This window comes from Cupressus sempervirens, chromosome 2, assembly GCF_028749045.1.
Source record: "Cupressus sempervirens isolate cs-2001-9-10 chromosome 2, ASM2874904v1, whole genome shotgun sequence".
Taxonomy (NCBI): Eukaryota; Viridiplantae; Streptophyta; class Pinopsida; order Cupressales; family Cupressaceae; genus Cupressus; species Cupressus sempervirens.
Window position 1 is genome coordinate 728,751,092 of NC_143119.1, and position 72,089 is coordinate 728,823,180.

Below are 72,089 nucleotides of genomic sequence, written 5' to 3' on the forward strand. Positions count from 1 at the left end.
TTCTTCCATGAATAGTAGTCTAGGGTTTTTTCTATACATTTTATGAATTCTTTGTGTCTCTTGTATAGCCCTTGTATATTTCTTTTTGGGTGTTGTTGCTCTCTTAGAGTTGTCAAAAAAAAATTTGGGTCAAGATTGTGGTCTACTTCTCCCAGGGATTATGAGCCCTTGTATGAACTTTACATATTCACCATCCCCAAATAGAGCCACTAATGGTCATGTCTTTACCTTGTGTTTTCCTGATCATGTTTTGCTAAGAGTGTTCCTGATTTTATATGCAAATTAGGATTTATTTTTTCTAAATTGATTAACCCTGAGGAAAACCCTAATTAAACAAGTTTCATGCCCTAATCAATTCCTTTAGGTCATTTTTTTCCACTTTATAAATTGAGCAGGAAAATCATTTTTGAAAAATTATATCTTCAGGAACCTTTTAAAGAATTTTCATTATATGCTTCATAATCTCTTGAAATATCCCTTACTATCACATCTTTTTAAGATCCATGGTGGTCATGTTGTTGCTATAGAAATTTGGGTTCATTTTATAGCATGCAACATAGCAACCAAGTAAGTACTATGCCTCTTGGGCCTAGTTTAGTTTTGACAAGGTTTTAGTATGCTTTGCCTACACTGTCAAATCTCTTCATAATCTATGGTAGGCACCAAGTCACTATCAGAACTTGCATGGTCTTTACTACATGCAACATGGTGATCAAATGGGACCCAATTCATTCTTAAGCATGGTTTTGAAGGTAAATCACCCACATTGTTAGATCTTTCAAGGACCAATGATGATCACTATGTCATTACCAAAAGTTACAAGGTTTTTACCCTTCACGACATGGCAACCTCATGCAAAAGTGAAACATAGTAAGACCAAACCTAAAGATGGGTATCAAGATTTTGGTTTGTCATAAATGAGCTTTGCCAACATGATGGGACATCAGAAGTGTTAGATGCAATAAAGGAGGTATTGGGGAAAGAACGTGCTATTTTTCTTTTCATGATGCCAAATTTTTGCAAAGTCATAGTGGTCACATGTCACCACCATAAACTATGAGAACTTCACCAGTTATGACATAGCAACCTCCAATGAAAGGAAAAACATGGTGGGACCTATTTTCAAAAAATAGCACTAAAAGGGTTAACTATTATAAATGACCATACCAACATGTCAAGTTAGTCTGATGTCACATGCCACTAGGATTCACACTTAGAAGAGGATTCATGTTGATTAATGTTGTTAGATCTCTCCTAGACCAATTATGGGCACCATGTCAATATAGGAACTTGCTCAACCTTTAGTGCACATGACATGGTGACCAAAGGAAAAATAGAAGGACCTGCCACAATTGTAATAAAATAGTTGTAAAATGTACATTGTCAGATCAAAGATGCATCAACAATGGTCCTTGTGTTGCATATAGAAGTTTCCTAACAATTATGCATAGTGACATAGTGAGAGTGTGACATGTATCCATGAGTGCCAGTAAGTCCAGAATAAGTTGCCACTAGTGGATGGAAAAGCTTATATGGAGAAACTTAATTGGGTTGACTGCCAACCTAGCAAATTAAAAATGAGTTATTCATGATTTTATTCCTAGATTGTCAGACTTTTTAGAATTGATGGTGTGTTTTCAAAATTAGAAGGTGATGCCACCTTGTTTCTCCTTATAATTCATTTATGAAAGTTGAAAGCTCCTTGTGCGAACTAGAACCAAAGATATATTGCAAGATTTTTCCATTTTTTCTCTATGCAATGAATTTCAAAATTTCAAAGAGCTAAGAGCCATTAAAGAATTGTTCCTTGTGTGATTGAAGTGTGAAAGAATTTCCAATATCCACTGTGTTGTAGAATTCTAGTGAAAGAGTAACAAATAGCCAAGTAAGTATTTGAATCCATTAGATAATAAAGAATTTTGGTATTCTATGTCACTAGTAAATATGCCACCAAAGAAAGTTTTCTCAAAAAAGGTAGATTATGTGAGTAGAAATATACATAATGACTTTCTTGAACTATTGCTTAAGTCTATGAATGAGTTCACCCTAAAGAAAATATTAACTTTTGTGATCCCTAGGCTCAAGATTGTAGATGGCCTATATGATAGAGGGAATTGGATCAGGAATGCTACTACTACTAAAATAGGGCTCCATCTTTTTAAGAACTGGTTTTCAAAAAGAAAATTGTTTGTTCCCCATGGAAACATTTGGAATTTTGATTTGGAAAAATTAGTGGTCCCTAGTTTTTTTATGGATCCTAACCTACTCATGGCCATTGCCCAAAATTATGACCCAATAGCCAAGATAGTGAGAAGAATAGAAAGGGAATGCCTAGAAAGAATAAATGTTGAAGAAATTTGAGAAGTTTTTGGTTTAGAACCATTTTTAGATTATCATGTAACAATTGACCTACCAAGACTAGAGAAATAATATTGTTCTAAGAGGGATAAGATTAGGCAAGGTGCACTAAGGGTACACTTGGGTTCAATTGGAAAATTTTCATTGGTCACAACATCTACTAAAGAGCCCTTTAAAAACAAAAATTTCACTTCTAGGGCCATAGAAATATATATGACTCTATGTAGGCTTTTTTGTGAGGATGAGCAAAATTTTGTGCCAATAAAATTTATGTATATGTTGACTCAGATCTCTTCTTTTGGTGTTGATATTATTTTTAATTTTGCATGTTATATAACAGAAGAGATCCACATAGGATTAGTTGGAATTTCCTAGAGCAGGGTGGAAAATACTTTTGGCCATTATTCACTATTAATGCACATGTTCCTATTTAAAGGGGTTACATATTTTGAAAAGGACATGTTCCTTAACTAAAAATATGAAGAAGAGGCTTTGTCAGTCTAGTTGTGGAGTCCAGACATAAATTGGGATGCAGAGGAGGCTAGTTTTGTTAGGTTTGATAGGTATTTTGCCTCTAGATTGAGAAGCCTCTTATTAAGGGAAAATCTTAGAGTCCCCAAGACACTGATGGATTTTATGAGACCTATGGATAACCCTTCTGATTTGAAAGTGTCCCACAATTGGGTAGATATCATACCATACTATATTTCAATATTTTTTAGGGCTTATGGTTTCCAAGAGACTCCCCATGTACTTCCCTACTAGGTGGCTTATAAGGTAGGGATAGCTGAGATGTTGTGGCAGATAGGGGGATTAGAGGAACCATAATTGGCTAGAACAAACCAAGGCTCAATTTTTCTCACTTGTATTGTGGCTCACCATTTCATAATCACAAAGGGTGGTTTGTTATTCTTGTATAAATTCCTAGACTAGTACAAGATGGCTTTGTCTCGTCCCCATTTTTGTGACACTGAGGGATTTTTGGATGTGTGTAGATGAAGGGCTAAAGTTGGTTCAAAAAATCATAAACCCTACTTTCCTAAAGATATAATAAGAAATGAATTCTCTTTGCAAGAGCAAAAGATCAAGAAAGAAAAATGGAGAGTTTATTCTAGAGTTTTGGAATTCATTCATTGTTTTCATAATAACTACAAGCCTCTAGCTATGCAAGAATAGAAGCAGATAGGTTAAATAAACTAATGATCACTTTTCATGAAATTATGGAGGTCATGAAATGAAAAGAAACCTGCTATTTTTTGGAATGATAGTTGCTTATAAGATTCAAATACTATCACTTAGTTTATTGATGAAGACGATTCAATCAACAAGATGTAACAAAAGTACCTAGGAGAAAGGTTGAGTTATGGTTTTGTAATGAAGTACAAGGATTAGTTCAAACATTGGTAAAATGATGTATTGATAATATACTTGAAGATATAGAGGTTGGTCACACTTAGAAACACTGGAAGAATAAGTTGTAACAAGGTTGTTTGTAAAGCTTAACTGAGTTCATTAGTGAGTGCCAAGCAAGCTAGTTCAAGCCAAGTAGATTTTCAGTTACTGCTAAGCAAATGCAAAATCTAGTGTGTGTCGAGTGATATAGAAGGTGCTAAGAAAACATCAAGTGTTGAGCATCAAAAAAACTTAGTGGATGTTGAGTGAATCCACAGTAGGTGTCAAGCATTAGTAAAACATAGTTGGTACCGAGTAACATAGTATATGCTAAGCACCAAAATTTTAATAGTGTTGAGTTGTTGCATTAAGTGAAAAATCAAAGATTTTCCAGATCTGAGCTAACAAGTTTGTTACCTTAAATTTTGTGAACCAATTGCAAGTTAAGGATGATGAGCTAGAGGCATAGAATTTTAAGTAAACCATTTTTGAATGAATTCAAGAGGATTCTTCATGATGTTTCTAAAAGAAACAACATATGGATTAGATTCATTGAATCCTACCTAATCCATTCAAACTAAAATTAAAGCAAGGAAGAATCGAGTGGGAAAAGTAGTTTCTAGACTTCTATTTAAGGAGTCACATGCCAAGAAGTGAGAGTATCTTGGGTGCCAAAATGTGAAGTTGCTAAAGGATATCAAGGAGAAGGTGAAGGAAGAATACAGCACAGAGACTTTGCTTTGATTAGTGGTCATAAATACGATTGCACTAGTACATCAAGCATGAAAAATCAAGGAGATGAAGCCCGTGTTAAGTTGTGATTTATATTAGATCAAAAGCCCATGTTGTTACTCTTTAACAATTGTGCAAGCTAAGGTAAAATCCTATGGACTTAGGTTGGTTTAACAACTATTTGTAAATCCTTTAATAGGGTGGCATTCCAAGTGAATGTTCTAAAGTCCTCTAACTAGGCCCACTTCTAATAGAGTGGTTAAATCCTTTAACCAGGTCACATTTAACAGTGTGTTATAACCTTTAATAGGGCAAGCCTTTAACAGGGCATCACTTCAAAAGAGTGAGAATTGAGTAGCATGTTACTAGTGGTTTTTTCCAAATTGGATTTCCACATAAATTACTATGTTATGTGTTGATATTTCATGTGTTTTGCTTGCATGTTGATTTATAATAACTTGCTAAGTAGGAAAATTTAATCTTGGATACATGAATAGTTTAATAGTCTCACTTTACTTGATGAAAATGTTTTAATTAGACATTTGGACCTTGAATAACTGATTCACTCCCCCCCTCTCAGTTATTATAAAAAAAATCTTTAAAATGGTAATTAGATCCATCTGCTGATTTAGTTTAAATGTACTAGAAGCAGGAAGATCAAGATGTCCAAGAGAGAAGTTCCCAAGCTTAACAGAGACAACTTCACTATATGGAAAAGGTTGATGAAGCTACACCTTGGATCAATAAGTAATCATGCACAAACCTCAATTGAAGTAGAATATGTTGATCCAGCTATACCTACTGTAGAACATATGAAGAAAAAGGAGCATAATCAAGCAATGCTGGAGATTGCCTTTGCCCTCAACTATGCTGAATTTGATGACATTAAGGGATGTGACTTTGCATTCAAGATGTGGAGAGCCTTGACTAATATCTATGGAGGAGATCAGAATGTTCAGAGAGAAAAAAGAGAAAGCCTCAGAGGAAAGTTTGATGACATGAAAATGGAGGAAGGTGAGAATGCTACTCAATATGCCTCCAGAATTAAAGAAGTGGTAAGTGTAATAAGAAGTTTGGGTGGTCATTTGGAAGATGATATTGTTAATAGAAAATACTTAAGGACCCTACTCTCCATTTTGCTATTAGATTTTCAGCCATTCAAGAGCTAAGGTGTGTCCCAGGAAATCAATTAACTTTTGAAGAAATAGTAGGGAGACTCACTGCATTTGAGATGTCCAATTTTGATAACTACAGACCTGAGAATCTTGAATATGCGTTCAAGGTCAAGCTATCATTGAAAGATACTAAGGAGGTGAAATAAAAGAAGAAGAAGAAAAAGAATGCATCCAGTGACAGAAGAACAGATGAAGAAGATGTGAAACAACTGGAAGCATTACTTCCTAGAAGATTCCATAGTGTCATGTCCCTTTTCATATAATTAAAAATAATAATTGTTTCTAAGGCAGGCAGGCCCAAGAAGGTGAAGTTTCAAAAAAAGGGGGCGTTAATCTTTGGAAACCATTGGACTAATAAATGAAAATTATTATTAAAATATGTTTTATTAACCCCTCTTGGACGTGAGTTAGGGTTATGCCCTCTTTTAAGGGTTTTGGAGGCATTTTGGGCTGATTCCATAACTTGATTTTTGTGCATTGCTTTGTTGTTCTTCAGAGGCTGCCAAACCTGTGAAGAAGGAGACTCAAGAACGGGAGTTTGTAGGTTTTAAATAAGGCTAAGGATGGGAGTTTGAAGCCATTCCATGTGCATGCTCATGCATAGTTTTCCTTTGTGCTGAACAGTGCAGATTTGTGAGTTTTCGGGTGTATTTTTTGTAAGAGTTTGGTGTTTCCGGTTGAGTATTTCATATCAGTTTGGGTTGCTGTTGTATATCAGACTTTTAAACCTTAAAATAGAGCTTAATATATTTATTTTTATATGATTATACTTTTGTGATAGATTATTAAGTTTTTGTGGTGATTCTGAGCTATTTTGTGCTATTTTTAGGAGCCTGATGAGCATTGTTTTTGTCCTTCGTTTGGGAGCTATTGTGTGCATGTTATACAGATCTAGAAATGTAATTTTATAGGCTATTATTCTGCTCAAATTTCTATAAAAATTTCCACTTTTAGATTTATTAATAATAGGTGAAGCTGTGAAGCTTTTGGCACTATTTCTGGCATACCCGATTTGGGGTTTATTGAGAAATTGGTGGATCTTTGAAATATTGGTTGTTTGATTTTAAAGATCTGATTTGAGGCTTGAAATATCATATAAAATTAGAGAAAGGGACATTTTAGTGGTATCATAGCTATGATCTTGCCAGCCTGAGGGTTTGTAGAAGTTTGCATGTCAGTTTTGACAACTACCCAAATCTTGCACATCATAATTTATGGTTGCATGTTGCTTCTAATCAACTGCATGTCAAAATTTATGGTTGCATGCTACTTCTAATCATTTTCATGTTAGTTCTTGGTGAATTTGGTGGTTTCATGTTGCTTCTAATCAGCTGCATGTCAAAATCTATGGTTGCATGCTACTTCTAATCATTTGCATGTTAGTTCTTGGTGTTTGAAGAAGTTATAACCTATTGAGGTTACACTCTACTTTATTCAAAATGGATAGGTATAGTACAGAGTCTCAGAGGACACGATCTTGGATAATTGATATCTAGAGTCAGAATAGTAGAAAGGATGGTTATTTAGACATTCGAGATAAACTTAGGAAAATAAGCCATGACTTGTCTGAACAGTTGGTTGAGCACCACCGTATGATGAATGACATGTTGTCTGACCCAGCTAAGGTGGATAAGTTGACTGGATTTCTATTTGGCAGATTTTCTCATAGGGAAGATGACACAATTACCAAAAACCTACATGAGGATTTTGAGAAACTAGCTTATAGCCAGGAAGAGGTCTCAGATTCTACTCTACCACAGGAGGTAGTGGGTTTAGATGATGATTATGAGGATGTTGTTGTGCATGATGGTGAGATACCTGGTAGAGATGAACAGACATTGAGCATTCATGACTTTGTTGAGAAAGAGTACCAGGCACAGTTAGATGCTTCATCACATGAGGTTGAGGTAGGTAATACTTCACATGATTTGTCCAGCCAGTTGAAGGTGAACAAAGATAGTATTGTGACTTCATTATCTCATCATGACAGGATGTGGGATATGATACAAGATCACATTCGAATTATTCAGTTACAGGGTAGACATAAGGGAGTTTAGGCAAAGTCTTCTTGTGTTGACTTACAAGTGATTAGGGAAGGAATGGTAATGATGAAGTTGAGTTATTTACATCTTCTATCAGATTGTGACCATCTTCTTAGCCTTGTTGGAGACTATTCAGATGACTTGAGGAGGAAGGAGGAGGAAGTTGACAGGCTTTCTCATGAGCTTGAGGACACTCGAGCTTCTTTGGCGAATACTCCATTGGCATTACAAGACTAGGAGAGACATGGGGAAAGGCATGGCATGGAATTGACTTTAGTTTCATCTTGTACTCCTGATACTCAGCTTTCTGCGAACGGTAGATCATATGTGGTCATTGATAATGTTGCGAGTTCATCTTGCATTCACATCCAAGATATAGGGACAATGTCAGACAGGTATGTGGAATTAGTTGGTATTGGTCATATTACTCAGGTGAGGAGTTTGCTTGAGTTACCAGCTGATTATAGTTTACGGATATGGACTTGAGATTGTTATATTGGCATTTGGGATTCAGTTGACTAGAAATTTTTAACACTTTTTGGCAGGAGTGATTGTTTGGGTGCTATCATGGATTTGATTAGCAGATTGCACAGTGTTGTCTTTTCTTGTGCCAGGAGCTTATCTGATGTTGGTATTAGTTTTTATACACTGGTGTTGGGCTTTTTTCATATATCCAGTCGACCATACTTGCTGGAATGTGTTGATGATCTTTCATATTTGGCAGTGTGTACAGATGAGTCCCAAGATCATATTGGCATTGATGACATCCAGGAGGATGCAGTGGGCAGTTTTGAAGACTTAGTTTCCTTTGGAGTTTCTTTTGGTCTAGAGGAGTTGGACAACAGTGCTATAATTTTTTATAGTCCATATGTTGATATGAGCTTTGGAGTTGATTCACAGGATATGGATGGTAATACTCTAGAGACTAGTAACTTTGAGGATACTCCTTTAGACAGTGCATCAAAGGAGGGTTGTAGGAGATAGTCTAGCCAGTGCCATCATGTGTCTAATTAGTTGAGAGTTAGTGAGTGAGACATTGCTATCGCTTGCCAACATTTTGATGTTGCTCGTCAATTGTTAGCAGTTTATGGATGGGGTTCTCCTACTAGTGATGACCAAGAAAGCAGTTATCTTTCCTTGACAGAGATCCACTCTTTATGGGAGGCTATTCTGGTTTTGAGATAGAATTATATGCAGTTGGTAGCTGACAAAGATTATCTTATGGAGTGGGGGAGTACAGCTGTGTCACAAGGTTCGCCGAATTTTTGGCTCCAGGTTTGAAATTCGACGAACCTAAAAAATACATGAAAAATTCGTAAAAATTCATCTCAAATTCGTGTGTGTAGACTATAACCATGAGTGCAGGTCATCGTGTATGTAGATTATAACCATGAGTGTAGGTCATGGGTTATAAGTCGTCCAACCTCTCTGCTTTCTCGTCTAGTTTGAAGGCATTAACTTCTCTGCTTCTCGTTTGCCTTCAGCGTCTCTTGAATGCCCTACAACGAACAGTATCTTAAACGAACTTGGCTTTCATTCCTCTCCATCCTCATTCCTCTCCGTCTGAAGGCATCTGAAGTAAACTTGTTCCTCTCCGTCGGCAGTTTGAGAATGATTATATTGTTTTTAACCTTTTAACAATGTTCAGAGATTATTTAATTTTAGGTTTTGGTTAATAGTTTTAAATTTTAATTATAGTATGTTTAATATTTTATTATTTTGAGATTATTTAATTTTAGATTTAGTTAATAGTTATAATTTTATATTATTGTATGTTTTGTTATTGTTATTAATTTTATATTATTTGTTAAATATTAAAATTTAAAACATGTTAATATTATTTTATATTATATAATCATAAGTAGCATATATTTATAATTAAACATGTAAATACTTATATTATTTTATCAATTATTAAAATATATAATAATAAAAATAGTAAATATTTTTTTTTTTAAATTACATTAAGGCGAATTTAATGTCGAATTTTTTTTGATATTTTTGACTTGTCAAACTTCATCCGAATTTCAAGGTCATCGAACTCGAACTTGAACTCGAACCTTGTGACTTAGGAGTACAGCATATGATGCATTATTAGCCAAGGAAGATGAGGTGAGTGAGCTTACTCAGCAACTCGAGGTGACTTCTGAGATTTTTGAGAGTACACAGTTGGCTTTCGAGGAGTCGTAGTTTCATTTGACTAAGGTGACCATGGAGTTGGAGCGACTATAATCTTTAACAGATTCTATACAGTCACAAGCTATGGTGTCTAGTGATTTGAGGATGTCCATGGTCAAGATTTTTAGAGACAGTGGAGATGGGGATGCATCCATCCTTGATACTAACATTGGCATATCGGGTTCGTTCCCACTAGAGTCAGGTTTAGTTGAATTGGGTGTTGCAGCAAATTGTGGTGGTATGCCTAACATGATGGTGGCCTCTAGTACTAATAGCACAGAGACTAGAGATGTTGTATCAAAGGTCATGTGTGATGTTGGTGAGCCAGTAGTTGGCATGGTTCCTGCTAGTAATATTTCTCCCTTGGCAATGTCTTCAAAGGTAGTAGTCAATTCCAACTTGGTTAGTGATCGATTGCAGTTAGTTTCATCTGGATTGCAGTCTAAGCCACCGACTGAGATTGGCACATTCTATCGGCACTACACTATGAGGTATGCTCATCAATTTACCTTTGATGACCATGTTGATGAGATGATGATATAGAGATGTACTTTGGTTCCTAGTGCTTGTCATCAGTTATGCGATGATTTGACACCTCGAGATGAGAGTTGTGATGGGCATGACATGGCGATAGGTTTTACAGTCAATAGCTTGATAATACATGAGTTAGATCAAGAGTTTGGGAGTGATGCTTCAGCAGTTGTTGTTATTGATTCTACTCCTTTGGCTATGACATCTCCTGGCTTAGCTGGTGGTCAGTCATAGTGGGTTGTATCACTTGTTCATGGCAAATTTGGTTTGGGTCCCATTTCTTTCTATTTATCTTGTAATGCCTTTTCACCATCAGCAGTGCATGGGAGTGATGGTTATGAGATAGTGGCCAATGATTTGCAGAGTTGCGTTGACTGAAGGAGTTCTACAGTGTGTGGATTCTCCATACTTGGTACAGTTTCATTCGGGAGCATTCACCATTGTTGCAGAGTTGGATTGTACATTCCGTATAGGCCAGTGGGATGCGTTGATGGTATTTACTATGTTGGTAGTTTGATTTCTCCACTTTATTTGGGTTCTAATGTTCTAAGAGTTTGTGTCTCATGGGTTTTTGACTATGGCAGTGGTGATTTTGGAGTTTGGTTGAGCTGTAATTGTCAGTTTGATTATGGATTCCTCTTGGTTATATTGCAAAGGATATTGCAAAAGCTTGTGTTAATTGACAGTAGTATAGTTCATGACTACATTTGGGATCCAGGTGGATTGATTGGTTTATTGTTCAGCCATTGCTTGAGGAAAAGCAATATTTGGGAGGGGAGGACTTGTCATGTCCCTTTTCAAATAATTAAAAATAATAATTTGTGCCAAGGCAAGCAGGCCCAAGAAGGTGAAGATTTGGAAAAAGGGGGGGTTAATCTTTGGAAATTGTTGGACTAATAAATGAAAATTATTATTAAAATATGTTTTATTAACCCCTCTTGGACATGAGTTAGGGTTATGCCCTCTTTTAAGGAGTTTGGAGGCATTTTGGGCTGATTCCAAAACTTGATTTTTGCACATTGCTTTGTTGTTCTTCAGAGGTTGCCAAACCTGTGAAGAAGGAGACCCAAGAATGGGAGTTTGCAGGTTTCTAGGAAGGCTAAGGATGGAAGTTTTAAGCCATTCCATGTGCATGCTCATGTAGAGTTTGCCTTTGTGCTGAATAGTGCAGATTTGTGAGTTTTCGGGTGTATTTTTTGTAAGAGTTTGGTGTTTTCGGTTGAGTATTTCATATCAGTTTGGGTTGCTGTTGTATATCAGATTTTTAAATGTTAAAATAGAGTTGAATATATGTATTTGGATATTATTATACTTCTGTGATAGATTATTAATTTTTTGTGGTGATTCCGAGCTATTTTGTGCTATTTTCGAGAGCCCGATGAGCATTGATTTTGTCCTCCATTTCGGAGCTATTGTGTGTATGTTATACAGATCTAGAAATGTAATTTTATAGGCTGTTATGCTACTCAAATTTCTATAAAAATTTCCACTTTCAGATTTATTAATAATAGGTGAAGCTGTGAAGCTTTTGGCACTATTTTTGACATATCCGATTTGGGGTTTATTGAGAAATTGGTGGATCTTTGAAATATTGGTTGTTTGATTTTAAAGATCTGATTTGAGGCTTGAAATATCATATAAAATAGAGAAAGGGACATTTCACATAGAGGCAAAGGTAAATTCAAAGGTAGGCTTCCTATAATTTGTTTTAATTGCAATGAAGTAGGACATACTGTAGCAAGATGCATACAAAAGAAGAACTATAGAGAAGGCAAAAAGAATAAGAATAGAAGAGAAGATGATAACAAAGATTACAAAGAGAAAGAAAAAAAGTGCTACATTTTTGAAGAAGAAGATTATAATGAAAATAATGATGAGGTAGTTTATGTAGCCATGAAAGAATAATTAGATGAAGATGAAACAACAACACTGGTAACCTATGTGAACAAGAATGACAAGTGGATCATAGACAGTGGATGCTCACATCACATGACAGGAGACAAAAGTAAGTTTATTACCTTTACCTAGTATGATGGAAATAATGTTAGATCTAGAAATGATGCTCCATGCCAAATCAAAGGAAAAGATTCTATTAAACTTATAGAAAAAAATTCATGTGATAATGCATACTATGTTGAAGGACTAAACTAGAATTTGCTAACTATATCACAGTTAGGTAATATAGGTTGCAAAGTAGAATTTAGAAATAAAACTACCAAATCTATGATACTAATGGAAATCTGATAGGAAAAGGTTTATAATCTAGGAGTAATCTCTTTTACCTAGATATGGAAGATGGAACTTATCTTATTGTAAAACTTGATGATGTGTGGCTAGGGCACAAAAAGGTATGTCATGTTAACTTTGATAATATGATTAGCATTAGCAAAATGAAGAAATTCAGAGGTTTTCCCAAGCTGAAGAAGCCTAGAAATACAATGTGAAAACAATGTCAACTAGAAAAGATGACCAAGTCAAGTTTCAAAAGCAAAGTCTACACTTCCAAAGAAGTATTAGAGTTAGTGCATATTGACTTATGTGGCCCAATAGAAGTACAAAGCTACCAAGGAGACAAAGAAATAATGCTATTTATAGATGACTATTCTAAGATGACAATTTCCATGTTCATAAAAGAAAAATTTGATGCATTTCAAATGTTTAAGTGGTATTTGGCCAGGGTTGAGAAGGAAATAGGAAAAAGTCTGAAGTGCTTGAGATCAGATAGAGGAAGTGAGTTTACATCAAAAGAATTTGAGATATTTTTCAATGATAAAGGAATCAAGGGACAAACATCAACACCAAGAACTCCCCCACAGAATGGGATTATAGAGAGAAGGAATAGATCAATGGTAGAATGAGCCAGAACATTAATGATGGAGAAAAAAATTTCTTTGAAGTACTAGAGAGAAGTTGTAAGTACTACTATTTACACCCTGAATCAAGTACAAGTCAAGAAAGGTACAAATGCAACACCTTTTAAATTATGGTATGGTCACTCACCTAATGTAAAAAATTTCAAAGTGTTTGGTTGTAAATGCTATATTGTTAAAGATACTAGAAATGACAAGTTTGATGCAAAGAGTGATGAAGACATATTCTTTGGATACTCTACTAGAAGAAAAGCATATAAGTGTTTGAATACTAACACTAAAAAGATTGTGGAGAGTAAAAATGTAAATTTTGATGAGCATGCAAAAGTCTAAGTTGATGAATCCAAGAAACTAGAAGATTATAGATCTTTTGTATACTTCTATGAAGGAATGCCTACTAAAGATGAAGTTGCCAATCAAGTTGGGAATCAATAACAAGTTTTAGTATCATCTGAGTCATAGAAAATGAATGTCAAGCTAAATTTAGAAGCCAAGTTGTAGAATGAAGAAAATTCACATTCTAATTCTTAGATCAGTACAAATGGAAGAGATGATGAAATACTAGATAGTGATGTACAAAGTGACTCTGAAGCTGAAGGACTAAATATGGAAAGGACAGAACCAAGACTATCCAAGTATGTGAAAAGATATCACCCTCTAGAACAAATCATTGGTGACAAGGAAGCTAGACCAATGACAAGGAATAGACTAAGGAATGAATCATGTCTGTTAAGCAAGATTGAACCCAAAATAGTGAGTGATGCACTACAAGATGATAATTGGCATAAAGCTATGGAAGAGGAGATAGATTAGATAGAGAAGAACAAAACCTAGATTGTAGTTCCTAGACTAGCTGATAAAAATGTAATTGGCACAAAATGGGTCTTTAGAAACAAACTTGATGAGAATGGTGAGATAAGAAGAAATAAGGCTAGAGTCTGCAAAGGTTATGCACAAGAAGGAGGACTAGATTATGGGGAAACATTTTCCCCTGTTACAAGAATGGAAGGAGTAAGAACACTACTTGCATATGCTACTTATAAAGATTTTAAAGTCTACCAAATGGATGTAAAGTCTACATTTCTAAATGGTATAATGGAAGAAGAAGTCTACATACAACAACCAGAGAGATTTGTTGATGACAACACATTTGCAAACTGCATAAAGCAATCAATAGTTTGAAGCAAGCATCTAGAGCATGGTATGAGAGACTACACAAATATCTTGTGAATATAGGATTTGAGAGAACAAATGACAACAACAACCTATATATCAAGGCAAAAAAAGGTAAAGACATTTTGATATCTGAAATCTTTGTTGATGATATAATATTTGGAGGAAAATATGTCCTATGCAAAGATTTTGCTGATCAAATGAAACATGAGTTTGAGATGTCAATGTTTGGAGAAATCAAATTCTTTGTTGGATTGTAAGTACATCAACTAAAGCATGGAATATTTGTGACCCAATCAAAATACATCAAGGAGATACTCAAGACATTTGAACTAGAAGATTTAAAACCAGTAAGTACACCAATGGTAATAGGGCATGAGTTATCCAAGAATGATGAGTTAGCTGAAGTAAATTAGATAATGTATAGATCAATGATTGGAAAGTTGCAGTATGTTGTGCATAGCAGACTAGACATTGCATTCGCTATTGGAATAGTGATGAGATTTTTTGCTAACCCAAGAAAAAATCATCTAATGACAGTAAAAAGAATATTGAGGTACTTAAAAGGAACAGATGACTTTGGCTTATACTATAAGAGGAGTGAAAAGTTTGAGTTGAAAGCCTACACTGATGTAGACTAGGGAGGTAATATTGATGACAAAAAGAGCACTAGTGGAGGAGAACTTTTCTTAGGAAAAAGATTAGTTACTTGGACCAACAAAAAGTAAAGTTGTACCTTATAGTCCATAGCAAAAGTTGAATATGTTGTTGTTGCTATCAACTACACTAATATTGTATGGATCAAACATCTGCTACAAGGTATGAAAGAAGAGGTAATTGAACCTATGATACTCTATTGTGATAACACAAGTGCCATCAACATATCAAAGAATCCTATGATGCACATGAAAAAAAAGCATATTACAATTAAGTATCATTATATAAGAGAAATGGTTGAAGACAAGCAAGGATGGAATATGTTAGCTCAAAGGAATAGATTGCTGATATTTTTACAAAAGCACTACCTAAAGATGCTTTTGAGTATCTTAGAGGTAAGTGAGGGGTGATACCCTTATCCAAGGTTGTTTGAGGTAAAAGCAAGACTACCTTGCATCAAATGAGTGGATTGTTGAAATATTACAAATTGATGTAGAGGATTTTCACTTTAGGGTCATGCCTGATGTAATCAAAGTGTTGAAGTTCCAAATAAGTCACAAGCAAGGTGATAGAGGGAGAAATTGGAGTACCTACAAAATGCTATACTTACATGTTAAGATGTTGAGATAATGTATCTTTGGCATTGTTATCAAAGAGGGAGAAATAGCAAAAACTAATCAATGCATATAGAGGAAGAAGTAGTAGATATAGTTGAAAATGATCAATGCATGCAAAGGGGAAAATAATGTAAGAGGGAGTCAAGAGTAGCAGAAAGAAAAAGAATGTTCAGATATGTAAAAGGAAATACCAGCTCAAAGGGAGAAAATAGCATAGGAAAAAATCAATCGAAGGAATAGCAGAACAAAGAAGGAGATGGCAGTTTATCAGCAACAGAATTAAGAGGGAGTCATAAGCTAGTTTATGATGCTGATAAAATGAATAGTTTTGAATAAAAAATTCTTTTTGGCATTTGATTTTCTATTTTAACTGAGTTAGCATTTGATAACTTGGTTGATTAGTTTGGTTTGCCATCAATGCCAAAGAGGGAGATTATTGGAAATTTGATTGAAAAGATCATTGTAAGAAGAAGATTGATTGCACAGAGGGAGATTGTTGATAAAGAATGTTTTTAATCATTGTTTTGTCACTAATGTCAAACCTGCTATTTGTTGGAATGATAGTTTCTTATAAGATTCAAGTACTATCACTTAGTTGATTGATGAAGATGATTTAATCAACAAGATGTAACAAAAGCACCTAAGGGAAAGGTTGAGTTATAGTTTTCTAATGAAATACAAGGATTAGTTAAGAAATTGGTAAACTGATGTATTGATAATATACTTGAAGATATAGAGGTTGGTCATAATTAGAAACACTAGAAGAATAAGTTATAACAAGGTCATCTGCAAAGCTTAACTAAGTTCATTAGTGAGTGTTGAGAAAGCTAGTTTGAGCCAAGCAAATTTTTAGTTAGTGCCAAGCAAGTACTAAATCTAGTGTGTGTTGAGTGATACAAAAGGTTTTAAGCCAACTTCAGGTGTCGAGCATTAGAAAAACTTAGTGGATGCTGAGTGAATCCATAGTGGGTGCCAAGCATCAGTAAAATGTAGTTGGTTCCAAGTAATACCGTATGTGTCAAGCACCAAAATTTCAATAGTGTCGAGCTACTACATTATGTGAAAAGTCAAAGATTCACCAAATCTAAGTTGACAAGTTTTTTTACCTTGAATTTTGTGAACCAGTTAAAGGATAAGGATGATGAGTTGGAGGCACAGAAGTTTAGATTTAAAAAATTTTGAGCAAATTCAAGAGGATTCTTCATGATGTTTCTAGAAGAAACAACATATGGGTTAGATTAATTGAATCCTACCTAATCCATTTGAACTGAAATTAAAGAAGGGAAGAATCGAGTGGGAAAATTATTTTCCAAACTTTTATTTAAGGAGTCATAGGCCAAGAAGTAAGAGTAGCCTAGGTACCAAAATGCAAAGTTTCTTAAGGATATCAAGGAGAAGGTGAAGGAAGAACAGAGCATAGAGACTCTAGTTCGATTAGTGGTCATAAAGAAGATTATACTGGTACATTAAGCATAAAGAATCAAGGAGATGAAGCTTGAAAGGAGAACAAGCTATTAGAGCTACAGAGACTGAAAGCCAGGCAAATTGTGAAGAGTTGAACTGTGATCTAAAATTTGTAAGTTAAGTTGTGAGTTGTATCAAGTCAAAAGCCCTTGTTGTTACTCTCTAACAATTGTGCAAGCTAGGGTAAAATCTTATGGACTTAGGTTGGTTTAATAGCCATTTGTAAATCTTTTAATAGGGTGGCACTCCAAGTGAATGTTCTAAAGTACTCTAACTAGGCCCACTTCTAATAGGGTGGTTAAATCCTTTAACCAAGTCACATTTAACAGTGTGTTGTAGCCTTTAATAGGGCATCACTTCAGAAGAGTGAGAATTGAGTAGAATGTTACTGGTGGTTTTTCCCAAATTGGGTTTCCACATAAATCACTATGTTATGTGTTGATCTTTCATGTGTTGTGCTTGCATGTTGATTTATAGTAACTTGCTAAGTAGGAAAATTTAAGCTTGGATGCATGAACAGTTTAATAGTCTCATTTTACTTAATGAAAAAGTTTTAATTGGAAATTTGGACCTTGAATAACTATCCCCCCCCCCCCCCCCCCCAAGTTATTCTAAAGCATTTCTAACACATGTCGAACCAATGATCACACACCCTAAGGGTGAACAACAATAGCAAGGCCCATCATGACATCCTTTTGGCAAAAGATGTAATAGAAAGTGGTCACACAAAAGAATATTATGATGTAAAAATTTTCTTGTTGCACAATTTTTTGTCTTTTATGACAGTAACATTGTAGGATTTTTTTTTTGTCTTAAAGACAACTATCATTTTCTGTATGCCTGAAGCTTGTTGCAACTCATACTATATAAGTGACATTCCAAGGCTAGAGAAAGGGGTCGATTCATTACATAATTTTATTTTTTACTAAGTGTTGTTCAATCCAATCTTGATGAAAACTTTGTGATGTATTTTCTCTATAAATATCTAAGAATACATTGATGTCATAAGATCTTGATGTCTTATGTTGAATCATTTTGAGTTCTATTATAGTTGTTATATAATTTTCAAAGGAAATTATATAAAGATGATTTGTTCCCATAGCTTTCTTCCTAAATCTTGTCTCCAATTTTATTACCTAGTTATCTTGAAATTGCACAAGGAAAGCTTGTTCAATTGAATGTAGTTATGTTAAGTTGTATATCATTTTTACTATTGCTTTTAATTTAATTAATTAGGTTAGGGTTTCCATGGTGGTAGTGAGGATATGTGTAAGAATGAGTTTTAGTGAGAATTGTTAATAATATTGATTGTACTACAGTCAATTAGGTCCATAAATTGAATAGACTCTAAATCCCAAAGGATGAGGCACTAATCAATTAGTTTATTCTTCATATGAAGAAGCCATGAATAAGCATGAAGCTTAAATTCAAAATCAATTTTACTTTAATTTTTGAAGAATATCAAAGATGGTCAACAGTTGTTTACACTTAACCTCTAAGTCTTAGTTAGCTGCTATTGCCCAGAATTTCTTATAAATCTAAGAAGAATTGTGACCAATTTGCTATAAGGGATGTGTGTTGTTATAAAATATCATGGAATGAGTGAAACATGTATGTAGTATCAGATTGAAAATCTTTTATCCCTCAGGTACACCCACCTTGGTTTTCAAGAGCCAAAAGAGTAGAAAATCTTGTATGATCTTGTTGAAGTTCGATCTAGATCTATAGATTAGGTAATTTTTTATGGGAAATAGATAATCCTTATATTATTGTGATCTTTATTATCTTGGTATTCAGTATTTTTTTCTTAATAGTGTAAAAACACCAACACAACCAAAACACTTATTTCCTTCAATTTCACTATCCTACTTCATCAAAAAATGATTAACTATGTTCTATATAGTCTGTACAAACTTTTGAGGTTATACACATCATCACCAACATGTATACTATCTACATCTAACTTCACTTGTCATAATTTGACATCTGCAACATGTTATAAATAAAATGATACACTATTGTAAACCAAATTCTATACTTAGACAATTTTCTAATAACCAAACATTAAGTATCTTCATTTCCAAGGTTTCCTATCAACTTGTAAATCATGTGTTGCCATTAATGATAAGAATTACATATCACTATTAGCCAATTATCGATAGTCTTTGTATAAATACTGTGCCTTTTCACAAATTTTTGTTGGGTTGACTAGGACCACAATATACTTTTCCAACTTAGAGTAAACATCTAGGATGTTGGCCCTAATTGGTCAAGTAATTATTTTGTAAACAAAATAATTCCTTTACCTTTAATTTTATTGTTCTGTACATCTTACAAAAATATTTTTTCCATACTATATGTACTGATGTCTAAGGTTATACACATCATCATCAACATGTATAATATCTCCATATAACCTCTCTCTCATAGATAACATCATATAAACAAGTTAACATCAAAATGTTACTCTATTGTAAACTATTTTCATACTTAGATGATTTTTTGAGTACCAAAAGCTAATTATCTATATTTCTAAGGTTTTCTACAACATGTACATCATGTCTTACTATTAATGACAAAAATTACATCACTACATATAGCCAATTGTCAACAAAATCAACACATAACCTTATGTCACCATTCTTCTTTCTAAAAAGGACTAAATTTGATACCCAAGAAGAATACCTAATTAGTTTGATGATTCCTACATCTCTCAACTTTAGCAGTTCTTCTTGCATCTTTGGTGACAAAGTTGGATTGATAGGCCTCTATTTCTATCTAAAAGGTTTAGTTCCTTCCTTTAATGGGAATTCATATTGAAAGAGATCCTTTCTATAGGCCTTTAAATCATCATAAGACCAAGAAAATACATGTCTATACTTTCTCAATAATTTAATCAAAGTCTTCCTGATTTTAGGAGATAATTTCTTCCCTATATACACCTTCTTAGGTGCTTTTTTGGTTCTAAGGTTTACCTCCTCTGAATCCTTTGCATCATCCTTTTTTTAATTTGTGTTATATCTATCATGATTATCAAAGATGGTTTCTAACACAACCATCCCTTTAGACATTTTATATATTTTCAACAAAACAATTTCTTCACCAAAAAATGGTATCCTTACCATCTATTGTTTCCACAAGTGTTGCACAGTCAATTTCTTGTCCCCAAAATTGGTCATCACAATTTATAAATATAATAATATCCTTGTCTTCTTCAAAGACTTGACAATTTTAGACATTATCAAGTACTGAGGGTATGGTTTGTATCTCCACTTTTGATAGGCAAGCAAAGGTTATATCATTAAGCTTTATAGTAATGTTAGCTAGCAATTCAACCATCTTTTTATTACTCCTATCCTTCCATGCTATCCTAAAAGCATCAAATACTTCTATCATATCCCAAACAACATTTCTATATTGCTTCAATCTTTTTTTCTTAGAAACATATACTCCTCTTGGTAAATAATTAATTTAGAATCACCAATGACATATAAGCACTTAATACCATGTTTGTAAGCTAGTCTCAATCCTAACAATAGATCCTCATACTCTACTATATTTTTTGTACATGGGAAATTTAGATTAAATGAGAACTTATAAGTGTAACCATTAGGAGAAATTGATATAATACTTTCTCCTGATCCTTCCTTGTAGCAAGCTCCATCAAAATACATTGTCCATAGATCTCCTTTTTTTGATTTTGACTCAACTTCCACTACAATGGGAAACTTAACCTTCACATTTTTCAATACTAAAACTTCAAATTTAAAGCATTAATATTAGTGTCTACAAAGCATTTCATATCATCCTTAATTTCTTTCTCTATCATATAGATTATCTTAGGCTCCCTATTTATCCAATTTGCCTCAATCTGAAAAGTTGCATATGACAAATCACATTGTAAACTTCCCCCCATTGTTGCACTCCATCTCCTAGATAATAACATACCATATTAGGGAGGGATATCTACAACTAGCGCACTCATTTTTTCCTCTTTATCAAGATAAGAAGACAATTTTTAAAGCATTGCATTTATTGAGCCTATAACAATAACTTCTCTTTTATCCATAACACAACATCTACCCTAAGGTGTATCAACTTTCAGTTCCAATTCTTTCATTATTTCAAAAGGCATTACTATATTTAATGCTCTAGAGTTAATCATAAAATTCTTCATTGTCTTCCCATTCACAATAATACTCAAGAAAAAAGGGTTCAACACTCCCTAGACATTGATTTACTAAATCATCTAAATATATGGGTGGAAATTTAGACACAAAAACCTCAACTTCTATTTCTTTCTCATGCTCATTAGGGATCTAATTTGAATTACATTCATGACTAACCTTATCACCTACATCCTTGACCCATGCTATGGATTTACTCTTATGTTTAGGGGTTCTTAACAATTCCAACAAAGGGACTTTCACTATAATTTGAGATAACAGTGACATCATATCAATTGGAGAAATAGTTTGGTTATATATAGACATACCTTTTACTTCTTTATGCTTGTCTGATGAACTTGCAATATTCTGAATCTTCTTCTTCTCATTCATATTAGTAACCACTAATGACTTCTCCTTTTCTTTCTTAATATCATTATTTTGAGCTTTAGGATCATTTGCAGCATCACCCTTTTTAGGCTCCTACTTTTTACTCATAATTTTAACCTTGAAATTAGACTTCCTTAGGCATATTTACCTCTACCTTTTTTATTCCTGAAACTATATTTCCTTTAGTGTTTTGTGACATACCATTATTTTGTTCTTGGGCCACCATATTTTTTGTGATTTCATCAATCTCTTCCTTAGTAGGAAATTTTAAAATCACCTTATCCTATGATATGACAACATTGCAATTTATGTCCTCCTCTTCATCTTCATCTACAAAGATTTGTCGGTGTACTGCATCATGGAACTATCTTCTTTCATGAATTTCATCATCACTATCACCATAATTAGAAACATCATCATAACATGACTCAAACATGTTTTGATAAGACAAATAGGTTTTGAAGGGAGCCTGAAACCCTTTACAAATCAAGAAATTTTCAACAAAGCCTAAACCACACAAAACATCAAACCTAAGGTGAAACAGGTCACCAAACAAGACAAAGTGACTAGGGTGGCATTACAGATAACACAATACTCTTTAGCCACACAAATAGGTTTTGAGTGAGCACTTGAAACCCCAAACAGGTTTTGAAGGGTACCTAAAACCCTATACAAAACAATCACTAAAGGTGAAACAAGTTACCAAACAAAAGGTGACCTATGTGGCAATAGAAATAAAATAGAACACTATAGCCACAAAATAGGTTTTGACTAGGATCCTAAAACCCCATGATGAGACACACTACAAAGAACTAAAGGCCAAAAGATAGTACAGAGACAACTAGCCAAAAGCTAGGTATTAAACTTTTCCTTTAGAACCCTTCTTATTAGACCGTAGTGCCATATCGAAAGTGGGATTGGATGGCTTGACCTTTTTTCACTTTACTATAGTACATCCATCCTCCACCAAACTAGCAACCATTGCCACTTAAAATTAGCTCCTTCACAGCTAGTTCCAAAAACCCCCAATGCTAGGGAGAAGGCCACAGAAGAGGAAGCGATAGCAAAAGCATCACCTAGAAATGGAACTGCCTTGAAAACACTAGAAACCAGAACAATAGAATTAGATAGACCAATAACCACCACAGCCAACTTTGGATCCACCAACAAGACAAGAGAGGATAGAAAAATAGAGGCACCAGCTAAGTCCATGCTAGAAACTGGGATAGAAAAATCCAAAGATAGACCAGCTGCCAACACTAAAGGAGCCAAAGGAAAGGATGGACTAAAAGAGATAGTAGTAGAATCCACACCAGAAGTTGGGATAGTAGAATCTAGAGATGGACCAGTTAACACCATAGAAGGGGCAAGAGGAGGATCCTTCCCTGGAGAAGACAGTTTATGAGAAACAATAGTAGAATCCACCACTAAAGTTTCTTGTAGAGAGTCACCATTCCTCATAGAAGGGACCTTTTGGAATGTGTAGTGGTCTTTCGAGATCCCCTTCCACAAAGAAGGGGAAATTTTTGGTATAGGTTTATTGGAAGAGTACCTAGCAGCTAGGTGACTAGTCAAGTGGCAATTCCTATAGCATAAGGAGATGCTCTCATAGTCAAGAAGAATATTCCAAGAACCAAGAGGAGAGTCCAATGAAATCATTTCTAGGAGTCCCTTAGAAATATTGATCTCAACCAGCACGTGAGCATACGTCATCCAAAACACTTTGGAAGCATCCCTATCAGACATCACAAAGTTTCTAAGGGTATTCCCCACCTCCCTTAGGACTCAAACATGTTACATCCTACATCTTCACTTATATTCTCATGAGTAGATTGTTCTTCACTTTCACCTTGTCTATTAGAATAAGATAATGCAATTGCACAATAATCATACACCATTGAGGGCTATCAACCATGTTGATAGATGCCTTTTGAAAAGGGTCAAGGGTAATCTTCATAGTAACATTCTTGATAGGAGGGACAAACAGTTTCCCATCTTTCCATTGAGTGGTATTAGGGAAAATTTTCATCCCATTTTTCTTACTGAAATTATTAAACTATGGTTTATCTCCAATATTTTCCTTGTGGGTATTTCCTATCTAAGCATTCATATTCTTTAGTATGGTTAACATCTAGTCCACCTTATCATCCTTAGGCTTCTTGCTTGCAGTAGGCTTGTCACCTTCTTTTTTCTTGCTATGAGGATTGAAAAGATTTGGGTCATGTCTTCTCCCAAGCTTGCCAGATGCTTTTTTATTATTATGTATATTGACAATCATCCTATAAGCATCCCTTAATGTTCTAAGACCTTTATCTCTTAGAGAATATGCTATATTGTTGTCAAAGTCATTGAAATAAGTTGTAAGGCACACATCTTTACAAAGTCTCTTTACCTTAAACAACTTATGCATCCCTTTCTAAAATCTCACATTGAAGTCAAAAGTGGATTCATTCAAATTCTTCTTAATGTTTTTGAACTCATTTAATGAAAAACTTTCATTTTTGTTATCACCGTATTACTCTTTGAAAAAATTCTCTAAGTCATCCCATGAGCTAATACTATCATTAGGTAGCCTCTTGAACTAATCTTTGGCATCTTCTATAATGGAATGTACAAATAATTTTATTACCACATCTTCATGCTCAACTTCATAATTATTCAACATGTCTTTGAACTTTCTAAGGTGTTCTTTATCATTGATAGCATTATTTACAGAAAACTTTGTAGCCTTATTCCTTAAATCATTTGAGATAGGATTTGGATAACTAGCGATACCTATGAAGGATATTTGTTTATACCTATCCATGTACATGGATCTTTTTGCAAATCCTACAGTACCAATAGAGCTCGATCCTATGGCTTGATTCTGAATATTTGTCTTTCCTAGTTAAGTACTAGCCTATTGGTTACTCTATTAGAAGAAGAAGATGGGCCAAGTTGGGAAGCAATGGTATTACTTATTATGAGCCAATAGGGTGTAGTAGAAGATATTCCTAATGACAGTTGACTATGGTTGTACTTAAACTAGATGTAGAAGTTAGGAACAAAATCTTGTTCCTTATTTCTATTGATTGGGCTTCATTTTCCACCTTCTCAAGCTCCTTAGCAAGACCCTCTTACTCCTTTCTAGACTTCTCCAATTCTATATATATTTTTTACATGGTAGGGACACTTTTTGGGTGTAGCTACTAGTTCATTTATTTTGACACCAATCACTTTCTATTTACCCTTATCAATGACCTTAGTGGTAAGATCAATCACTTTTTTTTCACTTTCCTTTCCAATAGGTTTATATGGTTGGACCTATGCAACTATTGGTTTCTCCTTTCCTTATAAAACTTTCTTATATTCATGAAATTTTGATCTGATCTCTCCAATATCCCCAAATAGATCTAGATGCAAGGAAACAAACTTATCTTCTAACTTTTTATTTTGTTTCTACAAGACAACCATTCTCCTAAGAAGGTTTTCTCTCTTAATGAGAGTATTCATGGTGATTTGTTCCTTCTCCAAATGTATGCTTTTGGTCTCTTCCTCAACAACTTTTTTTCTAAGAATCTCTACTTCAGTAAGAAAATCATTAGGATTTGTGGTTGTTTTTTTAATTCTATAGGGTCACTCCAATCAATGAAGTTTCTTTCAATGAAAGGAACATGGTGAGGGTGAGATCTACTTGATTGAATAATTTTAGGTCTGACATGCTGATTTACTCCACCTAAATCACTTGATCTAAAAGCAATATCCCCCATGGGTGACACCATTTTGTCATGGTAAAATTATCTTCATGAAAAAGGGTAGTGAAAAGATTACCCAAAAGTGTAGTATTCTTAGATTCAGAGCTATCGGAGAAGGCTTCTTTCTCAACTATAGAATGGTCTGAAGATTATCTCTAGATTTCCATGCATGATTGGTTTCTCCCTTCTTCTTAGGCCAATTCTTCTTACCACCGTTTGGTAATTATGTATGCAATGGAATATATGGGTTTTCCCTTACATATGCCCTCATATTTTTCCTCCTATCAACCATTCTATACTTTAATATGAGAATTAGTTAGCAAAACCTATGACCAAGTTGCCACCCACTAGGGTAAAAACTTTTTATAATGGCTAAAAGACAAGAAAGTTCATAGGAAAAGTATTTCTAAAAATAGATCTGACATGTGGACCCAACCCAGATGACTTTAATATTATATACTTTGGGAATGTAAACTCTATTTGCAAAATAAGGCAATATGCAAATACATCTTATATCACATAGCTCTAGTGGTATTGGAATTTTTTTAATTCTCAAGGTTTATTACTAATAATAAACCAACAACAACATAGGCATAAGAAAAGATGGACATATGACAACAGATGTATAGTTTTTTATTAGAGATCTAAGAAGTTCAAATAGGATTTCTTCTCACAACTCCCTAGTAGAGTCACCATTTTTTTGGAGTTTTAAAAAGTACAAGTTCCAACAACAAATACCAGAAGATAGAAGATCAATAAATGCTTAAGAATTAGCTAGTTCCCATATTCAACAAACATTTAATCCAAATATGGACCAACATAACAGAGCACAATAACTTTCAAAACTTTAGGCCCTGGAGGCCCAAGACAAGTGCACCTAGGGATTAATTGGCTTTTTCATTGATATTATTTCATAAAATTTATCCCTTATAGAAGAAAATGGTGAGCAATCTTCTTGAAATTGTAATTGACTCTTTGTCTTACAACAACCAACTATAGACTCCATGAGAGCTATTACAACAAGGGAATGACTAGCAATTTAGTTCTTTACTACAAAAATATACAATTGATTTTGATTTAAATGTGTAATGTGCAACCACATGACTATATCAATTTGTGTCACAAATTTATGACTAGTGCCTTATCCATTGGTATGTAGAGTCATACTAGTAAAATCTTCACCTATTTGATTGGCTTGCACTACAATTTGTCAATTGTTAACCCTAAACCACATTCTTATGATATATGTCCCATATACCAAGAAACCCTATCAATTCATAAAAGCATTTACTTAATTTCTTGAAATAAAAGAAAGAATGAAAATGATATACAACCTATCCTAGCTACATTAAATTAAAAGAACTTTATTCATTCAATGTCAAAATAAAAAGCATATGAAAGTAGAGACAAAATTTAGAGACATAGACATTTAGAAAGTAGATCCCCTTTTGTATTAATCCTTGAAAATGATATAATAGTGATATAAGACTCAAGATATAACTTAGAATATGAAAGAAATTATCATTCAATATTTATTTATTCTTATAATGTAAGTTTGAAACAACATACAATTGACACAAAAAATTTAAATCGAATGCAATAGCATAAACACTAAAAATTATATAGGACTCGGCCCCTCACTCCACATCTTGGAAATCCTTTTACAAGAAAGGATTACAACAAGATTCAGATGGGAGGACACATCTCAAAAATTTACTTGGAATAAAATACAAAGATATTTTTACATTGATACTTTACAAAACATTTTATGTATTTGATCAAAACTAGGGAAGCAGTTTCCAAATTAGCAGGTGGCACTTTCCTCAGGTGTCTTTAGCATAAAATTATTTGTACTTTAACAATCTATCCCTTGCCTTTCCTTTCCTTCACTTGTCTTTTCTACCTTTAACTATATCTTTAATTGCCTACTCACTATCCCTAGATGGTAGGGCCTTTATTGCTGCTATAACTTCCTCGATGGCTATATCAGTGTCCACATCTGTCCAGGTGGCATCTTTGATTCCATTTAGTTCATTGAGGCACTTGTTCCTGTAGCTTTTACTTCTACATTTATCTTATCCATCTCTAACTCTAGTTTATATAACATATCAATTAAATCATTTATCTTATCCATCTCTAACTCTAGTTTACATAACATATCAATTAAATCATAAACTACTAAAGTATCAACTTCACCATTGCAGTATGCCATAAACCTAGAGTGATGCAAAATGACATCAAAAGAGGATGACCATTCTAACAATTCCTTGACTCCTCCGTCATTATCCAAAATGTTGCATACAAACATTGGTGTTCCTATGGAAATTTTTTACATTTTATTTTGAATTAATATCAACTTACCCACAAGGAAACCATTTAAATCTTTTACCTTATGGATCAACTTTCTAACAAAAATAATTTTCCCTTTTGGTAATTCCTTCTTCTAGGTAAGCATAAGAACAAAGTTCTCAAAGAATTGGGAGTAGGGGCTACATGTGTTGAATAATGGAGATAACAAGACAACTACCTCAAAACATTTATATTCTACCCCTTGCAAAACAAGATAGTTTCTATGCACATTCTGAGAAACTAGTTTCAAGGAATTTACTCTGTGAATTAACAAGTTCTTGATGGTTTTGATCTCTATCTCCTTGATGGACTCCAACTCCTCTTTATCAATGGCTATGTCTTGGACCACCACATCTTCTATCTTAGGTGCACGACCCTATGTGTATATACCCTCATCTTTAATCTTAGTAGTGGATCTGGCAATGATCTTCAAGACTATGCTATCTCATTCTCTAACTTAAGATTTTTCTACTCCAACACATAAGTCTTCTTCATTTCCTCCTCATAGTGCCTCTTGGTTTTAATATACCTCTCATAGGATCCTTATAGCTTCTCCTCTAGCACATCTATCCTATTCTTGCCTAGTAGTGATGTTGTATTTAACCATTTGTAAATTTGATTGCTAGAAGTAGAATGCAAATTCCAAAATATCACATTCCCTAAGGGGATTCCTTGATCTCCATGAGGGTTGGCTTCTGGTGTTCTGGGGCTAAATTCCATATTTCTATAGTTTGGGCATCAATATTGTACCTAGACCCTCTTAACTACCCCATCTAATTCTCATCTTCAAATAAGAGAGTTTTTTCTTGCCTTCTCATTTGATCTAACAAGAATGAGGAACTAACGTCCCATCCTAGGAATACAATCATGCCACTCCTTGGTATTAGCTCTCTAGCCTTTTCTATTGTGAGGCTTTCACTAGTAGGTTCATACTCTTGTAGGTTTTAAACCATTTCAGCTACTACTTCATCTAATTCAACTGGCTTCATCTACAATGAAAACTCATTCTGCTTCAATTTGAACAAAAAAACTTTTAAATTCCTCTGCTTTGATGAAATTTTCATCATTCATGAATTCATTGGCCTCAATGATTCTGTCATCAAGAATTTGAGCTTTAAGCTCTAGCCTTTTGGACCTTTGTTCATCTTCAATGGCCTGAGAAATCAAGTAACTTCTTCTTGCAGTGTCAAAATATTGATTGTTCATCAGTAGAATTTGCAAGGCTTTCTCTTTGGCCTTTTGTAGAATTTCAACCATTTTTTTCTTCTTGCTCCTCTAATGAGCCTATTCTAAACTTTTTGCTTGGTCCTCATCATCACTAACCTCCATAACAATATCCTTCTCAAAAGACTCGAGGTCTACTCTCTTTCTGATCTCTTTTGCAACTTGAGATGAAATCTCATCAAAATTCTAAATGTATTTATCAAACCTATACAAATAGTCTATTTCAAGATAGAATCCCTTAAAAGATGGATCAACCTTTTTCATCTCTTATTCAAAGCTCATTACATCCTCAAATTTTATCATTCTTTCCCTCCATATATTCTCATCTAAAAAATCTATAATCACATCCTCCTTCCATAAACCCTTTGTTGGAGACAAATTATATCCCCTCATTTATTTCAAAGCACTCCTAACTACATTTCACAGGTCAGTAGAGCAATTGGAAATTTGTAATTCCTTAGGAAAGCATCAGTCTCCTCAATTGCATTTTTCCCTATATCAAAATCCCCAACTTTGGTACATCTATATAAGATTGTGCCCTTCTTGATAGTTCATCCTAAATATTCTCTATTTAGTTAAATTAACTGCTAAATGACCTCTACAAATCCTAGTCCCTCCAAAACATATTTTGGAAGAAGGTGGGGTGGCTGAGGGCATCCATAAACCCTAATGATAGTATAAACCTCAAAAAGAAAAATACTTCCCCAGTCATGTGCTATCTATTTTCCCTCAAAAAAACACAGGTTGGGCTTAACTACCTTTCTAACACTTCTAGGCATCCTTTCAATCACAACTCCTATCATATTTAGAATAGGGTCAAAAAAGTCATTATAAAAAGAAATAGCTTTAGAATATGAATCTTTTCCATACCCTTTTCCAATGTTGTACATACAATCTCTCTCCCCATTTCTCTATACTTTCAAAGAAACTTTGATCAAAGATTTGCACTTCTCTGAATAGAATCAGATGAATGATCAAGGAATAATGATGGAATTTAAAATTCTCTAGTCTTCCCTCTTGTGCAACAACAATCTCATCATGGATCTTGGTGATGATGTATGTAACAAAATTATTCCCAATATTTTTATGTGGGTCTTGAATATTCAATGCCATGATGAAATGTCCTGCAAGAGCATTCATGGTTCCATCTAAACCTATGACTTTGTTTAGACCAAAGACAATATTATGCATATATCTCTAACAAAATTCAAGAGGCATAAGGTCTTCTACCTCCTTCTTCTTTGGTATTTCCCCTTTCTCTTTCCTTGACATTGGGATATTTCTTGTCATAGCTCTAACCGTATAGAAGCTCTTCTAATTTTTGAAATTTTCATTTAATTTTTCCTTGTCAATTGGTAACAACATTATACCTCCCAAATAAAAATCTTCTATGGATGTCTCTTTGTCCAGTGCCACTAATATTCTTCTTTCTTTTCTATGGAAGGACTTGCTAACTAGATTGTATGTTCTTATTAGTCTCTTAACTAGGTCAACATCCACAAAGACCTCAAGCATGATTATTTTTGCCAAGTTTTTGGTCCAAGGGTTTGAAATTGGAACCTTCTCTATCCTATTCTTATAGAAAATCCAAAACAGTTCACTTCAATTCCTGTCAGGAACCTCTACATCTTGACAAAAATGTAGGGATCTTTAAATGCATGATCATTCATAGATTGAAGATTGGATGAACTTGGAAAAATTTGTAACCACCTCTCTATGAAAAGACTATGGTTTTTTTCTTTCAAATTAGATTCTTCAATTTGTGCTTGTGCAATCAACTCTCCTTCATTTTGTGCCATGATTCTAAAGTATCACAATATTCTAAATGTTATGTGCTGAAAATTTGTTATGCAACTCTGAAATCACTTCAAACTTTATGCAAGTGGTAATTAAAATTCTTGTTCTTCTTAGAATTTATTTGTTTCTATAAATGGGAGTGTGGCATTAATGTCATTAAAAATGGTATGCTTAAAAATTTTCAGTCCTTCAAAACTTGGCAATGTCTTCACTTTTTTATTGTTCATACTTCTAGCTCATATTTCTTTTTCTAGCTTAGAAATTGCCATTTTAAATTTGTTTTATGCTTTTAAAATTGAAGGTTGCAAAGCAGCAACCTCCTTCTATCTCTACTTTGCTGCAATTTTTTACCTTTCTTTATTTTTGGCTATGACTATGCGAAGATGGTTATCTTTACTATTTTGCAACTTCTTAACCTAAAAGTTTAGCTGTCATGTTAAGCTTGTGATGCTACCTTCAATCCATTCTCCACTTCATAACTCTATTTAATTATTGACCATGTGGACCCACAAAATAGAAAACTCTTTATTCAAGCCCTAATCACTTCATCAAAATTGTTTTCTTTCACATTTTATTGGTTGTAGTGAAGTAGCAATGACTGCATTGTTAATTATATTCGCATCTTCATACCATCAAAACAAACCATTTACAATCATCCTATAATGTCACAAAAAGAATTGTTTAAACTATTTTGCAACTTCTCAACACTTTAATGCATCACTTTGTTGGTGTTTTAAAACTACTAGGTTACCAAATGCCTAATACCAGGGTTCAAAAGACAAAAGCAAGCCTAAGGGTTAGCTACCTCCTATTTTAAGTAGGAAAATCTTTAGATTTGGACCAACTTGAATAGAATCTCAGGGATTCTATACTCATCAAGCTCTACAGGGCTTAGGTGGGTATACCTTAGGGATAAAAAGGCTTGATACTTGATATTTTCTTCACACTTCACTCATTCGCTGATATTCTTCCCTCATATTTATCCCTCATAGCAGATAGTGGTCATAATTCTTCTTAGTTTTATAGATAATTCTTGGTTACAATAGCTAACTTTAACACACAAAGATTAATTGCAAACAAGTGTTGACCAACAGCTAAATTCTTCATACAATAAATTAAAATTGATTTGAGTTTAAAATGGTGCTTCATGCAACTCCATTCTTTCTCCAATATTCAACTAAATAATTGATCATTTCCCTATCCATTGGCATTCAAAGTCTACCCAACAAATTTTGACCTAATTAATTGCCTTACAATCAATCATATCAGCAATTAACCCTAAACCCCATTCTTATGAATATCCTTTCTATATGACTAGAAATCCTACCAATTTAATGAAGCATTTACTTAATTCCTTGAATTAAAAGAAACAAAAAATTGATATACAACCTATCCTAATTGCATAAATCTTGCTCATACAATTTCAACATAACCAGCACATAACAATGGAGACACAATTTAGAGAAAACGATATGGAAGAATACTCTTTTTGCATTAATTCTTCTTGAAAAGCATACAATACTAATGTAAACTTAGAAATACTTCAAAACATGACAACTTATCATTCCATGTTCACTTGTATTCTAAAATATGTAGATGAATACATCACAAAATTGACACAAAGACTCACTAGACCGAATGCGACAATATCATAATACTAAAAATTACATGAATTTCAAACCCCAACTCCACATCTTGGAAATCCTTTTATAGAAAGGATTGCAACAAGTTTCAGATGGGAGGACACTTGTCAAAAAACTATTCAAAAATATGAAATACAAAGATATTTCTATTCTATTACTATACAAAAAATTCTTTCTATGTGGATCAAAACTTTGGATGTAGTTGCAAAAACTAGCATGTGGCATTTGTCAATAGACATCTCTTTAAAAAATTTGGTTTATCTTTAGCTCTTGTCATCATCTGTGCCTTCTCTTTTTCCTTTATGCATTTAACTACATCCTAACTACACCCTTTTGCTACACTAGTCACTATCACCAGATGGTAGGGCTTTGATGTCTGCAATAAGTTCACAGATAGTAATATCTGTATCCACGTCTGACCAAGTGGTATCTCTAATTGCTTCCAATTCATCTATGCATTTGGTTCACTTGACATTTGTTATTTTTTTTACTTCAGCAGTTACTTTAGACATATTTGTTTCTATCTTGCAAAGCATATCGATCATACCGTATATGGTTGTACCACTTGCCTCATTATTGCAATAAGACAAAAACATGGGATGATCAAGAATTCCATCAAGACAAGATGACCACTCTACCTAATCTTTCATTTTTCCCTACTATCCAAAATTGTGGGTACAAAATCAGGTGTACCTACAACAATTGACTTCATCTTATTTTAGATCAGTTGCATCTTGCCATCAAAGAAACCATTTAAATATTTTATTTTATGGATCATCTTCCTATTGTTCATGATGGTTACTTTTGGCAAGTCTTTCTTCTTAGGTAGCAAAGGGACTAAACTATCAAAAAAAAAAATTGTAAGGGCCCCATGTACTAAAAAGTGGAGATAACAGGGCAATAGCCTTTGAACACCTATATTTTTCTCCCTCTAATGCAAGGTAAGTGCTATGCACATTTTGAGAGACTTCCTTTAGTTCATTTATCTTATGAATCAACAAGTTTTTCACTGTTCTGATTTATGTATCCTTGCTTGTTTCTAATTCTCTTTCATCAACTTCCATTGCATGGCCTAATGTCTCCCCTATTTTAGGTGCTTGGCCATTTGTCTGCACACTTTTGTAATGGAGTTTTGTAGTAGTCCTAACAGTTTTCTTCAATGATGCCACTTCCATTTCTACCTTAATAGTTTTTTGCTCCAAGACAAATGTTTTCTTCATTTCTTCTTCATAACTTCTTCTTTTCTTGAAAAATCTTTCATATGTTCCTTCTAGCTAGGCCTGAAGAGTATCCATCTTATTTTTGCCCATTAATGCTACTAAAATATGCATCCCATATATTTGATCACTAGAAGTAGAGTTTGCATGCCAAAAAATGGCATTCCTCCTAGGGGATTCTTTGATCTCCATGAGGGTAGGCTTATCATGCTTTGGAGCTAAACTCTATATTGTCATTGTTTGAGCATCTATGTTATATCCTGACCCTCTTAGCTCTCCATACTAATTTTCATATTCAAATGAAATTGATATCTCATATCTTCTCATTTGATCTAATAGAAAAGATGAGCTAATATCCCATCTTGGGAATACAATCATAGTGACCCTTATCACTAAATCTCTTGCCCCTTCAATAGTGAGGTTTTCACTAGCAGGATCATATCCTACAATTTATGCACTAACCCATCAACTACTTCATCAGAATCTCTATGATTCATTTGTAGAGCTAGTTCATTTTACTTTATTTTAAACAAGAAATTTTTTAATTCATTAGATTTGATGAAATTATCATCACTCATAAACTCACGAGCTTCAATAATCCTATCATCAACCATTTGAGCCTCTAGCTATAGTTTCTTCATTCTCTGATCATCTTTTAATTCTTGAGAGATCAAGAACCTCCTTTTAATGTCATCAAAGTATTTATTGCCCCTTTGAAAAATGTGGAGGGCCTTTTGCTGAGCCTTTTCTAGAAATTCTACCATCTTTTGCATTTTGTTTCTTTGTTCTACCCACTTAAAACTCTCAAGGATATCCTCTTCAAGGTGATCTTCTTTAGGTTGGTCTTCATCATAAGAAACCTCAACCATAATCTCATCATCAAAATACTCAAGGTCAATCTTTTTCCTTATTGCTTCAAGGACTTGAGATACTAACTCATTAAAATTTTCCACACACTTATCCAATTTGGACTAGTACTCTTCATCAGGATAAAAACCTTTGAATGATGGATTTTCCTTTTCCATTTCATATTGAAAATTGACAATGTCCCTATATTTCACCATCCTTTCCTTGTAGATTATCAACAATAACATCTTTTTCCCATGTAGGTTTTGTAGGTGGAAAATTGTACCCTCTCATGTTCTTAAGGGCATGTTCGATTACATTGAATGGATCATAGCTGGACTAGTTGGCAGCTTAAAATTTCTCAAAAATGCATTAGTTTCCATAATGACATTTTTACCTATTTCAATATCTCCCACCTTAATGCATCTACACAAAAAGGTTTCTTTCTTGACACCTTTGCCCAAGTATTCTCTATTCAAAGAAATTAGTTGCCAAAATATTTCCACAAGCCCTAACCTCTTAGGGACATACTTGGTAAGGATAAGGGGTGGCCAAGGGCATCCAATCATTCTTATAACAATATACTCTTAAAACAATAAAACACTTCCACAATAATGTGTTAATTGTTTTCCAACATCAAAACACATTTTAGGTTTAACAACCTTTCTGGCACTCCTAGGGATTCTTTCAATTAACAACTCTATTTTTTTTTAAATGGATGAAAAAATCATTATAAAAAGAAATGACATTAGAATATGGGTAGAATGTTTGCCATACCCTTGTCTATCTTTTTACTAGTAGCCTTTCTCCCCATTCTTGTGTAGACTCGAAGAAGCTCTGATCAAATGTATCAGCATTCTTGAACAGGATTAGATGCATGATTAGGGAATAATGACATAATTTAAAATCCTTCAATTCTCCTTTCTAAGCAACAATGATCTCCTTATGGATACTATCAATAATATATTCCACAAAATCAATACCCAATATTATGATTTGGGTCTTGGATATTTAAAGCCATGACATAATGTGCTCTTGAAGCATTAATGTTCCATCTGAACCTAGGTCTTTGTCGATCCCAAACATAGTATTTTTGGAATAATTCTAAGGGCATAATCTTTTTAGTATCTTTCTTCTTTGGAATATCTCCCACATTCTTCTTTACCAAAGGAATATGTCTGGTCATATTCTAGCCCATGTAGAAACTCTTATGGTTTTTGGAATTTTCATTTAACTTCTCTATCTCAATTGGTAGTGACATAGGTTCACCCAAATCGAATGCTTCTATGAATTTTTCTTTATCCAAGGATAGGAAAATGCTTCTATCCTTCCTGTGGAATGACTCATTAACAAGATTGTAGCATTTGATTAATGCTTTCACCAAGTCCACATCTACAAACACTTCTAGCATAATTAACTTACCCGAGTTCCTTACCCAAGCATTACATACTAGAACCTTTTCTACTCTATTCTTGTAGAAATACCATAAAATTTCATACCCATTCATGTCAAGAACCTTTGCATCTCTATATGATGCATATGGGTCTTTCAAAGCAAGATTATTTGCATTCTAAGCATTGATAGAACTAGGAAAAATATGTATCCATTCTTTGACAAATGTGTTGGGAACATTTGTGGTGTAGATGGGTCTTTAATCACTGCATGTTCAATTAGTTTTCCTTCCCTCTAAGTCATTTCTACAAGTAATTCTATTAACTTTGTATACTAAATGTTGAAAGGTCACTGAAAATCACTCTGCAACTCAAAATTTGCTCAGGAAACTTAAGCAATTATGAAAATAGTAATAAAATTTTTCCTATCTTCCAGACTTTATTTGTTTTTGCAATGGGAGCATGACATTACTAGCATTTAAGATCAACACACTAGAAAAAACTATCAATTCTCAAAAAGTTACCAAAATTTAAGCTTTTTAATATCTCCATACATCTAGCTCAGTCGTGGCCATTAAAATTTCTTTTACACCTTAAAATAGATAGTTTTGATGATGTGAAGACCAACTCATTGCTCCTTTGCCATGACTTCTATGTTCTTCTTGATTCTAGCTACGACCACATGTGCAACTAGGGTTGTCTTTCTAACTATTGAATTTGGCATGTGATTTTGCGAATACCTTGTTCACTCCTTTACAACTTTTTACTTTACCCTTCAAACCATTATGATCATGTGATGAATGCTTTATTTCTCATTTTTTACTTTCACTAACATTTATACCCTAACATCTTTTATCCTTGTGATAATGTGTTGCCTTATATTCTTACCTTATCACCCCTTCACAACTATCAAAGAAGATTCTCATTCTAACCATAAGATGTTGCAACAAGCATTTTCCTTTAACACTTTCCTCATCTTGCAACATCACAACTTAATTCCTTAACCATCTATGGAACTATGCCAGAATGCAAAAAACATTCTTAACTGTAATAATTCCTTTGTTCATAGCTTCACATCATTATTTGTTTACCTTTACTCTTGACTTGCAAAGATGCACTCCATTATTTTTTTTGATTATTATCTTCTTCTCACAACTTCACCACTTGAGTTCTCATTGTTATGTAAACCCTTGTGAACTTGTGCTATGCTTTAACCTTAGCCATTCTAAACTTATCATTGCATATTTGCAACATCAATTTGGCGATTGTAGTTAAAACTTGTGAAAGTGCAATCTATAGCATTTGCCACTTTGTAGCCTTTACTCTAAGTTATTCACTAACTCCAGGGATGGTGTACTAGTATAAAATCTTAACTACAATGATCATTCAATTGCTTCATCACAATTTAATATATTATTTGCATCAAACCTTTGAAATCTAGTGACATGCATTTCTTCTAATTGTTGAGCATTTTTTGTGGTTTTGCATCTTCGACATTACCTTCATATTTTATCTACATGATCATATGATTAGGGCTTTATTTGACTACTTTCTTTTTTGCACTACTTCATGGCTTAAATCCTTGACTCAACAAGTAACCCAACAAAAATGTGATTATAAGCTTTTACAACCCTGCTTCATTAACCCAAGGTTTCTTTAGCCCACTTGCAAAGGTGTGCATGTTTATAATTCTTAATCATCAATGCCTTTATGCATCCTCCTGGCTTAGTTTTCACATTTTATCTAACCCTCTTTGATGTTGCACTAACATCTTTGTTAACTACTTACTTTTATTTGCACAGTCACAACTTAAGACATCCTTAATATTTTATGACCTGTGACCTTGTGATGAAAGTTTGGACTTAACCCTGTTCCTTTTATCGCAACATTCCCACATGAAATGCCTTAAGTCAAGAATGACTTTTGATCATGTGCTCTTCCTTGTTTCGCTTGTTCACATCCCTAATCTTGATGTAATTGTTAGCCACTGCAAAGCCACAATGACCTCAAAATATATTATTTCACCCTTTCACCACCTTGGAAATGGTTAATAAGTAAAGTAGAGTGATGGTGCATCATTAACCCAAGGTTTCTTTATCCCACTTGCAAAGGTGTGCATGTTTATAATTCTTAACCATCAATGCCTTTATGCATCCTCCTGGCTTAGTTTTCACATTTTATCTAACCCTCTTTGATGTTGCACTAACATCTTCATCAACCACTTACTTTTATTTGCACAGTCACAACTTAAGACATCCTTAATACTTTATGACTTGTGACCTTGCGATGAAATTTTGGACTTAACCCTTTTCCTTTTATCGCAGCATTCCCACACGAAATGCGTTAAGTCAAGAATGACTTGTGATCATGTGCTCTTCCTTGTTTCTCTCGTTCACATCCCTAACCTTGATGTAATTGTTAGCCACTGCAAAGCCATAATGAGCTCGAAGTAGATTATTTCACCCTTTCACCACCTTGGAAATGGTTAGTAAGTAGAGTAGAGTGATGGTGTGATTATTGAGACTTCACAACATCGTGACTTAGAAGATACAAAAGATCATGAAATAAAAAGATAAAACATTAGCTTAAAACCTAGGGATATAAAGTTATAACAAGCTTTTTCAAATATCTCCTTTTAAAAGGAAAGCGTATTTTGAATGGAGTCAAATGACATAAAAAGACAAGGATTTGACTGAGGGTTTTTTCATGAGGGCTAATAAAACCTTTTTAGAAACCCTAAGCATTTTACACATAGTTCTTTCTGATTTTCACAAATTTTAACAAGACTGTAGGCAAGTGAAAAATCAGGCCAACACACTTTACTAAACTATCACTTTAACATCTCTTCGCAACATAGTTTCCTTGAAATCAAACTACAACTTAACCCTTGTGAACTAGTGAAAGCCTTCAAACTAACCTTTTTACAACTTATCTATGGTTTAGGACTTAGCATTTCTATCATTTGTGATGCCACAATGAGCTAATATTTTGACCTTGTCACCTCTGTGCAACTATCTTGATTAACTTTTATTTTATTTTGCAGCTTCACAACCAAAGAATTTAACAACTCAAACCTTGCGATGGTGTGATAACTATTTCATTAGCTATTAGATTCTCTTCACAACTTTACAACTATAAATTCTAACTCATAGCTAAACCCCACGAATCTATGATTATAAGCTTTTGCTACTTCTCTACCTTGACCTTAAGTCAAGTTTAACCACATGCAATGAAGTGATAGCCTTTGAACCTTAACTATCATATTACCTTGTTCGCAACCTCAAAACTTAAGATGTTAACTCACCTCTTAACCCTAGATAACCATGATTATGAGTCATCACCACTTCACAACTGTAATCTCGGGTTAATCTTAACTACATGTGAGGCTATGATGGCTTAAATTTTGGATGTTGTGATTACCCTTCGCATCATCAGAACTTGAAACTTTTAGGCTCAATACAAGTTGCAACCTTGAAATTTCACTTAATTCACCTCTTCCTAGCCCAAACTTGAAAGTTTGCAATAGCACCTATGATGTAGTGATAACCATTTTAGAGACTATTTTGAGACTTCATGGCTGCTAAAATAGTTAGAGATCATAGTGGAGCGATGGGGTGATCAAAAAAATATCATGACATTGCAACTTAAAGAACTTTAGAAGCATGACTTATAATATTCATGAAAATGATCCATGGACTTAGGGATATAAAAATCAATGTATAAACAAAGTTTCTCATGTATCCCTATTTTATACTTGATGTCAATTTAAGAGAAATTCACCAAAATATAAGACATTATTATTTCCTAGGGTTTTTTCATGAGGAGTGACACATTCTAAGAAACCCTAAGCAACTGAAACACAATTTATTCTTGATTTTCACAAGATATCACAAAAAAATTTGACTAGCTGAAAATTTAGGCTATCATGTTCTTAGGAGTCTTGCAAACCCCTGAGAACATATGTTTTCATCAAATGGTTGAAAGGGATCATATGCTATCCTATGACCCCTTTTGACCTATTTGAACATGTGAGATATATTGTTAGGAGTCCCAAAACTCCTAGAAATGTATGTTATCATAAAATGGATTAAGAGGGATCATAGAGTACCCTATGACTACTTTTGAACCATTCAAACATATGAGATATGTCCCTAGGTTCATAGGACTATTAGGAACATATATTGTCATCAAATGTGTTTAAAGGTGTCATAGAGTACCCTATGATCCCTTTCAATCCATTTGAGCATATGAGATATGTCCTTATGGGTTGTAGGACCTCTAGGAACATATGTTGTCATTGAATGGATTGAAAGGGGTTTTAGGGTACCCTATGACCCCTTTCAACTAAATCAAATGTATTATATATATGTTTGTAGGAGTATAAAGACCCCTAAGAGGAAAGCTAGTAATGGCATAAAAGATTATGTCATATAAACTTTGATAATATGGTTAAGATAAGAAAACATAGAAGAGTAAGAGGTATTCCTAGTATAAAGAAAGTTGATATGGGTTTATGCAAGAATTGCCAAATTGGTAAGATGGGAAAGACTAGTTTTAAAAGCAAGAATTATCAGTCAGAAGAAGTATTAAAAATTGTGCATACAGACTTATGTTGATCTATTGGAATAGAGAGTTATAGTGGAGAAAAAAATTTCATTCTTTTTATTGATGATTATTCTAGAATGATAATTGTCATGCATCTAAAAGAAAAATCAGAAGCTTTTCAAAAATTCAAGTGGTATCTAGCAAGAGTAGAAAAAAAAATTGGAAAGAGATTGAAATGTTTAAGATTAGACAAAGGTGGTGAATTCATCTCCATTGAATTCAATAGTTTTTGCATTGAAAGAGGGATCGAAAGACACGTATCAGCCCTTGGTACACTTCAACAGAATGGTATAGTTGAAAGAAGAAACAAATCCATCATGGATTATACAAGAACACTAATGATTGAAAAGAATGTTGCAATCAAATAATGGAAGGCAGCTATCAATACTACAATTCATACCTTGAACAAAGTACAATTGAAGAAAGATTCAAATCAAGCTCCTTATGAATTATGGTATGGCTACAAACCTAATGTAAGTTACTTGAAAGTATTTGGTAGAAAATGTTATATTTTGAAAGAATCTAGAAAAGGAAAATTTGATGTCAAAGGTGATGAAGGCATATTTCTAGGGTACTCTTGCAGAAGTAAAGCATACAAATTTTTGAATTTGTCGACTCATAAAATCATAAAAAGTGCACATGTAAGAATTGATAAGTTTGCAGAAAAGAGTGAAAAATAAACCAACAAAGGGCTAGAGGATTACAGAAGATTTTTTTACCATGAGCCTGATACCCTGCAAACCTATCTAAAAGAAAGGAGGCTTCACCTCCTGAGTCCTCAAAATCTCCAATAGTTACCAAGTTGCAAACAATGCAACCTAAGTCATAGTCTGAAGGACTTGAGTTGCAGTCAGAAAATAGAAAAAATAGAGAAGAGCAAAACCTGGACCCTTGTTCCTAGACCCAAGGATAAAAATATAATTGGCACAAAATGGGTGTTTAGAAAAAAGTTAAATGAAGATGGAGAAGTCCCTAGAAACAAAGAAAGATTTGTGTGTAAAGGCTATTCTCAAGAAGAAGGTACTGATTATGGTGAAACTTGTTCTCTTGTTACAAGATTAGAAGGTGTTAGAACATTACTAGCATATGCAACACACAAAATTTACATTCTTGAATGGAATTCTTGATAAGGAATTTTACATTGAACAACCAGAGTGTTTTGTAGATCCTAGCAAAAGAGACATGGTTTGCAAGTTGCATAAGGCATTATATGGTCTCAAGCAAGCTCCCAGAGCTTGGTATGAAAGACTTCATAATTACTTTATATAGATTGGCTTTGAAAGAACAAATGATAACAGTAGTCTATTTATCAAAGATGGACTAGACAAGAAGATTGTGTTGGAAAAAATATTTGTTGATGATACCTTATTCACAGAAAATGATGACTTATGCAAAGCATTTTTAAAAGAAATGAGTTAAGAATTTGAGATGTCTATGTTTGGAGAAATAAAATTCTTTGTTGGACTACAAATTTAGCAGAAGAAAGATGGTATCTACATTACTCAATCTAAGTATATCAAGGAGATACTAAATAAGTTTGGAATGGAAGATTCAAGACTAGTTGGAACCCCTATGTCTACTCGACATAAGATTTCGAAGAATGATGATTCCAAAGAAGTAGATCATAATACATAAAAATCAATGATTGGAAAATTTTAGTATGTAGTGCATACAAGGCCTGATATTGCATTAGCAGTTGGTATGGTGGCAAGATTCTCAATAGATCCCAGAGAAAATTGCATGATGGAAATCAAGAGAATCATGAGATATTTGAAAGATAATAAAGACTATGGCTTATGATACAAACTTGGAGGCAATTTGGACTTATAGGTATTCATTGATGTTGATTGGGTAGGAAGTATTGATGACAGGAAGAGCGCTAGTAGTGGAGCATTCTTTCTTGGTAAAAGACTAGTGTCTTGGACAAGCAAGAAACAAAATTGTATCTCTCAATCCACAATAGAGGCAGAATATGTAGCAGCAATAGGCAATTGTTCTAACATTATTTGGTTCAAACAACTGTTGGAAGCAATAAAGATAGAGATCAAATGTCCAGTAGTCATATATTGTGATAACATCAATGCAATCAATATATCAAAGAATCCATTGATGCATACCAAAACAATGCACATAGCTATAAAATATCACTTCTTTAGAGAATTGGCATAAGATAAAGAAGTTAGATTGGAATATGTGAACATAAACAAATAGATTGTAGACGTATTCTCTGAGCCATTACCTAATGATGTATTTTTGTATCTAAGAGGTAAGCTAATGGTTATTCCCCTATCTGAAGCTCACTAAATAAAGTTTAGTGATGCATCAACTAGAGCAAGTTGAAGATCAATCAGTTGGTGCAGAAATGAAAAAGGCATATTGCAAATGAATCTATACTTAAGGTACATTGATATTAATAGATTTTTTTTCTTTATCATGTATTGTCAAAGAGGAAGAATTTTATTGTCATATCCCATAAGAAATTTTCATTACAAAGAAAGAGAAGTTTGTTGTAAGAGGGAGAAGTGTGCTATCATAAAGGTGTCAAAAAGGGAGAAACTGAAGATAGAAAGAGTTCAAACTAACAAAAGAAGTTCTCATGGATGTGTATCAGAATAAAACTAATGATGTTCTCCTTACTTTACTCTTGTTCCAAAAACTTCATTATGTTATGGCATGTTGTGTTGCCATCAATGCCAAAGAGAAAGATTGTTGGATACAATTGATTAATTGCGTATTGTCTTTGATGTTACACAAATGTCATATCATTATCAATCAGTTCATGTCAAGCTCACTTAGGCAATGAAGATATTTTTTTGTGTTTATCAAGCATTCTTGTATTTGCCTAGTTCAGATGGTAGAGTCTACCATGTTCACTTGGGTGCCAAAGGAAAGTTTACAGAAGATGAGTGTTAGCCGATCTCACTCAGTTAATGAAGAAAATGTTGAATGGAACCAATGTTAACCGACCTCACTTGCTTACCAAAGGAACTTTGTTAGTATGCAATGTTAACCAAGTTCACTAGGTTAACACAGGAAAATTGTTTCTGAGTTAGTTTCTACCAAGCAAGGTCAACTAACAAAGGATTTTCTTGTTTTGGCTTATTAAGTTTAATTGATTTATCTATTGGTTCTAGCTAACTGAGAAGATGAAAATTAGTTATTCTAAGTTGTATATGAGCTGACTTGACAATATGAAAGATATAAGTATAAGGTCAAGTCAAGAATTTGAAAGTGTGTAAGAGTGTGAATGCATGGAAGATTTTGAAGATCTAATGATGCAGTGAGGAAGCAAATCAAAAGGATAAGTAGAATATCCTTGTGGAGTTGAAAAAATATATTCGATCTAGAAGGATCAAGTACAAACCAGAATAGAGATCTATAGTCAGCAATTAATTTGCATTAGAAATCAGGTCATCTCATTGTTACTCTCTAACCATTGTAGCAGTGATCTAAATCTCTTAACAGAGTTGACTTAACAAATATTTGTAAAACCTCTAACAATGTGGTAGTTCTATTGAATTGTCTAAAGACCTCTAACAAAGCCAGTCCTAATAGGGTGATTAAATCCTCTAATAGGGTCACACCTAATAGTGTATTGTGTAACCTTTAATACTGTTGGCTCCTAACAGGGTTGACTTCAAAAGAGTGAAAATGGTAACTAGTTCCAATTGGTGGTTTTTCCCAAATTGGGTTTCCACGTTAAATCCTGGTGTCAAATGTGTTTGTGCTATTTTCTTATATGTATTTACAACTAAGCTTTGCATGTTAAGTACTTACAGAGCATATTTAGTATTTATCAAGTTACAACATTTTATGTGTGTTTGAGCATTAGAAGTATTTAGTTTTTAGAGTTTATTTTGTACTAACATCTAAAGGGATTTGGGATTTAGTTTTTTGGTAAGTCATTCACTCCTCCCCTCTTAGTTACTCCTCTTATATTTCCAACAAATTGAGTGTTCGTATGCCATATTCTTAATATCATGGATCATCATCAATATGTCATGTCAAATGAGTTTTGCATAAGAGAATTCATTCATTTATCAAGTCAAGAAACTTCTAAAAGATGTCCTTAGACATCGACTTAAGAATTTAAATAGCTAAGAAGATACAAATCATTTTTAGGTGTAATTTATGTTAGTCCAATTCCACACATCATATAACTTTGTCTTACATAAAGTTCAAATTCATATGCATGGAGAATTTTAATCTTACAGTAGGTTTTATCCATGCATGATCCATATAAACATATATAATTTTTGATTATAATATGTGATTTTTCTAAATTAAAATAGAGAACTATTTATCAACTACCAAAATTATTTAAGTATTTTTATTTTCTAATATTTCTAGACTAAAATTTATGCATGATTTGACACAAATCTAAATTAAATTAACTACCTAAAATGTTCATGCTAAACTAGTTTTATTGAAAAATTTATTTAATTATTTACATTTATTTGAACTTTTCTTATAGAGGGTTCTTCTTTTTCCATTTTACTTCTCTAATCTAATCTCAAATTGTTTAAACATATTACTTAATATACTTTCAATGTTTTATTCCTCCTTCCAACAAGCAATACTTCATAGACTTTGTTTTGTATTAAGGTCTTTGGCCCATTGTACTATATTTTCTTCTATCTACACTAACCTCATAGTACCTATAGGGTCTAATTTTTATACTGAATGGTTAGTTTTTCAAAATTTATAATGAGACCTTATCTTATGAACCTATAACATTTAATCAAATTTTCTTAAGATTTGAGATGTTATTTATGACTACCTTTTGATTCTCACCTTTGGAAAGTGATTCACACACCCCGCCCCCCCACCCCCCCCCCCCCCCACACACACACACACATGCAATCACGCATGCACACGTCCACACAAGCACGCACACACATATGTATGTATACACAGACACACATGCACACATGTGTGTGTATATATATGCATATGTATATGTTGTACATGTATGTATGTATGTATATCACTGTACTTGGTATTAATGAATGCTTATGTCATAGATTTGAACATGTCTCTATGATTTGTAACATCTAATCCTTCCATCTTTAATATTATTATGGAATTTTACTCTTTACCCTATGGATCGAGATTCCAAATTTCTATGGAGGTTTTGTTCCATCATATTCCTCTTAGATATACCTATTTTGCTTTTCCATAAGCCTTATATTTCATCTAATTTTCTTTTTCCCAAACTAATTAACCTTGTGATACCTCTAGTGTTTCGTTTTCATATTTGAATATTAAATTATTTTTTATCAAACTTGTAGATTATTCCTATATCACTTAAGTTCAAATCTCTTGAGATTTTAGCCATTATTTTATGATCTTCTTTTAATTTTCTTCTCTCACCTTTCGATCATGCTTCATTGATACATTTACATCACATATAGACTTTCATAATTCATTTTACTTCGGCTCAAGTGATACCTATATCATAGATTTGTAGCATCTAATCCCTCCATCTTTAATATTCACATTTCCTTTTACCCTATTCATGGGGATGTCAAATTTATATGGAGGATTGTTTTCAACATGTAATCAATCTATCATCTTTAATAAAGTTGGCTAGTACTACATTTTCTTTTATCCACACTAACCTTGGAGTACCTATAGGGTCTAATTTTTATATTAAATTGTTAGTTTTTCAAAATTTATATTGAGACCTTACCTTATGAACCTATAACATTTAATCAATTTTTCTTAAGACTTGAGACGTTATTTATGACTACCTTTTGATTCTTACTTTTGGAAAGTGATTCACACACACACACACACACACACACACACACACACACACACATGCACATACACGCACATACACACATATACACACATAAATATACACACACACATGTGTGTGTGTGTGTGTGTGTGTGTGTGTACATATACATATGTATACATACATGTATGTATGTATGTATATCATACATACTTGGTCTTAATGAATACCTATATCATAGATTTGAACATGTCTCTATGATTTCTAACATCTAATCCTTCCATCTTTAATCTTACTATGGCATTTTATCTTTTACCCTATGGATCGAAATTCCAAATTTATATGGAGGTTTTGTTCCATCATATTCCTCTTAGATATACTTGTTTTGGTTTTCCATAAGTCTTATATTTCATCCAATTTTCTTTTTCCCAAACTAATTAACCTTGTGATACCTCTAGTGTTTCGCTTTCATATTTGAGTATCATTTTTTTTTAATCAAACTTGTATGTTATTCCTACATCATTTAAGTTCAAATCCCTTGAGATTTTAGCCTTTATTGTATGATCTTCTTTTTATTCTCTTCTACCACCTTTTGATCATGCTTCATTGATACATCTTACATCACATATAGACTTTCAGAATTCATTTTACTTGGGCTCAAGTGATACCTATATCATAGATTTGTAGCATCTAATCCCTTCGTCTTTAGTATTCACATGTCCTTTTACCCATAGATGGGGATGTCAAATTTATATGGAGCTTTTATTTCAACACATACTCAATCTATCATCTTTAATAAAGTTAGCTAGTACTAATCCTTCCATCTCTAATATCCTCACATCCTTTTACCTTATGAATGGAGATGCCAAACGTTTACGCATCCTTTTATCTTATGAATGGAGATGCCAAATTTTTATGGAAGTTTTGTTCCAATCATGTAATATAGCTAACAAATACTCCTTTCCTCTTAAACAACTTGCTTGACTTTTCCATAAACCTCATATTAATTCTACTTTTGTTTAAATTACAATTACTAATATACATAAACATAACAATATCCTTTTATCTTGTAGATGGAGATGCCACATTTTTATGGAAGTTTTGTTCCAATCATGTAATATAGCTAACAAGTACTCCTTTCCTCTTAAATAAACTTTCTTGACTTATCCATAAACCTCATAATAATTCTACTTTGGTTAAATTACAATTGCTAATATATACAAACATAACAATATTTTATCTTTACATATCTTTCCTCCCAATTATTCAACTTACGTGAATGATACATTATCCTATAGCTCACATCTTACCATTACCGTCCTCTTTCTCTAGACTTTATAAAAATGAAAGTTATATAGAAAGCCTATTCTACCATTCTACCAAGATCTCTATTTTAAAATTACTACACAAGGGTATCAGAATAATTGTACTCCCAATTACTAGAGAAGGGTATCAGAATAATTTTAGCCGCATGCACTAAATCAAAGAACATATATATGGCAATTTTATTTGAATAAATCTTCCAAAATTTTGCTTTCTTCCATATATTTGTACAGAGTGATGGATGAACAGTAAGATTCTAACTTAGTGGGATGCCCTAAATAAAGTGGCCACGCTGAGTGTATCTTCACTGCACTAAGCGGTGATCGTGACTATCATTTCAAAAGCACAACTTTGTACTCTCCAATGCCCATCAACCCAAATGTCCTCTGCCTACAATTCCCTCAACCGGACAAGAAAAGGATATACAACGATCATAATTCGATTAAGGAATACACCCAGTTTAATCCAAAATTAATACGGATAAAAATTGGATAAAGGAATGTTCTTTCCCACCATGTTTTGTTGCTTCTGACAAATTTCCAGTTTTCTGTAGTGAACTGTAAACGCAGGATTCTCACAAATCTCACTCCCATGAAGAAAACAATCTTTTTGGTCGGTTAAAGGGTCTTTCCCCTCCAGTCCCATCAGTTTCTTTGAGATTTTCCCGTCACATGCCGTGAAATTGTTGCATCATAAGGACTGTACAAAGCCTTTTTACCATTACTGTGGCATTAGCTTTCAGTCATTAGAACTCTATCATGGCCGGCAAGTATACTTAACGTAAGACAGACGATGAAAATTTTCAAAAAATTTGAAAATTTAGCATTTTACTCTAATTCATATTATGAATTGGTTATTGGGTTCCCACTAAACAATTAAGTTGTTAACTATAATGCACTTTATTCTAAACGTCTTTTTACGTAAATGGTATATATTCTGGGATTTGAATACAATATATGTTCTTGAATAAGATCATACATTTTGGACTAGAATAAAGGTACTTTTTTTGTGTGTGTTAATTTATAATGTATTGGTAAAGACAAAGGATTTAGGAAGATGATCTCAGGTATTGATGATAAACAAAAATGCCCACTAGATGCAAATGCCACGTGCTAAACAATGGCCTATTATTTTTATCAGAGGGAAATCTTTTGCTTTGAGGAGGCAATGATCTGGATTAAGGCGGGAGTGGCCCATGGAACCCGAATTTTATAGAATATCTGAAAGCAATACCTCCAAACACTTATTTTGGTTGGTTTGGATAGTGGCTGTAAACATTGATTTAATTGAATTTTTGTTATTGTTAGGGGGAATTAATCGTGAAGGGAATTTGGGCTTTTTTTGCCGATGGCGGGAATTGTGAATAATCCGGCGAGGCGCCATAAATAAGAGTGCAAGGCCTTGGATAGAAAATGCCCATTAACTCACCTTGAATTTCAATTGATTTCAATTGGGTTGATCCTCTGTTTCTTTCCGAGTATCAATCATGGCGAAGTTTTCTAAGCAGTTTGAGGCCCAATTGGTGCCGGAATGGAAAGAGGCTTTTGTGAATTACTGGCAGTTGAAGAAAGAAGTGAAGAAAATTCACAAGAATTTGATGAAGCAGAGGGCCATGGATGCAGATCATCCAGACACCCGCCATTCCTTTCGCCTTGAATTCTTATCCCACTTCACAACTCTTGTCAAGAGAAAAACTCGGCAATGTTTGCATGGAGATTCTGAACCAGGCATCATTCGGGTACACTGCTAAGATTCAAACATATTTCATGATTTGGTTCAAGTTTAATCTCTTTTCTGCATTCAATCTTGATATGAACATGCTAAGATTTAACATATTTCATGATTTTAGTTCTAGTTTGATTTCATTTCTGGATTCAATCTGGATAGGAAGTTGAACATGCTGAGATTTAAACGTCTTTCTTGATTTTGGTTCAAGTTTAAATTTCATTTCTGGATTCAATCCAGATATGAAGTTGAACTAGCTAAGATTTAAACATCTTTCATGATTTTGATTTAAGTCTAATTTTTTTTTTTTATTTGGATTCAATCTGGATATGAACATGCTGCCCTTAGATTAATGGCCTGTTAACAAAATTTGGGTGCTGAATTGTATGTGATTGGTTGTTTGTGCATAGGTGCGGCAAAGAATGTCTGAATCTGCAAGAGGGGATGTATACGAAACAGAGGTGCTGAAGGGCACTTCTCAGGAGATTCATGATGCAACGCAGAATTTTTTTAGCACCCTTGATGCCCAGTTGAACAAAGTTAATCAGTTCTATAAATCTAAGGAAAAGGACTATCTTGATAGAGGGGAGTCATTGAAGCAACAGATGGGGATTTTGATGGAACTGAAAGCTGCCTTCCAGCAGAGGGCCAAGAATGGTGATGTTGAAGAGGAGAGTAATTCCAGGCATTCTAATATGTCTGTGGACTCTAATGGTATCCATATTTTTTTCATACATGACTTGAATTTGGATGAAAATATGATATTGCTCATAGTAAGTCGATAGTACTGGGGATTCCACAGGATGAATATATGGATGTCAATGCATTCGTTTGCTTTGTAATGTGGGTGAATGAATAAGGATTTAATAATTGTAGAGACAGATTAAATTGTGGGATATAAACATTCATGAAGTTTCTCAATTTTATTTCTATAATGAATCGTCGAGTTTGATGGTATATATATTAATAATTTTTTTGAATTCTGTTTCCTTCTATAATGAATCATTGAATGTGATTAAAAATGCATACAAACAATCTTTTGAATTCTTCATAAACTGTGATAGTTCATGTCGAGTTAACTAAAAACTAGTATTCTTGAATGGTAGGATTTTGGTTCGCTTATTTCAGATTGAAACGGCATTTTTGGAGCACCAAAATCTAGTATTCTTGAATGATCAAAATATTATAAGAAAATATGCTTTTTCTGTGATATGTTATGTCGATTGAAGCTTTTCAAGATTTCCATACAGTATAACCAGAAATGGGTATTTGAAGGCTTCTTTTACCTTTTCTTATAAGGCTTAAGAACTTTACTCTTATATATGATTTTGAAGATTTCTCTGCTATGGGCCATTCAAGCTTAAAACTTTGTTGTTTCATGATATTTTATTTGATGGTTTATTGATTTTCAGTTTGGTTTAAATTGCTGAACAGATAGCGTTCATGAGTGTGAAGAAGATGGGCAGGTTGATGAGGAAGAAGAGGCGGAGGGTGAAGAGTTACGAGTAGTTGCAGCTTTTGAGAAAAACGGCGTGACATTCGTAGAGCAACCAAAACAGAGATCAACAAATGCAGAAAAGAGCAAAGGGAAGCTGAAGAAAATGAAGTCCAACAAGTATGGAAGGTCGAGGAGTTTTAATCTGCAAGGCCGCAATATGAGAATGGAGATTCCTGCCACTACACCATCAAGGACCATTTCTGCCCTAACACATCTCTTGTGGGAGGATCTCCTCAGCCAACCCAAGAAAGCCGGTGTTTCTTCAGCTACAATAGAAACATCAGCAGAAGAAAATAACACTGTGAGCAAGAAGAACATCCACCACGCAGAAAAAATGATACGTAAAGCTTTTGTAGAGCTATATCGTGGGCTAGGTTTCCTCAAGACTTACAGGTTCAAATTTCTTTGCTTTTGTCTTTCGAATTTGACAACTTTTGTAATTTCCAAGAATCGCCAACATTTGAATTTCTGTATATATCACCTAGGGTTAAATGTAATTTGATTTTGGGTATTGCTACAGATCGTTAAACATGCTTGCCTTTGTCAAGATCTTGAAGAAATTTGATAAGGTACAGAACAACAGAACAACTTTTCTTGAAACTATTTTACTTAAATGTTCTTTGAAATTATAAGATTTTTACAATTTATTTCAATGTACAAATTGGTTTCTGGATTTGATCGTTTATGTTTTTCTATCATCAATATTTTGAATCACATTTTATGATCCATCATCAGGATGAGAGAGAAAATGATATGAAAAGAAAGAAAGATGATAGATCTTCGAAACGTTGATGATAAAAACATATACAATCTAATCCAAAAACCAACCTGTACACTAAAGTTCTTTCTTGAATTCCTCATAAGAGAGCAATGGTGAAAATAAATCCAACCATTTGCGCTCTTGTATACAGTGTTAAAGAATAAAACAATTTTTCTTTTTCCTTTCTGTTTTGTTTTGTTTTAGTATGTAGTTTGTACAGTAGAAATATACGTTGAGGAATCCCAGTTCGAAAGCATTTAGAATGATCACCCATATGCTTGCAGAACATCATGCTGAGGAATAAAGTTTTCAGCACTCCTCGCTTTTTCAATCCTTAGTGAGTTCGGAAAATGTGACACGGTAGTTGCATGCTCCAGCTTTTTGAAAAAAATAAAAAATTGAAGTTTGGACCGTATGAGAATCTCCTCGACCTCGTGTGGGAAAATAGATGGTATCTACACCATTGGTAGGATGAACCCATTTAGATAATATTGTGTTATAACAAACCCTCCCGTTTTCACGTTCAGAACCACAGAACATTGTAGTGACTTTAAGATTAGATGTTTAATTTTTTTTCTGAGATCGATTGTGTAATAGTTTTTAGTATCAATATTTCGAATCATGTTACATGATCTATTGTCAAGATGCAAGAAAACAAGGATCCTGATGATAGATCATATAATATGATCCGAAGATTTATGCTAAAAACTATTACACAATCGATCTCAAAAGAGAAATTAAACGTCAATGTATTGACTGTTTATTGCACTGGACTGCCTTTTTTTTCCAATAATGACCACAAACTAAATTTAGCCACCCACATCCAGAATGCCGCTGACTATTTATTTGGTTTTCATTGATGTTATTGCAGGTGACAGGCCAAGAAGTTCTACCTATATATTTGAATGTGGTTGAAAGGTCCTACTTCAACAGCTCGGACAAGGTGACAGTTAAGCAAGTTTATATGATTTGACTGGTTTAACAATTTATTATTAATATTTCAGATCACATTTTACGATCTTTTTTTCTTTTTTTCTTATTTATTTATTGCGATGATAGATGGATCATAAAACATGATCTGAAATATTGATGAAACTATGATTTCTCTTCTCTGATTTGTTTATCCTGATGATAAATCATAAAATGTGATTTGAAATATCTATTAAGAAAAATGCTCACTTTTATTCCCATTTTTAATTAGCATAGTTATTACTGTACTTTACATTCTTAGAGTTATCAGTCAGAGAGACCACTTCCTGCTAGATCTAATGGTTATCTGAGCTCCTGATGATCTGCAGGTTATTAAACTTTCGGATGAGATTGAAGAACTATTTATTCAACAATTTGCAGATGACAATCGGAGAAATGCTATGAAATATCTCAAACCAAAGCAACCTAAAGAATCTCACACGGTCACATTTTTGATAGGTTAGCAATTCTTTAATCTGAGTATAGCTGTAATTAGATAAATAAACTTTATCCTGACATTGTAATTCCAATGGAATGTACTTTTTAAATGGGGCATCCTGTACAGTCTTAACAAGAAAGAATTCAAAAGAATCATTACCATACTAGCATTGCACACGATTTTTTTGGGTACCAGTAGAGATGTATCGTTTTTAACATATTGTTCTTTCTTGCAGGGCTTTTCACAGGATGCTTCTTAGCTTTGTTTGTGGGGTACATTATCATGGCTCATATAGCTGGCACTTACACAGACAGGACGGATCCAACATACATGGAAATAGTTTACCCTGTTTTTAGGTTTGATCATTGATTCTTCCCCCAACCTTTTTAAGTTTGTTGATTTCAGAGCACCTTTCTTTGGATAAAACTAACTAGGGAAAGTGACATGACACCCAATAAAGTTGGAGTCTAAACTTATGTGCAAGAGAATCTATTCTTGAATTCTACGCTCACAAATGCTGTAAATTATGCTTCTTTTTCTTACTCTAACAAATGGAATGCTCATTTATTTGTGCAGTTTGCTGACTTTATTGAACTTGCATATATTCCTGTACGGTTGCAATATCTTCATGTGGAGACGCCATCGTATAAACCATGTATTCATCTTTGAATTTAAACGTAATAGAGAGCTCAAGTATCAAGATGTGTTCTTGTTTTGCACCACTTTTATGACTATAGTGGTGGGCACAATGGTTGGCCATCTGGCCTTGAGAGCCAAAGGGTTCTCACCAGTTGATGTAGATACAATCCCTGGCTTCATCCTCCTGGTAACTACAACTACCTTCTCCTTTCCTTCGATTAAGTTACTGATTTCCTTATACAAGCAATCTAAATTACTTACCATGCTTTTGTTTGGCAGGGCTCCATTGCAGTCTTAGTATGCCCACTTAACATTATTTACAGGTCAACAAGATATGCCTTCCTTCGTGTCATGAGGAATATCATTCTTTCACCACTATACAAGGTACACATTTCATTCATATCAGCAGCTTTAATTCACTACAAATGTCTTACTTAATACATTCACTACTAAGACTTGCTTTTACCATGTCTTAAGGTGGTAATGGTGGACTTTTTCATGGCTGATCAACTAACCAGCCAGGTAAATATGCCATAAAAAATGGACCTCTCTGCCCCAAAACTGGTGACCTAGATAGATAGAGAATAACTAAATTTCTCTTCTACTATATTGACCTTTATATGAATTTGGGCCTAAGTTTGTTTACTGGCTGGTTTTGCAGGTGCCATTATTTAGGCAGCTAGAATATGTAATATGCTATTATGGAACTGGAAGCTTCAAGAGCGAAAATTATAGTACTTGCACAGACAATAAGCATTACAAAGATCTAGTATATGTTGTATCCTTTCTTCCATACTATTGGAGAGCTATGCAGGTAATGCCACTAATCATAGTGTATATTAAGATGGCTTAAACACCATACACTAAAGCTTCATTTTTAGACTAAAAATATTAAATAGGGGAGAGGACCCGGTACTTGAACATCCTAACTTTGCGCTTATCAAAACCTTACGTAAAAAATTCAAATAGCTCCCAACTTTTTACAACAGCGTACTTGGCGAGTCATCTACTTATAACTAAGGTTTCAAGTCCATGTCACTCGTTATGATGCCACATCAGCATGCTTTTTGCCAAGTTGTCTAAAACAGCCCAGAAAAAAAGTGAGACCAATGGTCGTGCATAAAGGGTACCCATAGTTGAACAGCTGATGTGGCATCACATCATTGGTTACTTTTTAGATCAAAGGGTACATTTTCATTCATTTTTTGGTAATCATCATTGTACTAACAACTTTAAAGTCACAAGTATTGGTGCAATGTTGTAAGAAAAATTGGACATTAAGTCAGCAAGTGCAGGTATAAAGTAAGCAATTTCTATCACAACCATTGGAACCCGTTCAAGTACTGGATCCTCTCCCCTAGTTAACTTACTTGTTTCAAAATTAATATTTTCCTAATTTATAATGTTTTAAAATGGTCATATATATTGTATGTTATGAATATATATTATATATGATATTTTGCAAGTTATTCTATAGTAGAGTATATGTTTATCAATTCTAGTAATGACATATATGAGCTTAGCAAAGTTTGGTTTCGATTCTAGTGTGCAAGAAGATGGTTTGACGAAGGAGATTTGAATCACATAGCCAATTTGGGAAAGTATGTATCGGCTATGGTAGCTGCTGGGGCAAGGTTGACATATGAAAAACAGCAAAACATGTGGTGGCTTTCATTGGTTGTCATCACATCAACAATTGCAACTGTCTATCAATTATATTGGGACTTTGTTAAGGATTGGGGACTTCTTTCCCCTCGTTCAAAAAATCCCTGGCTCAGAGATGAACTCATCCTGAAGCACAAGTTCATTTACTTCATATCAATGGTATGCCACCCTCTCATTTTAGTAGAAGCTATAACCCTTTCATCATTACATTTGTATGGTAGAAAAGTTAAAACCCTTTTATATGTGTCTTTTCGAAATTGGATTGTGAGATCTAATAAACATGTTGTTTATTGCAGGTTTTGAACTTATTACTTAGACTTGCATGGTTACAAACGATAATGCACTCTAGCTTTGAGAGTGTTGATTCCAGAGTGACAGGCTTCTTTTTGGCGTCCCTTGAAGTCATTCGAAGGGGACACTGGAATTTTTATAGGTAACTGTTGATTTGATGTAACTTTATAAATGTCGTTACCCACTTGTCATTTCAGTCAGAGCCTTTGATAGTACTCCCATGAATAGATTAACTGAGGTCCCCTCCACCCACCCAATTAAAAAAAACATCACGAAGTAGTCTGACAAGATACACTATCACAAGAAATCTTTTTGAGTATAATGGATTCTTTCAAAAGTTCCTTAAACAGTCACCACATTGTAAGTATTTCAGCAAACTAAATGTTCTTTAATGTTCTGCAAGTGCAATTATCTTGTCAAGAAAAGACAAAGGATTTTATAGGACCACTAAACATTAAAGAACAAAAAAAACTCCAAAGGGGTAAATCTCCGCTACTTTTTCAATCCCAAATAACCTCTTCTGACCCTAAAGAAAATGTAGCAACAGGAGGAACATAGTATTCTAATTATCATGGTGTTTTACAGATCAGAAAGAGAGCCCACTAAACATCAAAAACAGGATAAATAAGTGGCTTTTCAAAATTTAATAACTCCCCACCTTTGTTGGACCAATGCCATGCAATTAAGTTTCTGTTGAGATTGAAATGTTATTGAGTTTATAAAGTGGAGAATTATAAGTGGAAAGACTAATGATATGGATGATAATGCGTATCAGGTTGGAGAACGAACATTTAACCAATGTGGGCAAGTTCAGAGCCATAAAAACAGTGCCACTGCCTTTTCATGAAGTGGACGAAGATTGATCATTTCGAATAGATGAAAGATTAATCAACATGTTCTTCTTGGCCACCCCCATTGACAAGAATAACTGCCGTTTGGCTTGTTTTACTCATCAATGGTGGCCCTCCACCATCTTTTCATCATTCAAAATTGAAATGTTCTTGTATAGACAGTGACGTCAATTTATGCCAATATCATATTTGATTGGGTGTACAAGAATTTCATGTGGAATGCTTGAAATGACACTAAAGTGGTTTTTATCTTTAAAGTGCCTGCTTATGGCTGACAAAATAATCATTTATTTCCAGAATTTTTGCAACTAAGGATACCTACAAAATCAGCATTCAATAATTTTACATGGCCTGTACGCTGCCAAGTCTTGTTTGTTGGCCACAAACATTGGCGCAAGTTTCTCCACAAAAGGGTTTGTTTTTAATAAACGTAGGATTTTATTTTTTCCGGGACTAAAAGGAATATGGAATCAAAACAAACATTTTTCTTTATATTTTCATATCAGACTTCCCATTATGAATTCGGACAAAAAAGCTAATCACCTGATTGAGGGGGCATTATAATCATTTTCGCAAATATGAATGGATGTTACAACAAAATATTTTTCATAACTATTTTTACAAATGTAAATGAATGTTACATCAAATATTTATATATTCAACTAGCAATATATGAAAAGTAGTTAAAAGGAAAAAAAATTATATAACTAGAATTATGAAATAATAAGAAATGGTTGGTTTGAAAAGTTGATGTTCATTTACATTTTCAAGGTATTCATATTTAGTGGAAAGTATATACATATTTTATTTTTCCTTTTTAATTCTTTCATCTTCTTTCTCTCATTCATTATGGAACACCCCCTCATCATTGTAACTAATGTCATGGAGTGCATCCTCATCACTGTGACCAAATCAACTCCTTTCCCCTCCCCTCGACAATTGTTTGTGAGAAATCTAAAGAAATGAATCCAAGAGATGGGTTGATTACCTTCTCATACTTGGAAAGTTCCTTTTTTTTTCCCATCCATCCATGTACTTTCTTTGTCATGTTAGTTTTCTATGACATATGAAAATATCTTAACAAATATCCCCTCTTGGTCACAAAGACCAAAGAATCTACTCCACAAGTTTATAATGGCACAAGCGAGTGCCAATAATAGTGGAGACCTTCCATTATTTCCATCATGTAAATGAATCTCTTTATAACATGCAAGTCTATAGGTGTTCATAGCTTTCAAACCAATTGATATTTCATCTTTTTGCATGCCTTGAGAACTAATGATGTGGCCCAATTATCTAGCATCATTTTTCCTTGTAGATTCCTAATATAAATTGATTTCCAGCTCTATGGCATGTTGGAATTCTCTATCTAGTAGTGATCTTATAGATAAATTATCAAAGGTTGCTCTATATTGATTTGGAAGAATCCAAATTTGAAAATGAGGACCATATTGCCTACCACACCTTGAAATAGTTTGCATGATCTTCAAAATTAAGAAACTTTATGCCCCAACAACTTGTTTGATGTGAGAATGTTTCTTATTCTTACTATCATCTAGCATCACACCCCTTGATGTGACTATTTCCCTTTGGCCATCACTTGTACTTGTTCCTCAATTATAATACTTAGTTCCCACGAGTTATCTTTCACTCCAAATGTAAGATATCAACTCAACAACCATATCAAGGAATGTATATATTTTGAAGCTCAAAATATCTCTAGGTTCCCATATGTAAAAATAGTAATATTCATTTGAATCAAAGAATCCTCATGTCATATATTAAGAATGATAACCCTTACTATACCACCCTTGTTAGCATTCTTTCCATGGTGACTAGAATTTTGCAGTAACATAAGGGGAGGCAATGAATATGAAATTTTATCATTAGGTTGCCAACAACGAGATGGTGCCAAGGCTAAAACTTGCAATGTGAATTAGAAAGTGGGAAATTGGGTTTGATAATCAATTTGATGTTTTGTTCTACTAAAGTCTACAAATCAAAATAACTTATATAGGGGGTCATGTTTAATGGTTGGTTAGACCCTCAAATTTGGATAACATTATGATGGTTGCACCATGGCGAGTGATCCATAGGGGAACAAAATATTGTCTTTTAACTATAGTTAAATACTACAAATAATAGAAAATTTTATAACTTTTTAAACAGATCTTGTACAACTTGAATTTAAAGTAGAAAAAATTATCAAAAGACCCAATACACTTAATAGTGGTTAAATAATTATAAAAGTAAGTAATGGAAATCATTATTCTTATGTCCACTTATTGTTGTTGATAAGATTAAGATTATTTGATTAGATAAATTAAAGTAAGTGTTGTATGTATCAAATTATTGTAATTTTTTAATAAATTTTTGATAGATTAGATCTTTCAATTTATAGTAATTTAACTTTCTATTATTTTTACTACACTCTTTAATAGTATTTAAATTTACTATATAAAAATAAAGAAGATTCTATGATTTGTATGATCTAATTACATTTATTAAAATAATAGTATAAAATTATGTTATAATTGACATATTCTACAAAGTGAAAATTCATTACAAATCATTAATGTTTAGATGTTCACAATTTACTTATAATTTTTTTGATAAAAAATATTAAATGTTGAACTTTTCAACATGTATAATACTATACAATTACGCATTGAAATTTTATCTTCTTATGCTACTCTAAATGTATTATTAAAAATTACAAATATGTATCTAAAAACTATTTTTCTATGATATTTTTAAGCATGAATGCTTGATGTTATTGTATAGGGGAGTTTGTGTTGGAAGTTTATTAGGAAGGTGAGATACTTGGGGGGGGGAAGAGGGGTGAATCAGGATCACTAAAACTTTTATACTTCAAAGAAAATAACAACTTAATTATATTCACCAATTAATCCATCTCATATCTAGATCATGAATAACTTGAAATGCTGAAATAAATCTAACTATTCATCACATCCATAAGCTTAAAAGTAATCACAGAACTCAAATTACCTAGAAACCCTCCCAAGTAAAGTAAAACTGGGGTGAGGATGACACCCACAAATCTTTACTACTGTAGTAACAATGTTTTCTTTTTAGGGCTCTAAATGTGATCACTTCTAATTATCTACCTTGTGAAGGATTTGCCCTGTTAAGAGCTTTACAAGAATGTTAGGTCTACCTTGATTAAAGGATTTAAAACTTACAATGAAGTAAGCAATATGTTAAGAGATTTACTTAGGCCTATTAGGACCACTCTATTAAGATAGTTACCCTGATTCACTTGCCAAAATGTATCAATTCCTAATCCTTTAGTTTGCACTCACAATGTTGATTACGACTCTTCTCTTTCCACTCTCTGATCTAATCTCCTATCTGATATATCTTTTCTCTACTCTTCACTACTTGACATGGTCGCTATACTTTGTCACTTCAAAAACTTTGCTTGCAACCTCCAAAACACAATTCCTTCGCATAAGCATGCACAACACTTTTGTATTCTTATGAAATAGGGTTTAGATATGCCCTAAAATAGACATCTATAGAGTCTTCTAGAATATCAATGATCTGGATACTTCCCTTTTTGCCTCTTAATTTAATTAGTTAACTTTCCTTCATAGGGATCTATGATCCATGCCAAAATGTGTAACAAACTTTGTAACAAATTCTATGATTATTAAATGTCATTTACATGTCAAACCAAAATATTTTACCTCATAGTTTGTGTCATTCTAAACATTCTTGTACAAACAATGTTGCTCAACACATACAATTTCTAATGCTTGATCATAACTATCTCGTCTGTTGATGCTCTTCCTCAACTAGCTTGGTTTCTTCTATATGAATCAACACATATTCACTCTTCTTTACTCAACATTCACTAAACTCGGCTTCCATAGGGATACTCGACAACCATAAACTTTCTCAGCTCTTGTAGAGCTTGGCATATACAAGATTATTTACAAGTCTAACAAATACATAACTCGGTCTATATAGAGTGACTCGGTCGCAGTGATGACCAACCAACTCTACATTCTATATGACTATGTGGTTGACACTAATAGACAAAAAAACTTAAGAGATCAACAATCTCCCCCTTTGACATTAGTGGAAAAAATACTTTGTCATAATTACATCATTACAATACAATTCAAAAATGATAGTACTACTCCTATGCTTATGACTCGGTCCATATAGAACTACAAAGAACTTTTACATCATACTCATATACACTTGACATATATTACATGACTCAAATAGTTTGATGAAGATTTTTTATACCTTTGATCTATCTTCTAATGTCCATGTATTCTCTAAATGTTATCATTTTTTTGTTCCTTCTTTCAAATTTTCATCTATCCCCCTTGATTTTGTTACCTACATCTGTTGATGGGGTTGGGAGGATAGAATCAAACCATATTTATCAATAAATGATGATGAGTTTGTATGATCATGGAAAGAGAACGATCCCATGTGGTTCTAACTGATTCCAAGACTTGAATCTTGATCTCCAAATTTGTAACCAAGTCAATCAAGTTATCAGTAGTAGAAAGATTAATAGAGTAGACCCCTTATAGGGTAGATCAAAAGTGATCACATTTATAGCTTTAATAGGTGAACTTTGTTATTGTAGCAGTAAATATTTATGGTTGTCATCCCCACCCTAGTTTTACCTTCACCTTGGAGGTTTTTTGGGTAACCAAAATCTTTTGTGTTATGTGTTTACTTTTAAGCTTATGGATGTGATGAATAGTTAGATTTATTTCAGCATTTCAAGTTATTCATGATCTAGATATGTGATGGATTAAGTGATGAGTATAGTTAAGCTATGATTTTCTTTGAAGGATAAATTTTTTAGTGATCCTGATTCGCCCCCCTCTCAGTATCTCACCTTCCCAATAAAATTTGAACAATTGGTATCAGAACTCTACAAGACTGCTAGGTCTACCTTGATTAAAGGATTTAAAACTTAAAATAAGTAAGAACTCTATTAAGATATTTACTTAGGCCTATTAGGACCACTATGTTAAGAGATTTACCATGATTCACTTGCCAAAATGTATCAGTACTTGATCCTTCAATTTGTACTCACAATGTTGATTATAGATCTTCTCTTTCCACTCTCTGATCTAATATCCTATTTGATATATCTTTACTCTTCTATTTAGTGCTTCACTTGATCACTATACTCTATCACTTCAAAACTTCCCTTACAGCCTCCAAAACACATTTCCTTCACATAAGAATTCACAACACTTTTTCATCCTTAGAAAATAGGGTTTGGATCTTCCCTCAAATAGATATCTATAGAGCCTTCTAGAATATAATCAATGATTTCGATGCTTCCCTTTTTACTTCTTAATCTGATTGGTTAACTTTCCTTCATAGGGATCTATGATCCATGCCAAAATGCATAACAAACTTTGTAAAAAAATCTATGATCATTAAATGTCATTTACTTGTCTACCCAAAAGGGTTCCCTCATAGTTTATGCCACTCCAAACATTCTTGTGCAAACAGTGTTACTAGGCACATACAATTTCTGCTACTCGGTCATAACGATTCTTCCTATTGATGCTTGACCTCAACTAGCTTGGTTCCTTTTGTATGACAGCACATATTCACTCTTATTTACTTAACATTCACTGAACTTGGCTTCCATAGGGATACTCAGCAACCATAGACTTGCTTAGTTCCTATAAAGCGTGCCATATACAAGATTATTTACAATTCTAACAATTACATAACTTGGCCTATATAGATTAACTCAGTCGCAGTGACGACATACCAACTCTTCCTTCTATATGACTAAGTGTTTGAAACTAATAGGTAGAAAAACTAAAGAGATCAATGGTTTTTCAATATGTTAGAGAGATAATTGAGTGCTTATGTGTTACTTTCATGATTGTATTTGTCATTGATGTCAACATATCAATTTTCTAAATAGTTCAACTAGAGTTGCAGAAGAAGATTCATTCAAAAAGGTTCATGGTTAGTAAGTTATGTTTTGTGCACTTAGAGGATAATTTGGGTACATGTATTGATATTGTGTCTATGTTTGGAGGAAGAGATGTGTAGATTTTCATGAGTTACAGAATTTTTTGTGGAGACTTCTCTCAGAGCGAGTTTTTGGTAAGAGAGTATTGGTAATTGTGTTATTTTTTTTGATGAGGCTAAAGATCATTCACCAAGCTTGGATTATGGTAGAAGACATATTCAAGGCACTATGGTTAACATGGCAGAATCACATGTTCATTCTATGAAGATTTGTGAAGATTATTCAGTGTGTTGTTCCCAAGAGGTCAACTATTGTTAGTATCATTAAGGGAAGTGTTAATTGTGATGTAATGTGTAATGTATTATCTTAATGTGGTCCTATACTATTCATTATAAATTGAGAAAACAACAAGGTTGATTCAATACTTTTTTAAGGACTTTGTGTAAAGGAATGTTTGTTTCCTCAAGATTGTAAGCGTGGCATTAGATCAGTGAGATCACAAGTTATGTTTATGTGAGCTTGAATATGAATTTGGTTGTGATTAGAGTAGAGATAGATGTTGAGGATCTATTATGAACCTCAAAGGAACTCTTTTGGAAAAGGATTTTTTTATTAGTGAGTTCATGCAATTGGATATGTTATCCTAAAGATTGTTTAGTGAAGATAGTCTAGAGGCTATTTGAACAGTAGGTTTAGTTGTCCTCCTTTCAACTACAAACTAGGTTGGAGTCTCCTAATAGGAGTTCAAAGTCTTCTAATAAGGACTCATATATATATATATATATATATATATATATATATATATATATATATATATATATATATATATATGGGTAAGTGCACAAAGTTGTGGTGCCAAAAGGGGGGTATAAGTGGACACCTTTTTCCTGAAATCAGCAAATTCTGGACTTCAACAAGAATTTGAAGATAGTTACGCTCAAAATTTTAAGATATGACAAAAAAAAAGTCGTAGTCCTTTGAATCTAGTTTCTAAACTACTAATTTTTTTTTCAAAATGGTTTAATTTTAGGTCCTCAAAAAAGGGGGCCACAGAAAGTGGTACTGTTTATTCCAAAAAAATATAACATAGTACAAAGTGTGGCCCCCCTAAAATTTTAACTTTTTTTTTGAAATTCTTTAATCGCTCCAGTCAAAACTTACCTAACACTATGTAGTTTATCCCAGATTTTTCAGGTAATTTTATAATGTGTATTTTTTTTTTAATGAATTTTTTAATTAGACCCATCCCAAAAATGTGGAATATCTGTGTGCTCCCCCTAGAAATGATTGAAAACTAATCTAAAATCAAAACTTCTTTTTTTCAAAGTGTGTAGAATGGAGTCTAGTTTCTAAAAAACTAAGTTGTTACAAAATTCAATGAATGAGCTAAAATCTACAGCCCAATTAGTACATGGTGGTTTTTGACAAAAAATGAACATACATTCAAAAGAAATTATAGATGAAAGACTTAAAATAGTTCAAATTAAAAATAAATTATATGGTTAGATAGCTAACACAGAGACCTATAATGTTATGTAACCTGATCTTATCGATACCCAACCACAAGGAATCTTGAAGGGGAGCACACAAGAAAAATCAATCATGTTTTGTATGTTTACTGGAAAACACGTCTCAGACCTGTTTATAAACTCCAAACCTTTGGGTTGGATCTCCAAGGCAAAACCAAGCCTTAGGCTTGGTTTTAATGCAAAGCTTTGAATAGCGCGTGCGCCCTATAGCGCGCATGCGCTATAGTGCGCACGCACTATTGAGACCTAAGTTGCAAACCAAAACCAAGAGAGAGCTAGGGGGGGTGGGGCGAGGGAATGGCTATTTGTGTGTGTGAGAGAGATAGAGAGAAAGTAGGAGATGGGAGAGGGGAGAGAGGAAGTGAGAAAGAGTAGGGGTGGCAGAGAGAGTATAGGATGGGAGATAGAGGAAATGTGAGAGAGTAGGGGTGGCAAAGAGAGTACAAGATGCAAGAGAGAGGAAGTGTGAGAGAGAGAGTAGAGGTGGCAAAGAGAGAGTACAGGATGGGGGAGAGAGATTGAAAGTAGGGGATGGGAGAGAGAGGAAGTGTGAGAGAGAGTACAAGTTGGGAGAGAGAGATTGAGAGTAGGGGATGAGGGAGAGAAAGAGTAGGTGGTGGGAGATGGAGTGGGAGAGGAAGAGCGAGAGAGAGGAGGATGGGAGTGCATGTGTGTGAAAGAGAGAGAGTAGGGAATGGGAGAGGGGGAAGATAGAGTAGCTTGAGAGAGAGTAGGGGATGGAAGAGAGAGTAGGCGATGGGAGAAGGAGTGGGAGAGGGAGAGAGAGAGGGGGGATGGAAATGTGTGTAAGAGAGAAAGAGAGAGAGTGTGAAAATGTGAGAGAGGGTAGGGGGTAGCAGAGAGAGAGTAGAGAGGGAGAGAGTGAGAGAGAGAGAGAGAGAGAGAGAGAGAGAGAGTGAGAGAGAGTGAGAGTAGGCAGTGGGAGAGGGAGAGCGAGTGAGAGAAAAAGTAGAGGATGGGAGAGGAGAGAGGGGGGATGGGTGTGTGTGAAAGAGAGAGAGTAGGGAATGAGAGAGAGGAGAGAGAGATAGAGAGAGTAGGGGATGGGATAGAAAGAGAGTAGGCAATGGCAGAGGGAGTGGGAGAGGGAGAGAGAGGGTGGATGGAAGAGAAAGAGATTAGGAAATGGTAGAGGGAGTGGGAGAGGGAGAGAGAGGGGGGATGGAAGTGTGTGTAAGAGAGAAAGTAGGGGATGGGAGAGAGTGTGAGAGTGTGAGAGAGAGTAGGGGTGGCAAAGAGAGAGAGTGAGAGTAGGGGATGGGAGAGAGAGAGAGAGAGAGAGAGAGAGAGAGAGTAGGTGATGGGAGAGGGAATGGGAGGGAGAGAGAGAGAGAGAGGGGGGGAATGGAAGTGTGTAAGAGAGATAGAGTTGGGGATGGGAGAGAGTAGGCAATGGGAGAGGGAGTGAGAGAGAGAGGGGGGGGGGGGGAATGGGAATGTGTATAAGAGAGATAGAGTAGGGGATGGGAGAGAGTGTGAGAGTTTGAGAGAGAGTAGGGGGTGGTAGAGAGAGCTTGTACAAGATGGGGGTGAGAGAGAGAGAGAGAGAGAGTAGGGGATGGGAGAGAGTGTGAGAGAGATTAGGGGATGGAAGAGAGAGAGTGAGAGTAGGGGATGGGAGAGGGAAAGTAAAGAGGGAAAGAGAGTACTTGAGAGAGAGAGAGAGATAGTAGGTGGTGCAAGAGGGAGTGGGAGAGGGAGAGAGAGGGGGGATGGGAGTGTGTGTGACAAATCTAGAGAGTAGGGGATGGGAGAGGAGAGAGAGGGGGGGGGATGGGAGTGTGTGTCTATGAAAGAGAGAGAGTAGGGGATGGGAGAGGGGAGAGAGAGTAGGGGATGGGGGAGAGAAAGTAGGCAATGGGAGAGGGAGTGGGAGAGGGAGAGAGAGAGGAGGGGAATGGGAATGTGTGTAAGAGAGATAGAGTAGGGGATGGGAGAGAGTGTGAGAGTGTGAGAGAGAGTAGGTGGTGGCGAAGAGAGCTCGTACGGGATGGGAGAGAGAGAGTGAGATTAGAGGATGGGAGTGTAAGAGAGAGTAGGGGATGGGAGAGAGAGAGAGTGAGAGTAAGGGATGGGATGGGAGAGAGAGAGAGAGTAGAGAGGGAGAGAGAGAACTTGAGAGAGAGAGATCTAGTAGGCAGTAGGAGAGGGAGAGGGAGAGAGATAGGGGGGATGGGAGTGTGCGTGACAGATGTAGAGAGTAGGGGATGGGAGAGAAGAGAGTGGGGGGATAAGAGTGTGTGTGTCTATGAAAGAGAGAGAGTAGGGGATGGGAGAGAGTGTGAGAGTGTGAGAGAGAGTAGGGGGTGGCAGAGAGCAGGGGATGGGAGAGAGAGAGAGTGAGAGTAAGGGATGGGATGGGAGAGAGAGAGAGTAGAGAGGGAGAGAGAGAACTTGAGAGAGAGAGATCTAGTAGGCGGTAGGAGAGGGAGAGGGAGAGAGATAGGGGGGATGGGAGTGTGCGTGACAGATGTAGAGAGTAGGGGATGGGAGAGAAGAGAGTGGGGGGATAAGAGTGTGTGTGTCTGTGAAAGAGAGAGAGTAGGGGATGGGAGAGAGTGTGAGAGTGTGAGAGAGAGTAGGGGGTGGAAGAGAGAGAGTACGTGATGGGAGAGACAGAGTGAAAGGATGGGAGAGATGAGAGAGAGTAGGGGGCGGCAGAGAGAGAGAGAGTACGGGATGGGAGAGATAGAGTGAAAGGATGGGAGAGAGTGTGAGAGAGAGTAGGGGATGGGAGAGAGTGTGAGAGAGACTTGGGAATGGGAGAGAGAGAGAGTAAGAGTAGGGGATGGGAGAGAGAGAGTAGAGAGGGAGAGAGAGAACTTGAGAGAGAGAGATAGTAGGTGACCTGGGAGAGGGAGTGGGAGAGGAGGAGAGAGAGGGATGGGAGTGCGTGTGACAAATCTAGAGAGTAGGGGATGGGAGAGAAGAGAGAGGGGGGATGGGAGTGTGAGTGTGTGTGTGTGTGTGTGTGTGTGTGTGTGAAAGAGAGAGAGTAGGGGATAGGAGAGAGTGTGAGAGTGTGAGAGAGAGTAGGGGGTGGCAAAGAGAGAGTATGAGATGGGAGAGACAGAGTGAAAGGATGGGAAAGAGTGTGAGAGAGAGTAGGAGGTGGCAGAGAGAGAGAGAGAGTATGAGATGAGAGAGACAGAGTGAAAGGATGAGAGAGAGTGTCAAAGAGAGTAGGGGATGGGAGAGAGTATGAGAGAGAGTTGGGGATTGGAGAGGTGTGTGTGTGTGTGTGTGTGTGTGTGTGTGTGTGTGTGTGTGTGTGTGTGTGAAAGAGAGAGAGTAGGGGATAGGAGAGAGTGTGAGAGTGTGAGAGAGAGTAGGGGGTGGCAAAGAGAGAGTATGAGATGGGAGAGACAGAGTAAAAGGATGGGAAAGAGTGTGAGAGAGAGTAGGAGGTGGCAGAGAGAGAGAGAGTATGAGATGAGAGAGACAGAGTGAAAGGATGAGAGAGAGTGTCAAAGAGAGTAGGGGATGGGAGAGAGTATGAGAGAGAGTTGGGGATTGGAGAGAGAGAGAGAGTAAGAGTAGGGGATGGGAGAGAGAGAGAGAGAGTAGAGAGGGGGAGAGAGAACTTGAGAGAGAGAGAGATAGTAGGTAGTGGGAGAGGGAGTGGGAGAGGAGGAGAGAGAGGGATGGGAGTGCGTTTGAGCGATCTAGAGAGTAAGGGATGGGAGAGGGGAGAGAGAGGGGGGGATGGGAGTGCGTATCTGCAAAAGAGAGAGTTTAGGGGATGGGAGAGGGGAGAGAGAGTAGCCCAAGAGAGAGAGAGAGTAGTGGATGGGAGAGAGGGGCGGATGGGAGTGTGTGTAAGAGAGAGTAGGGGATGGGAGAGAGTTTGAGAGAGAGTAGGAGGTGGCAGAGAGAGAGAGAATGGGATGGGGGGGAGAGAGAGAGTGAGAGTAGGGGATGGGAGAGAGTGTGAGAGAGAGAGTAGGGGATGGGAGAGAGTGTGAGAGAGTAGGGAGAGGGAGATAGAGAGAGGGGGATAGGAGTCCATGTGACAAATCTAGAGAGTAGGGGATGGGAGAGAAGAGAGAGGGGGGATGGGAGTGTGGGTGTGTGTGTGTGTCTATGAAAGAGAGAGAGTAGGGGATGGGAGAGAGTGTGAGAGTGTGAGAGAGAGTAGGGGGTGGCAAAGAGAGAGTACGAGATGGGAGAGACAGAGTGAAAGGATGGGAAAGAGTGTAAGAGAGAGTAGGAGGTGGCAGAGAGAGAGAGAGAGAGTACGAGATGAGAGAGACAGAGTGAAAGGATGAGAGAGAGTGTGAGAGAGAGTTGTGGATGGGAGAGAGTGTGAGAGAGAGTTGGGGATTGGAGAGAGAGAGAGTAAGAGTAGGGGATGGGAGAGAGAGAGTAGAGAGGGAGAGAGAGAGATAGTAGGTGGTGGGAGAGGGGGGAGAGAGAGAGAGAGAGAGAGCAGCCCAAGAGAGAGAGAGAGAGTAGCGGATGGGAGAGAGGGGTGGATGGGAGTGTGTGTAAGAGAGAGTAGGGGATGGGAGAGAGTGTGAGAGAGAGTAGGAGGTGGCAGAGAGAGAGAATGGGATGGGAGAGAGAGAGAGAGAGAGAGAGAGAGAGAGAGAGTAGGGGATGGGAGAGAGTGTGGGAGAGAGAGTAGGGGATGGGAGAGAGAGAGTAGAGAGTAGGGGATGGGAGAGGAGAGAGAGAGGGGGATGGGAGTGTGCATCTGTAAAAGAGAGAGAGTAAGATGTGGGAGAGAGAGAGTAGCAGATGTGAGAGTGTGAGAGAGAGTAGGGAGATGGGAGAGAGAGAGAGAGAGAGAGAGTAAGAAGTGGGAGAGGGAGGATGGGAGTGTGTGTGAGAGATCTAAAGAGTAGGGGATGGGAGAGGAGAGAGGGTGAGAGAAATAGAGAGAGTAGGCGGTGGGAGAGGGAGAGCGAGAGAGAGTAAAGGATGGGAGAGGGGAGAGAGAGAGTGTGTAGGGGATGGGAGAGGGGAGAGAGAGTAGGAAGAGAGAGAGAGAGAGTAGGGAGAGAGAGAGAGAGAGAGAGTAGGGAGGGTGGAGAGTGATGTGTTATCACATAGTGCGTACGCGCTATAGCACGTACGCACTATGTGAAATCACCTAAAAAGGTCAAAAAGCAACTTTGGGGCCCGTTTCATTCATTCTCTGCTTTTGTTCTATTCTGCACTCTTTTATCACAACAGAAATTGCGGGTTTCAACACAACAAACACTCTTTCAAGGTGGCAAACACTATTTCAAGCTAACAAACACTATTTCAAGGTGGAAAACACTTTTGGAAGCTAGCAAACACCAAATTCAATCATTGGATACACGATTTGAAGACTTTTTGAATATTCCTTGTATAGAAAAGGTTAGTGCAATCTATTTTAAATATTGTTTGTTGATATATAGATACAAATTTGATTATAATTTGACATGTTGTTTAATATATAGTGAATTCATTGAAATTTGTATGTTTCAATGACATGTTATTTCGAAATGGTTAGAAATTTGACAAGTCATTTTATATATATATATATTGTGTATTCATTAAAATAATTATAATTTTTATATGTATTTGAATAATTTGTAATTTACACATTTTAAGTAATTCAAATGTTTGAATAATTTGATATGTAGAAATCATCATCATGCCAAGGAAGAAACCAAAAAATCAAACAAATGAAGATAGGGAGAGAGATTTGGCAATTAAAAGAGATAAAATGAAATTACTACGTGAGCAAAGAAAATTGCAAAGCAATAATGAAGAATTGACTTTCGAAGAGGATCAAGAACCACCGGTACCAAGAAACAAAGAGGAAGAATTGGAAAGACAAAGAGAATGAATGAGACTGTTACACTCAAGAATACAATTGAATTGTGAAGCTACACCATCTTCTAATGTTGGAGTCATATCGTCCGCTACACCATCTTCCAATGTTGAAGTCATATCGTCCTCTCATGTTGAAGAGACACCGATTTGTAGATCCGACGATATACACACTCCATCATGTCATGTTGAAGGCACAACATCAACACATCAAGTAGGTGATATTCTATCTTTTGCATCTTATTGCCAAGGCACATCATCTTCGGTTCAAGGTACGCAATACACTCAACCTTATGTTGATGTTCAAAATGTTGAGAGAATTGAAGAGATTATAACACCTTCTAGAATTCATTTTAGAAGACCAAAATATTTGATTGATATTGATAGTAACATTTTGAAATCAATGCCTGACAAGATTAGCAAGTGTACTTGTCAAAGAAAAGTTAATCGTATGTGGAGATTATTTTTTGATGAATTAAATATTATAGGTCAATGCCAATTATTTGTTTAAATGATGAGAAATTTAAAATTTAAGCCTATCATGAAGATTCTTGGGCTAAGAACGATGGATGATTCAAATGAAAAAAACATTGTAAAGAATCTAATGAATGCTTATGACAAAGTGGGTTCTAAATCACGCACCAAAGATAGTAATATCGCAAGATGAGTACTTACATCAACAATTGTAAGTAGCCAAATGAAGAAATCTTGACTCATGAGAAACACAAGAAAAACATTAAAAATTGGTAGAGGTACTCTAAGGAGAGTCATGCTAAGGCGTGAGAGATTGGAAGATCCAACAAAAAATGAGTTATGGACATTTAGCGGTAGACTACCGCGAAAGGATAAAGAAATTAGTGAAGCCTTGAAATCATTGATCGAATATTTTTGGAAAAATAACACACGTGTTTTCCCTAATCAAAGAGATTTTGTAAGAAGGAGGATTGGTAGCCAAAATCGCGAGCCACATGCGAAACATTTTTTGGACATAACTCAAACACAATTTTTTGCAAAATTTATTGGTATATATCCTCAAATTCGAATAAGTCAATGATTTTTTGAGATGGGTAAACCTTTTTATGTGAAGATAAATCACACATGCACAACTTGTTGTTGTAGGATACATATTGAATTTTCTAACCATTTTGATGTTTTTAGGCATATATGTGTAATTTTGCATTCTCAGTTTGTTTTGCAGGATTGTGACATAAATGAGCCACCAATATCTTCAAGGGAATTCATATCCAACATTTTATGTGAAATAAGGGACGGCCAAAAATTTTACAAGACATCATGCTTGGATGGTACGTGCCTATTTTGTGGTTCTTTGCAACTTTTATCAACTTGTCAACATATGGATAGTACACATGCAATTGGAAATGAAATAGTACATTACAGAAAATTTAAGACAGTGACATATGCTCTAAAAGATGGAAAACATTGTAAAAGATGTGATTTAGTCATTGAAAAGATTTCAATGTATGATTTCATGAAGATTTTTCATGAAAACATTATTTACGAGTATGCAAGGCATACCCATAGAGCTCGATGGCTGGATTTGCAATTCAAGTTGTGCAAGGATACGTTTCCACTGGATACCATTGTTTTGGTTGTAGATTTCGCAGAGAACTACACACTACAACCACAAAATGAGGTGCAAGCAAAGTATTATACTTCTCAATAGGTTTCCATATTTGTTCACATAACATTAATGCATTCACCTACAAGTACAGAGGATGACAGGAAGATTTTGAGGGAGTACCATTTTTACATCACTGATGATCGATCACATTCTACGAAGTTCTTACATGGTTGTTTTCAACTATTTTATGGAGATTTGGCTAACAGGGGCATCACATATCGTCAACACATTATTTGGTCAGACAATTGTGCATCTCAATTCAAGAATGCACGGATGTTCTATTGGTTGAGCAGGATGCACAAGTTGTGTAGAATTCAATACATGTGGAATTTCATAGAGGTTGGTCATGGAAAGGGAGAGCACGATGGTGCAGGTGCATGCATCAAAAGAGCCTTAGCTCATGAAGAACTAAAGTACAAAGATGGAGCAATATTGACAGATGCAAAATCCATCATCCAGTGGTGTAACGCTACAATGGGTCCAGGTAAGGAAGGTGAGTCTATAGTTCGTAGATTTTTTTAGTTGATAGATAATACTAACATTGCACCATATCAGGATTGTTGCACACTAACAGGATCCAATGAGTTGCACTCTTTTAGAAGCTCTGATGCAGGTTCACGGAGTATCCACACACGAAAAATGG

At 34.9% G+C, this 72,089-nt stretch overlaps 1 protein-coding gene across 2 annotated transcripts; it reads left to right on the forward strand.

Moving 5' to 3' along the window:
- Positions 1–48,575: 48,575 nt before the first annotated feature.
- LOC149575446 (phosphate transporter PHO1 homolog 1-like) lies at positions 48,576–56,711 on the forward strand. Of its 2 annotated transcripts, none has more exons than XM_089815200.1 (14): positions 48,576–49,355; positions 49,753–50,056; positions 50,777–51,233; positions 51,361–51,409; positions 52,472–52,543; positions 52,899–53,028; positions 53,244–53,364; positions 53,585–53,834; positions 53,927–54,031; positions 54,125–54,169; positions 54,309–54,461; positions 55,193–55,471; positions 55,609–55,745; positions 56,379–56,711. In XM_089815200.1, the coding sequence occupies exons 1-14, from the start codon at positions 49,104–49,106 to the stop codon at positions 56,464–56,466; spliced, it is 2,442 nt and encodes an 813-aa protein (XP_089671326.1). In that variant the 5' UTR covers positions 48,576–49,103; the 3' UTR covers positions 56,467–56,711. The 2 variants fall into 2 exon arrangements, with proteins under 2 accessions (XP_089671326.1, XP_089671325.1); XM_089815199.1 differs by having other exon boundaries at positions 48,668–49,355; positions 52,472–52,549.
- Positions 56,712–72,089: the final 15,378 nt, after the last annotated feature.

Bases quoted from the DNA above. Each gene is read 5' to 3' on its own strand.
- LOC149575446 (XM_089815199.1), top strand. From the start codon at position 49,104: ATGGCGAAGTTTTCTAAGCAGTTTGAGGCCCAATTGGTGCCGGAATGG. The intron at 49,356-49,752 runs GTACACTGCTAA...GTTTGTGCATAG, and splicing joins CTGAACCAGGCATCATTCGG to GTGCGGCAAAGAATGTCTGA. The intron at 53,365-53,584 runs GTTTGATCATTG...TTATTTGTGCAG, and splicing joins ATAGTTTACCCTGTTTTTAG to TTTGCTGACTTTATTGAACT.